Raw genomic sequence first — 71,853 nt, 5'->3', positions numbered from 1 at the left:
AAGTAATGTGTGAACTCCTTTAAAGGTGTGAACTAAGGGCATAAGAATGTCTTTATCAGTGATTTAGCACCTTGTTTCAAGTCCTGGCCCATAAGGCCCATGAGGCTGCATACCCTCATACTGGGAAGTGAACTGATAAGACTTTCACCTCATCTCTCTTGTTCCATACACAATAATTACCAATTTCAGGTTTAACATGATGACAATAACTCCAAATAACTTATTTAACAATTTTAGAATTTTTCTAATAGCCAAATAGTCTTAGTTATCATTTCTTCTTAATTTTCTAGCAAAAATGAAAATACCCATTCCCTAGATTACATTTACAAAACATTATAAAATGTGATTAGCAAAGCTAAATAAACTTTACACCTTCTTTTAGTTGTTCAGTTTATTCTGTCCTCAAGCTATTGCAGCTTTGGAAGTTCTCAGAGACAATTTCTATTCCCTTAAATAATTTTCCTTTTATTTTAGAGAGAAAACAAGACAATTCTTAAAACTGAGATAGAACAAATTTTAAACTTGACTTAACTTTAGTTCATGAGATTCCCTAAAATTTTAATTAAATGTTCCAGACAAACTGTATTTCCATTTGGTTATTTTCCAAATCACACAAACCATTTCTCTTTTGTGAGTCAGGAAAGAGTTAAAGTGCCAGTTTTTTTTAATTGACAGGTCCCTTAGAAGTTTGACTCTCAATTATTCAAAAAGCAGGCTGTTTATTGCCAGCATTTATAAGGTAGCAGCAAACTTGCTTTTTTGTTTTTCTAAAGTTCTCAAATTCTTAAAACTTCTGTTTATATTGTCAGTGCAAAGAGATTACAAATTATCTATCCTTTTAGTAGGATTTGATTAGAGCTCCTTTAAAACTTATTTACTATCATATCTCAAATAATAAATTTCACTGAACTGGGTATATTTTCTTTTTCTCTCCCTTATCTTCCATGTTGCCTTGCTGCAGTCAGGGAAGGAAGGAAGAGGGAAAAAAGAGAAAGAGACTCTCTTTATTTTATGCACTATCCTCCTCATCCTGGGGAAGCCTTAATTTAGTTGAATTTTTTCCCCCAAATTACTTTACACATACACATTTATCTTAACATTGGCATTGTAAGTTGGTCACATCTCAGATATGAAGCAATTATATCCAATAAAGTTAATATTCATATAGCATTTGCTTTATACTAAGCACTTTTGTAATCATGTGATCTTCACAAGATCAGTCATTATTATTTCTCTTTTCAAACCAGAAAACTTGGCAGAGATAAAGATAATTTGTCATAAATTACATAGGTAATATACATTTGCAACTGAAATAGAGAATGGTGGGCTTACCAAATGCAGAGGCTGACTAGTTTTCTCATCTCACACTGCCATGCTGGATGCTGCTAGGAGCACCCCTTAGGCAGTTGTGGACAGAACCTGTTAAAGCTGAGGTAGGATCTCCTTTTGATGGTAGTTTTGGGTGCCAGGGCTCAGGGAATACTAATCATGGGGCCTGACTTCCACTCCATCCCCACTCCTCCTAGCTGGGCTGGGGAGGTGTTTGGGCAAGATTGTGTGGAGTCCCCAGGGCTATTGCTGCTTCCCCATGTCTACAGGTGAGGCAGAATTTGAATTTCCCTATAGTTCTTTAACATTCTCTTTTTTTTTCTTAATCTGATCTGAGATGAGAGGGATTAGCAAAAAAAAAAAATAAAAAAGATTGGGCTATATTGCTCTTGTTAGTAATCCCCATAGCTGAGATACATTCAGAACTCCAGGGAGTGGAGTATCCTGAATGATCAGGGCCATGGAGAGGCGTCCATTCTGAAGTACAGCTTTCCCAATGAAGCAGAAGGGGACTCTGGACAAGATAGGAGTCAAGGAAGAGTCAGCAAAAAGTTGCAATTTATCTAATTTTGTTTTTTGTTTTTGTTTTTTAGCTCCCTTCTTTCAGAATGGGGAAAATTCCTGAAACCATCCCCAGTATCTCAGAATCTTAAAATGATCAATTGCCAAACTCCCTAATCATTGCTTTGAGAATCCACCAAGATGTCATATTAGCAGTTCCATAATTTTAATTAGCTAACTTTATTTCTGTAGCCCCTAGCTTGGTCAGAGCTAAAGTCCACACTAAAAAGTCAGGCTTTTTCCCCTTTTAAGGTGGGAGTCAAGGGTGTTAAGAAATTTTTTCCAGTGTTCTAACTATAGCATAGAAGTTTTTCTTCTTGCTGGCTGCATTTTAAATCTTTCCAGGTAACAAAATTTAGCTCCCAGAATAGAAATGACACAGAAATTTTGCACAAAGACACAGACACAGACAAAAATGACATGGAAGAGGATTGTCCCATCCCCACACAAAACAGCAATATCTCATCATTTCCTTTTTATCTTTTTCTTTATATTGTGGTAATTCACAGTTTAGATTTTGCTCTAAACATCTGGGTTTGGACTGCTCCTTCCCCTTTCCTGCTGAAGGCTTCCCTTCTGGAAAGAGCAGCTTTAATCTGATGACTTGTGACACTGTAAATCACAGGACTGACTTCTTAACTTGGGATCCCCAAGTCTGGTGGGGATCCCTTACCAAGCAGTCACCCAGAGTGCCCCTCTTCTGTGCCATTTATCAGGACTTCTTTCTCGCTTACTAGATACCACCCCTTTCCCTGAATCATCAAGCATGATTCCAGGGTCCCCATTCAGCCTAAGGACCCCAAGGGCACAGGTAGTGAGTGCTCTTACCTCTGGATTATGCATATAAATTATCTGTTGTCTTGCCCTCTATCTTCTTCAGAGACTTTACTTTTGCTTTCTGGTTTTATTGAGTGCCTCCTCCTCTGGCTGATACTTCATGGAGAAGGAGGCTGGGAGTCGTTCTCAAAGATGGTTGGAGACAATTTCTCAATTGGCCCCTGTGCTCATTATCAGACCCCTTAGCCATCTCTCTGAGAAATCATGTGGTCCCAGACGAGCCTTTATAAACTGTGTGGAATGAGGTGCTAGACCCCTTATTCAAATTGACTACTTGGAGGCATTTCTAGATAAAAACAGAAAGCATTTATTCGGTTCTTGCAAGAAGTGGGCCAAACACACCAATTGGATAGTCCAGCATGATTTATGGTGCGTGACAAAAGCAGAAAATGGATAATATAGTGGTTGATTTTTAAATTCATTGTTTCTTGAACAAAGAAGTGACTATGGAGCAATGGAAAATTACACTTTTGGGGGATCAAATTACTTTTTGAAGCTTAGATCTAAGGTCTGATATACTTCATCCTATAGTCTTCTGAGAAATTTTCACTTGTCCCATTTACTTTCTGCACTTTCACCCCTCCTCACTATTTTCCTATTTTTCCTATTTTCCTCTGTATGTGTCTTGTGTGTGTGTGTGTGTATGTGTATGTATGTGTCTGCATGTTGTTTCCCTTTCCTCAATCAGCACATAAACTCCTTAGGAGTAAGGACTATGTTTCTGCCATTCTTTATGTCTTCTCATCACTGTATATGGTATATAGTAAGCACTTAATGGATGTTCATTAACTGGCTGACATCACCTAATATCCATTACATTAGAAAATCTACTAAAAAAATCAAATTAAATGTTGTCAGCTATGTAGAAACCAGCAAACTACTAGTCTACTGAAGGTTATTTGCTGATAGGAATGGGTGACGTCTTTGTTGAAAGTTAACACAATATTTTTTCACAGCAAGAACTGAAAACTTATTCACACTGTTTCACCCATGAATTCCTATAACCAGAGTCATATCCTAATGTTATTTGAATTTGAAATTATGCTTATTTGATCTATTCATTCTTGCTATCTATTGTCCTGATAATGGGATTTTTCATAGTTAAACTCTTTGAGAAGGCTGTCTACAATTAGTCCTTTTCTTCCTTTGCTATCATTCTGTATTTTGTCTTCTTCCTCTTTTTTTGTTTAATCATTTAAGTCACAGCTCTCTTTGACCCCATTCTGGGCCTTTTTCTTGAAGAGGACCATTTTCATCTCCAACCCATTTTTACAAGTTAGGTGATGCAAACAAGAGTGAATGATTTGCTTTGGGTCATACAACTAAGTATTTGAGTTTGGATTTGAATCTATACTGATTCTAAGCCCAATTCTCTATTCACTGATCTACCCAGCTGTCCCATTCTTTTCTTATCCCTCTGTAATCTGGCTTCTGACCCGATTATTTGATTGGAGCAATTCTCCTCAAAGTTACTAATGATCTCAATTGCCAAATCTAATAGTCTTGTCTCAATCCTTATCCTTTTTGACTTTCCTCTAGTCTTTGATGCTGATGATCATCCTCTTCTCTCTGGGCTTTCATAACACTTTCTCTTTTAGTTTTCTACCTGCCTGACCAAATTTTTTTCAGACTCTTTGATTTGACATTCATCTAAGTTGTGCCCATTAATCATGGGTGTCCCCCAAGTCTCTGTCCTGGACCCCCTTTTCTTTTACCTCTATATCATTTTATTTGGTAATCTCGCCAGCTCTCATGGATTAAATTATTATCTCTATACTAATGATTTTCAAATCAATTTACCTGGTCCTAACCTTTCTGCTGACCTTCAGACTCAATCTCCATTTATATATTGAACATCCTGAACTAGATTTTGGCACCTTAAACTCAACCTCTCCAGAACTAAACTCACTCTCATTCCCCCATCCCAACTCTCTCCTCTTTTTGAACTTCCTGTTACTGTTGAGGATACTATCATCCTACCAGTTACCCAGATTTGACACTTAGGTGCCATCCTTGACTCCTCACTCACTCTTACCCCCCCCCCATTTCTAATCAGTTGTCAAGTCTTGTAATTATCTTGTAAAATAATACTTCTTTCCGCAGACGTTGCTACCACCATGCTATAGGACCTCACCACCTCTAGACTTTTGGTTGGTGTTGCTATATCAACTCTCTTACCAAGTCAGTCTATCCTCCATCCATATGCCAAATTGACATATGCTTGATCACTTCTTCCTCAATAAACTTCAGTTGCTCCCTATTACCTACAGGATCAAATGTGAAATTCTCTGGCTTTCTAGTCTTCTTAACCCTTACTATGTAGTATACTATTCAGTGACACTGGTCTCCTTGCTGTTTCTTGAACAAGAAACTCCACCTCCTGACTCTATGTATTTTCACTACTTCCTCTCATGTATGAAACTCTTTTCTAACTTTGTTCTCTTGGCTTCCTTCAAGTCTTAGCTAAAGTCCTACTTTTTTTTTTCAACAAGCCTTTTCTAGGTTCGAAAGCTAATATTTATTCTGAGATTATCTCTAATATATTATGTCTATATCTCGTCATTTATATGTCTCTCCTTATGAGTACTTTGAGAGCAGGGAGTTTTTGTTTTTACCTTTCTTTGTATCTTGAGGGCTTTGCACAGTGCTTGAGACATTGTAGGTGCTTGTTGACTGACTAACTGAACATCCCACTTCTGATCTGTCTACTCTTCAATCCACCCTCCATAGAGCTGTCAAAAATAATCTTAAATTACAAGTCACTCTCCTGCCATCCAAACTCTAATGGCTCCCTCTTATCTCTTAGATACAATATCAATGCCTCTCTTTGGCATTCACCAAAATCAGCCTGCAGCTTATATATTTTAGACTTGTTTCATATCACTCTCCCTTTTAGGCATTCTACATTCCAGCCAAACTGGCTTACCTGCTATTCCCAGAACTCTGCATTCCACCTTCCAATTCCAGTACTTTGGCACCCATGTCTGGAATGTACTCCTTCCTCACTTGTATATCTTACAATCAATAGGGTCCTTCAAAATTCAGCTCAGGTAATGCCTCTTCAAATTGTACTTGTCTATTTACCTGTCCCTAGTAGAGTATAAGCTTGTGATGTCAATGACCAATTTTTGTTTTGTCATTGCTTTTTATATTTATATCCCTTACATTTAGCAGAGTACTTGGAATATGCTAGTAAGTAAACACTCCTCCCTCTCTCCCTCTCTCCTTTCTCTCCCTCTCTCCCTCTCTCTCCCTTTCTTCCTTCCTTCCTTCCTTCCTTCCTTCCTTCCTTCCTTCCTTCCTTCCTTCCTTCCTTCCTTCCTTCCTTCCTTCCTTCCTTCCTTCCTTCCTTCCTTCCTTCCTTCCTTCCTTCTTCTGCATCTAACATAATGCTTGGAATACTTTAGATCCTTAATAAAGCTTGATGGATTAGAAGGATGGCCAGGGGTTGCTTAAGAGAAAGAAGGCATCAATGTTAGTTAAAATTAGGAGTAGAGAGAGGGCATTTCCTCAGAATTGGGGAAGGAATATCTGTTTAAACGAAAGAGATTTGTTGAGAGAACAGGGACATGTTAGAAATGATTAAAATGTGGGATTCTTCTCAATTCTGCTGAATTCTTCAAGCAGCTTCTTCTTGTAGCTCAGTGAATACTATAGGATTCTGAAAGACATTTAGGGGAAGTTTTAGGGAGAATGCATAAGTCTGTGGGGAGGGGAAAGAGAGACATTATTGTTAAGGAATTGGATGTTTGTGGGGAGTGGTGCTTTACTGCTCCTGCAGACATACCTAGGAAACTGTTGATTGCAAGAACTTTATGCTTTATCCCTTGTCTCCCAACACAGCTTCGGAACTGGAAGGGAGATCTATGAAGTGTGTAGGGTCTGTTGTTCAGAGAAGTGGGGCAGACAGGGATTGGAGCTATGCTAGGCTGGGCTGGGCTGTGTACTCAGCCATGGCGCTGTGGCCCTGTCTGCTGAGTTTGCATTCTCCAGGCCAGGAAGAGGGTTATAGCCAATGGATTAAGTAAGGGGGCCAAAAGGGGGATGGGGTTTTAAGGGAAAGAAAAACCTCAAAGGAACTGCCAGATCACTTGCAACCTTTGACCCTCCTTCTGGCTTCTGCTGAAATCACTTCTCTGTTCTTGATTCCCAGAAGGAGCCACTCAAACTGAGTGAGCCCCCTCCCTCCCGTTCCCTCCTCCTTTTTCCTTTCCCCTCAGCCTCCCTCAGTGTAGCCCTTCAGAAGTGGGACAGGCTTTGGGAGGGAAAGGCAACAATGAGATGCTAGTCAGTTTGGGTGCCAATTTTCCTCCTGTCCCCAGGGCCCCTGGGTGTGTGTGTGTGTGTGTGTGTGTGTGTGTGTGTGTGTGTGTGTGCTGGTGTTCGATTGGATCCAAATTCCAAAGTCAGCACTGGGATGCTTGGGTCAGGGAGCTGATCTGCCGTCCTTTCCCAGAGAAGTTTGTTTAATTAAAACAAGAGAAAAGGACTGAAGGGTTGGAAGTAAGAACGGTAAGAGATTTAACATTATAACAAGAAGTGGCTCCTTTCCTTAGAGATGATTAGTCCAGCTCTTTTCATTTTACAGATGGGGAAACTAAGGTTCAGAAAGGGAAGTGACTTCCATGGCCACAGAGTGAATTAATGGCAGAAGTAGGACCAGAACTCATATTCCCTTTATCCAAGCAGCCATCACATCTGGATGATATCCATGACAGGAGGAAGTAGGTATGACCCAATGGGTCAGACACATATGTACCCCTGGTATCTTATGTACCATGCATATGAACATGTATACTCATATATACCACTGACATTTTTACTTGTAACTCACAAATAAATACAGACAGTCTTCGCAGCTATCATGATCTATAATATTACTGGATTTTCCAAAAGTCTTAGTGCAATTTAAGATTTTAAAGCTTAAACCACACTAAGACTTTTGGAACACCCTGTATATATGCAGACACACACACTGTTTCCCATGGCTTACAGCCAGTATTTTCTGGCCTATTGTGCCAGCGTCATGGAAAATGTCCTGTACCGAATCCAAACAAACGAAGGATTCCTGTTGGTAGCGAGAATCTCCAAATGCTCTTACTTCCAGATGTCATTGTGCTAATTGCATCAAGTCTTGGAAAACTACAAAGTCTCCTTTAAGTCAAATCCATCAGTCTATCAGAGAGATGGCCAAGCTTTCATGCTGCAAAACACAGTTGATGAAAAATGCATATTTTCCAGATTATCACATAGAGACTATCAAGTGAGCCCATCAATATTTATGTATTTGATAAGTGTTGCATATGGACAACAAATCCAGATTTGGATAGGAGGAAAGCAGGCTGTATCAGGTCAGGGAAACTCTGAATCAGTTTTCAAGCCTCAAAACCCCACTTTTTTTCAGACCAATCTCATGATGGTGCCTATGGATCATCTCAGAAGAACTATAGTAAGAGCTAATCCATATTGGCTTATGGCAATGAAAAAGTGAGTGTTAGCAGGCTCAAGTACAATGATTAAGTTTGGCTTCAGCAAGTAAAGTGGTATAAACGGTGTTATGTTATTGTCAGGGTTGACTGAAAAAATAACTATAAAAAAGAAATAACATGATGGACAGTCCGGGTAGTTCAATAATAATTTACAAGATACCAAAAGAACAAGATCAAAGTTTCTAAGAAGTTGATTTGTCATTTATAGAGGATTGATGGGAAAGCATGAATAAGAAGGCCTGAAGAAAGATTTGATTGGTGATGAAGAATGTGACTCACTACCTGATAGAGAAGCAAAGGACTCAGTAGGCAGAATGAGGCCTTCATTTTTATGGCAAATATGGGGGTCTGTTTTGCTTGATTACAATATTTGATATGAAGATTTTCTTTTTTTTCTCAACAGAAGGAAGAGATGGGAGGTAGAGAAAATAAATGCTTATTAGCTGAAAAAGTAATTTTAAAAAGTCTGATGAGAGTGTAATCTATACAGATATAAGGTGCCTTCATATGAATCACAGTTCTAGAGCTGGAAGGAACCTTAGAAGCTACTGAGTCTAACTATCCATTTTATAGGTAGAAAACAGAGACTCTGAGAAGTTAAGTTAGTAAGACTGTGAGAAAAAAAAATCTAAATTTGTTTTATTGTCCAATACTCTATCTACCATATATATGGCTGCCTCAACTCAAAATCTCAAAGGAAGTAGTTTCCATGTTGTTATCAATATATTCCATCCTTATGACTAGAAATGAACCCCTCTAGCAAACTTTAGGATAAGGAAGAGAGAAATTCAGTAATGTATTTTATTCCTCACTCCTGCTTTCCCTACATGGGCTGGTAGGCAGCTCTGGTTCATATAGCAATAGCATGTGTTGTGTGTGTGTGTGTGTGTGTGTGTGTGTGTGTGTGTGTGTGTGTGTGTGTGTGTGTGATTATTTTAAGATCTTTGTTTGGGGTGGCTTCCCTGTTTCAAAAAAACACTAAAAGAATATTGGCTGAGAATTCCTGTTCCAGGGAATAGCAGAGAAAAAAGTTCTATGCAGAGGCAGGATTTCTGGATGAGTCCCTTTCTTAGGAAGATAAGATGGTTTTAAAAAAATGAATGGATAAATCTATAAATGAATGAAAACACAGCCATTAAGTGCTTACTTTATGCCAGACACTAGAGATAACATACAAAGGCAAGATTGTCCCTGCTTTTATAGAACTTATATCCTAATGTGGGATAATAATACAAATGGAGGAGGAGTAGTTAAGGAGAAATATTTTGGTATGGGATGTCCACAGGGATTGTGAATGGAGCCATGGGGCAATTGGAAGTGACCTCTCCAAGAAGGGGATGGGGGGAAGGTATAGACAAGCATCACTTGGGTGGAAGTAATGGGCACAACATTGGTAATGACAGATTCACCCTATGGTTGATTGTCTTTCGTTTTCAAAAAGGGCCAAAATGATATCACTATGTTACTATCTAGAAGCCACCTGGATGTTCTATAAGTCTTAAAGATTATCTACATCTTGGAAGTTTGGGGACTTTGTTAAGTGGAGGAAAATTAGGAAGGCCAGGTAAGGTGAGGTAAGGGAAGGCGAGGCAAGGAGAGGAGAAGAGAGGAAAAGAGAGGAGAAGAGAGGAGAGGAGAGGAGAGGAGAGGATAAAGAATGGAAGGGAAGAAAAGGAAAGGAAAGGAAGGGAAAGGAAAAAAAAAGAAAAGGAAAAGAAGGGAAGGGAAGGAAAAGGAAGGGGTAGGAAATCACATAAAAGTTAGAACTTGATGAACAGCTCATGGCAGCCGCTGATTGTCATGGGCCAGAACTTGAAACAAGGTGCTAATGCTTATGTACTTAGTTCACGCCTTTAAAGGAGTTCACACCTTTAGAGAGCATATATAAGAAGATTCACAAGTTGGGCAGAAATATAAGCAAGAAGCTCTCAGGGCCAAGCCCACAGAACCCCACAATCCCACTTTCTGAGGCTGAGTCAGTCATTCCAACTTCCACTTTGTGTTGGCTGGAGACATTTGGAGAGAGCTCTTGGAACCAAGGAGAGAGATAGGCCTCTAAGAAAGCTAACTGGGCTCCAGGAAGGAGACGAGACTTTGAAGGAAACAATAAAGGATCTGGACTTAACTCCTGGCTGCATTTTGGGGTGATTACACTGAACTGAAACTAAGGCTGCCTCCAGAAGCTCCCTAAGAAACCTGCTCTCAGGGAACGATTACATTTTAGAGAAGAGAACATTACAGCTGATGTTGAAACTTTGCCTGCTTATCAGTAACTGTTGGCAAAATTTCCTGACCCCTGTACTTGAACCCATTGTTCACACTTTCCTAGTTCACTTAATTTATGTTCTGGGTGAACTTGTCCTTATTCTTTTTGTCTTTGTCTGAAAGCATGTATAGCGTAACAATAGCTAAGAAATATGCATATATTTGTCTATATATATATTATGTCTAGCAAGACATATCTAGAACTTTGTCAGTAAAATGTTCTTAGGTTGGGACCCCCATTATGGCCAGACTTCAAGTGTGACTCACTCACAAAACATCTAGATCAACTCAGACAGGTTTTCTGCCATAAACCCACATTTCTCTCTTACTCAATCAGCTTTTAAAATATCCTTGAATTGAGCAGAGGTATTAGCATTGAATTAGTATTGGTTTCTCAACCTAATCAAACTGTCTTCCTTTAAGGGTCTGTCCATGATGGGAGCCAACTTGCATTAAAAGAACCAGATTTTAAGAAAACTCTGAAGGACCAAATTATGTTGACAAAGTGAATTTTTTTATCCATAAGGCAAAGCAAACAAAGATAGGCTGGAAATGTTCATCTGCTTACAATTATTTGTATTTAAAATACAAATATACAGATAGGAGAAATTATATGAAATGATTAATTTTTAAATCTTGCATCAATTGACATATCTTGTCCTTCTGTAATAATTCTACCCATATGATGTATGTGTCTAAGTGTCTATCTCTGACCAAGAGATCTCTAGGACAGGGACCATCCTAGCCAAGCCTTTTCTTCATCCTTTTCTTTTTTTTCTCATCCATATTTTTCTCCTCTTTTTCACTATTCTCCCACTTTTGAGGGAATTTACCTGTTTTATGTCTTCACAATTCTTTTTATTGGTTATAGGCCTTAACTTATAATAATTTGGGTCTGTTAAGAACCATTTTCTATGTTATACTCCCTATAGCATCCTACAGGTCCTTTCTTACCTGCTCCTCAGTTTTGTACATGGGTGTATATATGTGTGTAGGATGGGGCATATTGCATTTGTGGGGGAAAATTTAAAGTTTAAAATGAATATTGGATATTGAATGAATATTCTACTGGTGTCTGTGACTGGTTCAGGACAGGCTAATCTTAGGAAGAATGAAAAGAATATGAACTTTGGAAGCAGAGGACCTTGGCTGAAAGATCTTTGTTCTTCATGTGATACTGAGTAAACAATCTCTGCCTTAATTTCTGCCTCTTTGTGTTGATCTCCTATAGCAAACTTTTTGGGAGAAAACTATCTTCTGGGGTTATGAAAGAGGGAGGAAGGACCCCGATTCAGGGTCTGTGAGGGACAGTATTCAAGAGTGATGCATATAAACTGTCTATAATCCTGTCTCTGTCTGTCTGTTTATTCCCACTCTAATATCTCTGTCTTTATCTGTGTCTGTCTGTCTCTTTATCTTTCTGTATCTCTTTTTCTGTTTCTCTTCCTCTCTGTCTCAGTCTCTTTCTCTCTGTGTCTGTCTCTCTTTTTCTCTCTGTCTCTCTGTTTCTGTCTTTCTTTCTTGGTCTCTGTCTCTGCTCAGGTTTGAAATTTCAAAGTTCCCTGGGTAGGTGTGAAATCTCCTTGAATGATTCAATTTCTTGTCAGGTTGGATACCCCCAACAGCTGGAGAGAAGAAAAATGGATATTCTCTGTTGTTTACCAACACAGTACCAACTTTAGTTGTACTTTGGTACCAACTTTCAGCTTCTCCTGGCATACCCAGAGCTCCAAGGCCAATGTCTGCGTAGGTCTGGATGGCGTAATTGTCCTTTTTCCATGGAAATAATGTCCTTGACCTTATTGCCAGGAGGACAGGCACTAAACTATTTTTCCAATAGGGAGTAGAGTTTACACTGGGGCAGCCACACTCCCCTCTTCTGAATGCTGTGTGGGCCCTAAATTGTGCTAACTTCCTCAATATTTTCATCAAAGCCCTATGGAGCAGAGGTTTTAGGCTGCTAATTTTGACGGGTAAAAGTTCCAACCAGCAGGATCTGCTAGAAATGGCCATATCCTCAAACTAATACCAGGGGAAAGAAGGATGGATTTGCTCATGGTGGGGCTTTAGGAAGAATCATAGGATTTGAGAGCTTTGTAAACATTTGGAGACTGAAGCCCAGAGAAGGGAAGTTGCCTCTTTAGCAGAGCACTGTCTAACTAACGGCAGAGGAAGATTGTACTTCCTTTTCTTGGCAACCACCATCCCAGTTCCCATCCGTCCTCCATATCTCCATCCCTAGATTCATTGTGGTACTCCTCTTCCTGGATCCCCCATTCCTTCCACACCAGAGGGGACTTGGGCTGGATGTTCTAGGAGATAAGTTGTCTTTTCTCTGGGAGTGATTTGGGCTGTCCCTTATGGCCCCATTCCTCACTCCTCCTTATTCCCATCATTTGCCCCAATGAAAAAAATTCCTAGTTATATCTGTGTTCTGTAGTTCTTTTGATCTCTCTGTGGACAGTGAGGGTCCAGTGATGAAGACATGTTCCATATATAAGTATAAATCTTACTTACAATTATCAAAAAACATTCAGCCAAAGAAATGACTTTTGTTTCCTTAGTAAGCATAGAAGATATGATCTACATTTCCTGCCATTTTCCTCTCATTTAATAATTACAATGATAGAAATAGGAAATGTTCTTATGCTTTCACTGGTATAAGTAACTGCTTGGAAGAGGAAATTTTTCTTCAGCTTATAATCGAAAGAGATTTTTAATCTGAGGTCTGTGGATTTACTTTAAAAATATTTTTATTAACTATACTGCAATATAATTGGCTTCCTTCATAACGCCATATATTTTATGCATTTAAGAACATTATTATGAAAAGGCTTCATCAGATTGCCAACAAGGTGTAACGAAACAAAAAACATGGGGCAGCTAAATGGTGCAGTGGATAGACCAAGTGCCATGGGAGGACCTGGAGTTCAAATCCATCCTCAGACTTCCTAGCTGTGTGTCCCCAGGCAAGTCACTTAACCCCAGTCTCACAAAAACAGCAAAAAAAAGTGGAGAATCCTTGTTTCAGAGTATCAAAATCAAGTAGAAAAGGAGCCACGAAATCATATATAAAGATCCTTCCAGGCAGCATACTAATCTTTCATTTTTGTTTTAGTTGCTCAGGAAAGTTCATTACCCAATTCGTGGATTTCTTGGCAAAGACATTGGAGTGTTTTGCCATTTCCTTCTCCAACTCATTTTACAGATGAGGAAACTGAGGCAAACAGAGTTAAGTGATTTGCTCAGGGTCACACAACTAGTAAGTGTCTGAGGCTGGATTTGAACTTTAGGAAGATGAGTCTTCACGCTCCAGGCCTGGTGCTTTATCCACTGTATCACCTACCTGCCCTAGTATATTAATTTAGAAAAACACGTGAACATTATCTCTGTTCTTTTACATTTCTTCTTATTTTATTAACTATTTCCCCTTTACATTTTAAGCTGGTTCTGACTAGGTCTTTCTGCAAGGTGGCCCCAGGCCTTCAAGTTTGACACTTCTGGCTTGATTTAGAGCATGGAGAGATTAAATAATTAGTCCAGATCACATAGCCAATATGTAACAGAGGGAGACCTGAATCCAGGTCTCCTTGGCTCTGAGGGCAGCTCTCTCAGTCCAGTACATTAAACTGCCTTTTGCAGCAGCTGCAACAACAGCATCAATCCATTCACACTGCCCTTGATTTACCCAAACTTCAAAGCGCTTCATAGCGTGGGCAGCAAACACCACCCCACTTTGTATTCAACTTAAGATTTATTAAGCATATCTTTAAGCATTCTAATAGGCATTTGGGATTCAAAGGCAGAAATTAGACTCCCTGCCCTGGATGAGTTTATGTCTCTCTTAAACAAACATTTATTTCTTCTTCCGTAGTTCCACAGAGTGAGGTTTTCTTTCTGACGCTCTATTTCTGCCTCTGATTTTTATTCTCTGGGGGGTGTTACATGGAGCTATGATGCAAATAGGGGGGTGGGGGCAGTGGAGGACGGAAAGGATGTTTTTCTAGAGTGGCTGACACAAGAGAAGGGGCTGGAAGGAAGCCAAGGAGGAAGGGGAAGAGGTCACAGGTCACGGTTCATTGAGGATCTCTACTATGAGTCATCTGGTAGGTAGGTGGTGGTGGTCACGGTAAGTTGGGGAAGGGGGAAGTCAGAAGACCTGGGTCCAAATTCCAATTCCTGCTTTGCTTCTTGCTCCATGCGTGAAACTTAAGGCAAGTCAGTTCCCTTCTCTGGGCCTCAGTTTCCCCCTTTGGAAAATGGGGATTAGATGTTCTCTAAGGTTCCTTTGAGATCTAAATCCTCAGCATCTTGCTCCATCCATTATCAACTACGGGTGGTTTTCCCCCCACTTTTTCCAGTTGTTGCTTTGGGTCTGTGGGGCTTGGTGTCGGATGTGGGCATCCTGAGTAGGTACCTTTGGCTGCAAGGACACAGGACTGTTGAACTCTCCATCAGAGAGATGACCACATTGATGATTAGGGCCAGCCAAGCCATCCCGAAGAGGATCCACATGGACACAAGATTCTTGTACCATACTGGGTACGTCCGTCCTGGATTCATTCCTGGGGGAAAAAGAAGGAGCTCAAGGGATTGTCTCAACCTGGGGAATTTACTATCATGTGATTCAGGGCAAGCCACGTGACATCTCTTAGCTTCAGTTTCTTTCTCTGTAAAATGGGGCTAACAATAGCACCTACCATGCCCATTAGTTGCGAATGGCTGAACAAGTTGTGGTATAGGAAGGTAATGGAATATTATTGTTCTATAAAAGTGATGAACATGGTGATTTTAGAAAGACCTGGAAAGATTTATATAAACTGATGCTGAGTGAAACCAGGAATACATTGTACACAATAACAGCAAGAATGTGCGATGATCAATTATGAAAGATTTGATTCTTCTCAGTGGTTCAATGATTCAATGCAATCCCAATAGACTTAGGACAGAAAGTTCCATCTGCATCCAGAAAAAGAACTAAGGAGACTGAATGTAAATCAACATATGTCATGTTTACTTCTTTTTTTTTTTTTTAATTTCTCCCATGGTTTTTCCCTTTTGCTCTGATTTTTCTCTCCTAACATGATTCATAAAGCAATGAGTGTATTAAAATAATTAAAAAGCCAAAAACAAAAACAAAAACAAAAACAAAAACAATAATATCTACCTTCTAGGACTATTCTGAGGATCAAGTGACAAAACATAGGTAACGTGGCCTGCAAACCTTAAAATGCTGAATAAATGCTGGTGGTTATTATCTGCCTTTTTCTCCCTTGGAGAGCTGCTTATGGTGTGTTTTCTTATAAAACATATATTTTTATTTATTTCATTAAATATTTCCCAATTACATGTGAAAAATTTTTATCATTCATTAAAAAAATTGTTTCAAATTCTCTCCCTCCTGCTTCTCCATCATTCCTTGAGAAGGCTAGAAATATGATATTAATTATATGTATGAAGTCATGCAAAATATATTTTGTGGTGTTTTCAATAGATTCCTTTGCATTTGTTTTGTTGCTTTGTTTCCCCCAGGAAAGGGAGGACCTTTCCACATTATAACACAATATAATAAACATTCTTTAAGCACCTATATGTGTAGTCACAGTAAAAAAAAAAAAAAAAGACAAATCAGTTTCTTTTCACTTTCTAAAGCTAACTAGCCCTAATCCTCTTCCTCAACCTTCCTTTCTGATATCTTTTTTTCTCCCTCTTTTAGGTCATCCCTCCTCCAATTTCCCTAAGAGATCCGGAGATGTTTTGAGTCTGGGGCTAAGGCCTATGCCAAACTCCTCCGTTCTGCTTTATGAGAAGATTATGATCTCTTGGACTAATTCTGGGCACCCAGAAATACCTGACTGAAAGGAAGCAAAGGGGGAGGAACTTGTCTCCTGTCCTTTGTCTTCTCTTCCTCTCCCTGGCTCTGGTACCCCTCCTGGTGTAGCCTGCTGCCTCAGTGGTGGGGATTGGATTAGGGCTGATTATATTACCGAAGCTCAGGACCATGATTTAGTTGGGAGCCAAAATAAGATCAGTGGTGAGCAAGATTTCTCTGTAGCTAGCAGCAGGCAAGGAGGGAGCTGGGGGGAAGGAGGTATTTTTCTGTAGTCTTATTTCATTTTTCAGCCACAAACCTAAATGTCAGGGGACCAGGCAGCTGGCAAAGGGCTTAAGTGGATAGAAAATGCAATTGAAAGAAGAGAGGCTGGAGGGGAGCTGATGGCTGGCAAGAGGGATTGACTCCCACTTTGTGGGATAAAGGGTTTCTGAAAGGATAGCTTCCAATTTTAACCTGGTGTTGAGGGTCATCTCTGGCAGATGGACTACAGTTTCTCCATTTGGAGGAAAAGGTTATAAGCCCCAGTAACTAACTCCCTTTTCCATCAGTAGTACAGATTGGTTTAGACTCCACAGAACATCAAGCTTCTTTAGGATAAGCTGGTCTTCAGCTTATCTTATCGTGTATATTGACTCAATTTTTGAGACTCAACACCTTCTCAGTTTCCTCTCCCCTCTGATTGAAGTGCTTACTGGTTTTAAGGGTTTTCCAGTCCTGTCTGACTCCCTGATCCCATGTGAGGTTTTCTTGGTAAATATATTGGAGTTGTTTGCCATTTCCTTTTCCAGCTCAGCTTTTCCAGTTGAGGAAACTGAGGCAAATTGGATTAAGTGACTTGTCCAGGGTCACATAGTAAGTTTCTGAAGCCAAATTTGGACATAAGAATAAGAGTCTGATTCCAAGCCTGGTGCTCTATCCACTGTGACATGTAGCTGATGAACTGTGGAGAGCAGAGTGATAAATTTCTCCTAATGCCGTCTTTTTATAGAGTGTTCTGAACTTTCCAGACATTACAGGTAACAGCAATTCAGCTTGGTTTCAATCCCGCCCCTACCCTATGGTGGGCCGCATCCTCACCTCCCAACCTTTTTCAGTTTTCTTTGTATCTTCTCCTATCAGACTGTAAGCTCTTTGAAGTCAGGGGCTGTCTTTCTAATTTGTACCTCCAGTGTTTAGCATTGTGTCTAGTACCCAGTAGGCATTGAATAACTGTTTAAATTATTTAGTTTAAATCCTGCCCCTCCCAGATCCAGATCCAAATTAAAACAAAGAAGCCCTGTTTTTGTCCTAACTAACCTATCCACAAAGTTGCCACAATGATTTTTCTAAAATCCAGGCCTGACCATGTCACCTTATTCTTCTTAGTAAACTCTACTAGCTTCCAATTATTTCCAAAATTAAATAGAAAACTCCTCTGTTTGGCAACTGGAAGCTCCCATATGCACTTCTCAATACAGCTTCACTTGTTTCTTTACAGCTTCACTCCCTGCCTACAGACTAGCTATCCCCGCTTCTCACCTCTACCTCTTAGCTGGAACCACTAGGAGAAGGAGAGTCCTCTGACTGGAATCATAAAGACATGAGTTTGAATATTCTTTCAGATACTTATTAAGCCATTTAGCCTTGAGTGAATCATTTAATCTTGCTTGCCTCAGTTTTCTAATCTGTAAAATGAACTGGAGAAAGCAGTATCTCTGCCAAGAGAACTCATGAAGAATTGGACATAACTGAACAACCACAAAATAATTAGTTGTTATTAATTTCTCTGTCTTCCTTCGAGACTCAATTTATGTTTCAGATTTTGTAGAAAGCCTTTCTATTCCTCTCCATCCCTTCCTCCAGTGATTTCCCTCTGAGATTGTGGCTGTTCACTTGTGTCCAACTCCTTGAGACCCCCATGAACCATAGCAAACTAAGCTCTTCTATCCTTCATTATCTTGAAAAGTTAGTATAAATCTATGTTCATTGTTTTTACAGCAAATACTACCTATCCATTTCATCTCCTGCCATCCTTTTTTTTCTTTTGCCTTCAATCTTTCCTGAGATCAGAATATTTTCCAATAAATCCCATATTCACATAGTGTAGCAAAAAGTATTTAAGCTTCAGGTTCAGTATTTGATCTTCTAGTGAATAGTCTGAATTAATTTCTTTAAGTGTTGGTGGATTTGATATTCTTAGTGTCCAAGAGACTCTCAGAAGTCTTCTTCAACAACACAATTTGAAGTATTGATGCTGTAGCACTCAGCTCTCCTAATGCTCACAGCCATATTTTGCTAATGGAAATGCTATATCTTTTAAGTATACGTTGGCAAGGTGATGACTCTGCTTTTTAGTATGATGCGCAGAGCTGCCATAGCTTTCCTTCCTAGGAATAAGCATCTTTTAATTTCATGGCTGTAGTCACTGTCTGCAGTGATCTTTGAGACCGACAATATAAAATCTGACACTGTTTTCATTCCTCTCCATCAATCTGCCAGGAAGAGATGGGACCAGTTGCCAAGTCTGTGTTTTCTCATAGCCAGTTTTTTTCCTCTTTTACCTCATCAACAAGTCTGAATTCTTCTTAACTTTCTGCCATCAGAGCAGTATCATCTGTACATCTGAGATTATCTTCCATCTACTCCAGGGACATAATGGAAGTAAAGCACTTTGCAAATCTTAAAGAGCTACATAAATACCTATCCTTCTTCTCTTCCTCTTTCAGTCACCAGGCTTCCAGTCTGGTGATAACTTGATTCCCTGAGTCTTCTATTAAAATGGCGAATTCAAATAATGTTTACAGAGACTAAAACAGGGGCATGCTGGTAAATTGTTTAAAAAACATGTTCTCTAGAAAACAAAAACAAAAATATGTATTTCTACACTTTTAAGCTTAATCTGCATGACTAGCACTTTTGAAAAGTATAGACAATGAACAAAATAATAAATCAAGTCCCGATTGGTAGACATTGTCAATTTCTGAGGTTTAAATGCTCACACTGAAAATTTAAATGTAGGTGGCAAGCTTACAATCCTGATTGCCTCTGCATATATCTTGTATGTGAATGTTTATTTATGTATTATTTCTAATATTAGAATGTGATCTCTTTAAGAGCATGGGTCCCAGAGATGTGTCTTTTACCTTTATATCCCTTTATTGTTCACTCCAGTCATACCCAACTTTTCATAGCATCATTTGGTTTGTTTGTTTGTTTTTTGGCAAAGACACTGGAGTTCCTTTTACAGATGAGGAAACTGAGGCAAACGGGGTGAAGGGTCTTGCCCAGTGTCGAATAGCCAGTAAGCATCTGAGGTTTGATTTGAACTCAGGATGAGACTTCCAGACTCCAGCCTCAGTACTTTATCCACTCTGCCACCTCACTACATATAGTTAGGTACATAGTAAGTATTTAATAAATGCTTGTTGCTTGACTAACTGCATATATTATAGAATCACTATAATTATAATGTTATCATGGTAATTTTTTTAAAACTAAAAGGCCCTTAGAGATAATTTTGTTTGACCAAGGAATGCTTTAGAGTGTCAGCTATATTGACAAAATTGATAAATGCTGCTGGTTGTATCTGTGTGGAAGAAGCCTAGGGACATAGTTCATCACTGAGATGGAAGGGGTGGGGAAAGGGGCTGGGAAAATTTGTAGCAAAATACAGGAGAATAAGCCAATTTTCCTGCAAGGAAAAAAAAAACTTATTAGTTTTCTTACTAGAAAATTGCCACAATATTGTTTTTAAAATAGACTTAAATTTTTAGAGGGAAAAGACTAATTATTCCAATTTTCTTACTGTAAAAGTGCCTATATGTGTATATATTGTACACTAAAATTTTAGAGAAAGACTAGCAATATGTTCTCATAGACCTCCACCCTCCTACTCCAGAATGTTGGACAGTAAGGTTCTGTGGGACTTATTTTGGAAAAATCCTAGACTACTCCTTTGAATTTATTATGGATTTTAAAAATGGATCCCAGAAATATGGAATTAGTTAGTTAGTTAGTTAGTTAGTCAGTACCAGAGGTCAAACTTGAACCCAATGACTCTCAGGCACTTGTTCTGTTCGTGAAGAGCTGTGTAGTTTACTTGACATGGAACATAGCTCTTCTTACAAGCTCAGGTATGACTGGAATGACTGATGTGTGATGTACTGGGTTGCTCTGCCCCACCTTTCTAGGACTGGGCATTCCAACACAGGGTGTGAGGTGAGGTGGGTCTGGAAGAGGAGGTCTAGATACCCTAAAGGCTTCTGCCTTTTTAGTGACCCAGGAAACACTAATCTGAGTTTCAACTTTCTTTGGTGAAAAGATTTCTATCTTATCAATTAGACATTTACTTTTATCTGTTTCTCCAATGGGGAAGATGGAGCTGCACTGATTTGTCCAATGAGACTTTGACCAGTGAGCCAGAGAAAAGTGACCAAGATACTCTCATTTTCTCCTGAGTGTTGGGCCAAAGGAAAATGAGTTAGTCCTACAATGGGAAAATTTTAGGAAGAATTAGGATCAGCATTTTGTGCTCCATTGGGCAAGGTTGGAAAATGGAGCCCTCTTGTGCTTGAAAATGTGTGTGACAGAGCACTTAGAAAGTTTTTAGACTTCTCTAAAAATAAACGTGCCCCGAAGAGTGGAATTTTAGGGCTCTTTAAAAATATGGACATAAAAATATAAATACATATATTGTATTTAATTTATACTCTAACATATTTAACATGTATTGGTCAACCTACCATCTGGGGGGGGAAGGAGGGGAAAAATTGGAACAAATGGTTTGGCAATTGTCAATGTTGTAAAATTACCCATGCATATATCTGGTAAATAAAAACTATTAGATATGAAAAAAATATGGACATCAACATGTAGCAGGACTAAAAAGTGCCCCTTTTGTGCTTCCTTGTGGGTTGTGTGCTAGGGGGCTGCTTAGCTTGTCTATCTCTAATTCCAGCTCTGGACAGGTCTGTAGTGGGAAACAAGAAGAAATAAGCATTTATAATTCTAGGCACTATGCTAAGTGCTTTTGAATAATAGGTTGATGGGGTTTGGAACTAGAAAGGACCACATTACATCCAACTCCCTGATTTTACAGAGGACGAAACAAAGGCTCCCAAAGTCACATTTTCCTTCCACAGCTAGGAAGCAATGTAGCTAGCAGTGCTGAGAGATTCTCAGATAAGAACCATCAGAGATAAGGAATCCTCTATCCTTGATATCTCTACAAAAGGAAGGAAGGAGAAACAATCTAGCCCAAAGGCAGGGGAATAGCTATGTTGACAATTGGAAGTCTTCTCACCCCTCCTTTGCCTTCTTCTCACCTATCACATAGTCACCAAACCCCACAGTGCTGAGGGTAATAAAGGAATAGTAGAATCCTTCTTCATAGCTCCAGCCTTCCATGTGGGAGAAGAGAAGTGGAGGTAACAGGAAAAAGAGTAGGAGGCCCGAGAGGAAGGCACAGGAGCCCACAAACCACCGAGCTCTGGCCTGGTTCTGCAAGAGAATAAAAAAAAATCCATGGGGCAGGTCTAGAAAGAGAGGGAGCAAATCTAACAGGACAAGGGATGGATCACATGAATCTGAAAAGTGACCAAAAGATGAGCATGAAGGGCATGACTTGGGATCAAAGCAGCCCACGTACTCCTCCATCACCCATATACCTTAATTCCTTGTGATCCCTGCAGCTAGCTAGCATTCCCCATGACACAGCCACATTTCTGACCTTTTCTTTATCAGTCAAGAAGGGTACTTCCCCATCCCCCAAATGATCCTTCAACTCTGAAGAATCTCCAAACCTATCAATAATTCCCCCATTTTAAGCAGTGACCTTTCCTTTCCTGTTCCTAATTCTCATCACTAATCCTTAAGAGATGCCCTGATTCCCAAGAAATTCTCCATCCTCAGAAATGAGCCCCACATGTCCTACAGGAGCCCTGGTTCCATTTCTCCCAGACTTCTACCATTGCTTTCAAATCCTTTATTCCTCTTCCAATCTCTCTTACCTTCTGGGCCCCACCAAGCCAATGGGCCCAACGCTGAACCCAAGAAAGCATGAGGCGTCCCAATCTGTTGAGCAGCACAAGATTGAGAGGAATTCCCAGGAAGGCAAAGAAGATGCAGAAGAGACGTGCACCCATTGTTTGGGGGCTCAGATTCCCATATCCTGGGGCACAAAAAGAGATGAGAATTAAAGGGGATAACTGCAGAAGATATCTCAAATCTCTCCTGACTATACTTTACTATATCCTTCTTCCTCTCTGTTCTTAGGAAAAGGTGGAGAAAGGGGTGGATTGAAGAAAATGAAGGGAGAATGGAAGATAATGTCTTCCTCCTTCCTTCACCTCTTTTGGAGAAGGTAAAGATGGAGTGGGATAGGGTAGCCACTCGCTCAAGGCTCTGCCCAATTCCTTCTTGACCATGCAGAAAAGGGCAATTCTAAATGAACCCTTTAACTTTAAGAATGTCCCATCCATATGAAGAGTTTCAATTTCCCTTTTGTACTTTTATTCCTCTTTCTTCCCTTTCCTGTTTCCCGTCTCTTTTTTTGCCACTTAATCCTAGGGCAGTTGGATTTCTGCTGCTATCATTTCATTGCAATTGTTTTCCAGCCTAAGATCAGCTGTGACTTCCTTTTCTTAAGTTTCATCCTTCCAGACCTCTTTGTGCATCTAATCCTGTTGACAACTCCAGCATACTCTCGTAACATCATATTTAAAAAAATTATTTATTAAAATTTTAAATCATGGAATAAAATAAGCATTTCAATAACAGAATAATAATAACTGATTGCACATGAAACTGATTATCTATTATGGACAACTTGCTATTCCTTTTAAATATATAATGAAGTTACCATGTAAATTTCTTTTTTTCATTTTTTTCCCTTCCCACTTTATCCTAGAGATGGCTATTAGACACAAATATGTATATAAATGTAAAATCATTCTGTACATCAAAATATTAAACACTATTTATGAATCTCTCTTATTTTTTTTTCTATTGTCTTTCTATCTAAATCCTTTTACTTTACCTTCTCTCCTTACCTACCTATTCCTTATTCTTCCCACTTATACTGGTTTAATTTCCTTCCTACTTCTCTAACTTATCTTTCTCTGCCTCTTCTTATCCTTATCTGGGAACCATCTCTTTTCTCTTTTTATGTTATCTTTATTCAATTATCATCAAGCCTAGTTTGATGTCCACATATGTGCAGTTCTATATTTTCAGTTAGCTGAAGGATATTTCTATTTAGGAGGCCTATTAGAATTTCAATCTCTGCCCATCCATCCATCCACTCATCCATTCACCCACCTACTAAAGAAGGCTAAATTTAAAATCAAACAAGCTCCTGCTCCTTATCAATTCCACTAGTCACTCAGTTAAAATAAATTTATTCTATTATCTCCAAGAGGTTTCTCACATCAATTCCAAGTATCATCATCTTAGCCAAGCTGGCCATTCCATCAAATATGAACTAATGTAATTTTAATAATAATAATAATTATTATTATTATTGCTGAATCATATAATCATGTTGATGAAAAGGGGGGGATTACAGAACCAAGTTACTAGCACCAGAAACTAGAAGGATTATTCTTAAGGGACCTAGATTTTGTGATCAGTGTAGATTATACAAAAGAAATGATAAAAAAAAGTTTAACATCACTATGGGCTGTATAAAAATTTGCCACACTACCATGCTTACACACAAGCTACATGATTTGCTGGCTAGAATTCTGTATACATCAAAGTCTATCTTTCATGGATTCACATATGACAAATTTCCATATTACAAATATAGACTTTAAAAATATCCTGAAGAACTAAACCAATAAAATGTACTTGATTTGGACTATCATCAAATTGCCCACAATTTCCTAGATATTACATCAGTCCATAAAAAATGAAATGTGATGATTAAAATGACTGTTGTCATACCAAAAACTCATAATTCCCAAACTGCATGGAATGAAAAACTTTCAAAACATAAAGACTAAGCCAAGGAAATCGCAATCATGTGGTAAGAGATATGTATCAACCCCCTTGTTCTATCTGCCGCAAGAGGTGTCCTGAAGATGCTTTCATTGAGCCAAAGAGGTAGAGCTTGAATCTCAATTACTTTTTATTCATTTACAAGAAGCTGTTATATTGAAGTATGCACAGAAGATTTGCACATTTGGCATATATTGGATTGTTTGCCATTTTGGGGTAGAGGGAGGGACCTAAACTGAGACCTTTCCAACCACAACCCCAGCTCTCTAGCTACTGGGGTAGGCTACATATTAAATATTGTTGAATTTTATTTGAATCAGAGATTTTCAATTGGAATTGGGATGGAGAAAGGAATTGCTTCATCAAATTAACATAAAAGATAACAATGAAAACAACATTCCCACATCTTTAGTGTGGTCACAATTTCATCACTTTGTTGACAAGCCTCTTTGAAAGCAGCTGGTACCATGACTGTAACTTTCCAGCTTGGTTCAGTGATTATTATCTCCACTGTAGAGATGAGGAAATGGAAGTTTAGTGATATGGCTTTGGTCTCTCAGCTATTAGATTTCTCAGGGGATATTCCAACCCAAATCTTGACTACAAGGCCAACATTCTATCCATAGTGCTATGCTGCCTTTCATGATGATTAGATTGGGGTTCAGAGAACTGAAGACCTCACAAGTAGAAAACAGCAGAATCTAGATAAATCCAGTTCTTTGAATTCTAAATCTAATGCTCTCTTCTCTCTATCACAATAGCCTCCATATTTTCTTAATCTACAATTTCTCAGTCTCCAGCTCATTCTGCACAACTTCTCAGGTTAACCTCCACAGGATACCATTCTGATCTAGTAAATCCTTCCTTATTAGTTCATGTAGACTGATTATGTAATAAATAAAAGATAATAAGGACTAAAAATCTGTGGGTTTATATATGGGGATCAGGTGGATCACATATGGCTGCTTTTTAGAACCTGGGTTTTACCATATTCATTTCCAGATACCCACTTTCCCCTCTCTTTAGTCTGGTTTCCCTTCATAGGCTATAGTGTATTACACTAGGGCTCATGCAAACCATTTTTCATTGTCTCACTCCTTCCAAGAAGCCTCCTTGACTAAACCTCCATTGAGACCTTTTTGTTGCTGTTTCCTCAATGATTACATATATAGTTTGCATCACGGTTACATATTTTATCAAATATTGCATATTTATGGAAATTGTGTCAATTTTACTCTAAGGATAGTAACTAAATTTTATAGTTCTGTATGTGATCCACTCATAAATTCAGGGGACTGGGAATGAAATGTTATACTGATTATATTGTACTCTGTAGTGTTACATTGTATTGTATTATATTGTCTCACCTCCCTGTTCTCTTGGTCCTTCTCATCTTACAAGCTAAGCTCAGATATCTCAGAACCAGCTTCTTTGGTTGGTTGAGAGGGTGGTGTTGAAGGATCCAGGTTGGGACCAAAGGTACAGAAAGATGGCCAGGACCATAATATTCTGAATTTTGACAATCATACTTGACCCTGGGAGTGGGATCAACTGGAGAGAAAAAAGCCTATATCTTAAGCGTTATTGTATTCCTTCCCAACCTCTAGCTGGCTCCTTTATGCCTTGGTCACAAATAAAGTTACTTTTAAAAATACAAGATTCAAAGTCAGTTGCCTTAGACTGAGTAAGGAGAATGACTGGACATGACCTGTTAGGGCCTCTTTTTGAGGTTGGAGAAAGAGTCTAAAAACCCAAGATTAAATCTATACTTTGCCATTTACCACCAGCATGCCTTTGAGCATTCACTTGACTTCTTGGTTTTAGTTTTGCCCTTTAGTAAAATTAAGGGGTGAACTAGAATGACTTCAAAGGTTATTATTTAGTTCTGTCTGCTCTAAATCTATGACCCTTCAACATTGATGATGTCAATCCCTACTGTGTCATCAACCTCTCCAACCTTTTATCTCCCTTTTCTCATTACTATGAACTATCCATTCCTTGTCTGTTGGTCAGCAATGGCCTTGCTTGCGGTCAGAACAAGCAATTCAGCTATCTCTTGCCTTGAGCTAATTTAGTCCCTTAACTAACTTACGTGAGAGACAGGGACTTCATGAGCAAGGCTATGAGCCAGGACAATTATACTATGGGGGACTGCTTGATAGACAATGAGGGAGAGATGCCAAAAATGTGGAATATAAGAGGATTTCTACCAAGCATTTGACAGTCTCTTGAAATATCCTTATGGACATGAAGGAAAGAGAGATTGATAGAATGAGAACAGTTATATGGTTTGATGAGTGTATCATCTCTAGACATGAGGGAGGTCTCTAGAGAAATAACACATGTCTTCTGTGTTCTCTTATCAATAACTGACTACAGACATAGATGGCTTGCTTATTAAATCTATGGATGACTAATAGGGATAGTTGATACATTGATGATGGAATTAGGATACAAAAAGATTTCAACAGGATGAAATGAGGCTTAGAGCGGATGATGAAATTTAATAGGAATAATGTAAAGTACTGTACTAAATTCAAATAATCAAATCCACAACTAAAGGATACAGGAGATGTGGTTAGAAATTAAGCAGCAATTAGGAAATCTTTTGCTTTAGGGAAAGTCATTTGTAGGGTACACAGCAATGATATAGAGAACAGCTTGATTTTAAACAGGAGATTTGGGGAAGAAGGATAGAGAAAAGGGGTCTCTTTGGGGTACCACAATGATAGAATCCTAGGAACTATGGACCAGGAAAGGCAGTGATTTTCAAGAGAAGTTTTTCTCTCCCTTCTCACTTCCTCTTCCTGGCTTCTTTCAAGCCTCAGCTCAAATCCCATCTTTTTGCAAAAAACTTTTCCTAATTGCCCATCCTCCAACACCACCTATTTACACTGTAAAATTTTTATATATACATAGGTATTGTGTCTTGATTTCTAGAGCTCCCAAGTTGGAGTGATAAAACATACTGTTGCTTTCTAGAGCCCCAAAGCTGGGGTGATTAAAATATAACATCCTAGTGGAGAAGTGGAGGCAGGATTCCATTTTCCCACCATCCTTAGGAGTCCACTCCAACCTGGAGGCTCTAGAAAGCAGCACACAATACATAAATATTTCTATTTATCTCTCCCATTAAAATGTGAGCTTCTTGCCTTTTTTTTACATTCCCTTCCCTCGGCACAGTGCTTGGCACACAATAAGCACTGTGTTCTTACTGCTTATACAATAAGCACTGTTTGTTGACTGACTGGGTTCTTCCTCTTCTCCCAGAAAACTAAGTGTTTGGTTGCCTCTCTGTCTTAAAATCAGTTTCTGTGAAAAAGATCTAAGTGTTTTAAAGAACTGCAAGCTCAAAATGATGTGGCAACCAAAATCCACTTATTTTATCTTAGGTATCATTAATAGAAGTATAGTATCCAAAATGAGTAAATGAACTATCTAGCTGCCCTCTGATTTGGAGTATTGTGTTCAGTTCTGAGGGCCTTTTTTTGGAAGGAGTATTTAACAGGTTGAATATGTCTAGAAGAGGGTCTCCAGGATAGAGAATTGACTTGAAGCCATGCCAACAGATAAGGTTAAAGAAAATGAGGATGTATGGTTTGGAGAAAAGAAGATAGAGGTGAGAGTGGTTGTTTCTGTTTTTAAACATTTGAAGGACTATTCTCTTGGTCCTTAAAGCTAGGCTCAGATATCTCAGAACTAGCTTCTTTGGGTGGTTGAGAGGTGGGTGTAGAGGAATCCAAACATGACTAAGAGCATCAAAGTTACAGCAGACAGATTTTAGCTAATGTAAGGAAGAACTGCCTGACAATTAGAACTGAGAGTAAATAGAATGGATTCATACAGTAGTGAGTTTCTCACCATTGGATGCATTTGAGCACAGGCTGGATGTCTATTTGTTCAGCATATTATAAAAGAAAATTTTACCCTGCTACTGTTTGGACTTGGTGGCTTCTGGGGTTCTTTCAAAGTCTGATATTCTATGATACTTCTGATGGGGGTTGAGGTCCCTTTATGATTCCTCTCTGATTGCCCAACCCCCATGGCTGACCTTAATTCACAAATCCTGGTCAAAAAGCACCCTTTTGCATACCCGGGGCCAGCCCCCACTATCTGCTCAGCTTACCCCAGACCCCACCAGATCTAAGCTATTTGAAAAACCAGACGAACTTGGAACCTCCCCCAATCCCCTTCTAGGTATAAAAGAGCCAAGCCGGAGCCCCCTCTTTGTAGGAACCCTCCCCCCAACACATGGTATCCTTTTGGCCACGTAAGGGTTCCTGCCCGCCCAGAGGCCACCTTCGGCCCTGGTGTCTTTCTAACTGAACTTTACTTCCAAATTCCTACGATAAACCTTTTATTTATCAATCTAGGTTTACGGGCCTGTAAATTCATTTATAAGGGACACTGCGCCTCATGGGATTATCTTGCTATCTTTGCACCGGCAAATGGGATTCCCCCTCTTTCCTTTCCCTCATCACCTCTAAGGGGCTTTGACCAGAAACATCATTGCTTGGCACAGTGCCTGGCACATAGTAAGTACTTAATAAATGCTTGTTGGCTAACTTATCTTACTAAAGTCTTTCTTCTCTTCTTTGCTCTATTTTAAGCATATTTGCCCAAAGATAGAGTAGAGATATTCAGATGATAATTGCTTGATTTAATATTCCATTCCTAAATTTTATGATTCCAATGTCACAACTATAGTCCCAACTCCCCAGGAAACTGGGTTTGAGAATTTAAAATGACCCAGCAATCCCAAACCCCTTTTGTACCTTTGTCTCCTCTTCTGCATTACATTAGTAGAGGAAATCTCATGCAAGTCTTCTGTCTCCCTGCCCCTGTCTTTGATATATTCCCTTAACAAAAAGTTGCAAATATGTCAGATGAGGAAGCAGGCTAAACTGTTTACTGGTTCCTTTAGACCTATAAAAATCCCTATGTCCTTTTGTTCGGGGCCATGCGCTTTGGATGCGAATCCCATGTGGGCAAAGTCGACTTTAACAAATTCTTCAATTGAAAATTAATATTTCTCAACTTGTCTCTATGTATCTTGGAACAACACTAAGAATTAAAGATTTTCTTAAATAAGATATTAGCAAAAAGACTTCAGAAAATCATCCCCAGGATAATACACTATGATCAAGTAGGATTTATACCAGGAATGCAGGGCTGGTTTAATATTAGGAAAACTATTAATATAATTGACCATATTAATAATCAAATTAATAAAAACCATATGATCATCTCAATAGATGCAGAAAAAGCATTTGACAAAATCCAACATCCATTCCTACTAAAAACTCTTGAGAGTATAGGAATAAATGGACTATTCCTTAGAATAATCAGGAGCATATATTTAAGACCGTCAGTAAGCATAATATGCAATAGAAATAAACTGCAACCTTTCCCAGTAAGATCAGGAGTGAAACAAGGTTGCCCACTATCACCATTACTATTCAATATAGTACTAGAAACTCTAGCCTCGGCAATAAGAGCCGAGAAAGAGATTCAAGGAATTAAAGTAGGAAATGAGGAAATCAAACTATTACTCTTTGCAGATGACATGATGGTATACTTAGAGAACCCCAAAGACTTTGCTAAAAAGCTATTAGAAATAATTCAGAATTTTAGCAAAGTGGCAAGATACAAAATTAATCCACATAAATCCTCAGCATTTTTATATATCACCAACAAAATGCAACAGCAAGAGATACAAAGAGAAATTCCATTCCAAACAAATGTTGAGAGTATAAAGTATTTGGGAATCCATCTACCAAAGAATAGTCAGGAATTATATGAGAAAAATTACAAAACACTTGCCACAAAAATAAAGTCAGATTTAAATAATTGGAAAGACAATTAGTGCTCCTGGATAGGCCAAGCGAATATAATAAAGATGACAATACTCCCTAAACTAATCTACTTATTTAGTGCTATACCAATCAGACTGCCAAGAAACTATTTTAATGACCTAGAAAAAAGAACAACAAAATTCATATGGAAGAATAAAAGGTCGATAATTGCAAGGGAACTAATGAAAAAAAAGTCAGAAGAAGGTGGTCTAAGTGTACCTGATCTAAAGCTATATTATATAGCAGCAGTCACCAAAACCATTTGGTATTGGCTAAGAAATAGACCGGTAGATCAGTGGAACAGATTAGATACAAAGGACAAAAAAGGATACATCTATAGCAATCTAATCTTTGACAAACCCAAAGATACCAACATTAGGGACAAAAATTCATTATTTGGAAGAAACTATTGGGAAAACTGGAAATTAGTATGGCAGAAATTAGATATGGACCCACACTTAACACCATATACCAAGATAAGATCAAAATGGATCCATGATTTAGTCATAAAGAATGAGATCATAAATAGATTAGAGGAACAGAGAATAGTCTACCTATCAGACCTGTGGAGGAGGAAGGAATTTATGACCAGAGGAGAATTAGAGATCATTATTGATCACAAAATAGAAGATTTTGATTACATCAAACTAAAAAGTTTCTGTACAAACAATACTAATGCAAACAAGATTAGAAAGGAAGTAACAAATTGGGAAAATATTTTTAAAAGTAAAGGTTCTGACAAAGGTCTCATTTCCAAAATATATAGAGAACTGACCCTGATTTATAGGAAACCAAACCATTCTCCAATTGATAAGTGGTCAAGGGATATGAACAGACAATTCTCAGATGATGAAATTGAAACTATTTCCACTCATATGAAAGAGTGTTCCAAATCACTACTGATCAGAGAAATGCAAATTAAGACCACTCTGAGATACCACTACACACCTGTCAGATTGGCTAAGATAACAGGAACAAATAATGATGAATGTTGGAGGGGATGTGGGAAAACTGGGACACTGATACATTGTTGGTGGAGTTGTGAAAGAATCCAGCCATTCTGGAGAGCAATTTGGAACTATGCCCAAAAAGTTATCAAGCTGTGCATACCCTTTGATCCAGCCGTGCTACTACTTGGGCTTATATCCCAAAGAAATACTAAAGAGCGGAAAGGGACCTGTATGTGCGAAAATGTTTGTGGCAGCTCTTTTTGTTGTAGCTAGAAACTGGAAGTTGAATGGATGTCCATCAATTGGAGAATGGTTGGGTAAATTGTGGTATATTAAGGTTATGGAATATTATTGCTCGGTAAGAAATGACCAGCAGGAGGAATACAGAGAGGCTTGGAGAGACTTAAATCAACTGATGCTGAGTGAAATGAGCAGAACCAGAAGATCTCTGTACACTTCAACAACAATGCTGTATGAAGATGTATTCTGATGGAAGTGGAAATCTTCAACATAAAGAAGATCCAACTCACTTCCAGGTGATCAATGATGGACAGAAACAACTACACCCAGAGAAGGAACACTGGGAAGTGAATGTAAATTGTTAGCACTACTGTCTATCTACCCAGGTTACTTACATCTTCGGAATCTAATACTTAATGTGCAACAAGAAAATGGGATTTACACACATATATTGTATCTAGGTTATACTGTAACACCTGTAAAATGTATGGGATTACCTGCCATGGGGGGAGGGAGTGGAGGGAGAGGGGGATAATTTGGAAAAATGAATACAAGGGATAATATTATAAAAAAAAGATAATTGTATAAATATGTTTACATATATTGAATATTGTATAGCATATATTGGATTGCTTACAATCTAGGAGAGAGGATGGGGGGAGAAGGGGAAAATTTGGAACACAAGGCTATGCAACTGTCAATGTTAAAAAATAATGCATGCATATTTTTTGAAAATAAAAAGTTTAAAAAAAAAGAATTAAAGATTTTAGTTCTAAACGAACTAAGAGCCAAGTCTGTAAAGTGATTCCTCCTTCATCCTAGGGACTCAGTTAACAAACATTTATTAAATGTTTACATGGTCCTGGTGCTGGGCTAAGCACTGGGGATACCAAGAAAAGCAAAATCCTGCCCTCTGGGTACAGAAGTAGGGAAACTAGTTGGGGAGTGAGGAGTAAGGAGTGAGACCAAGTTCAGCTAGAATAGACCAGACCAAAAAAGAGCTCAGGGGTATGGCTGGGCACTAACACTGCCCTCTCTGCCCTCCCACCTAACCCTTAAAACTTCCCTCTCCTAGTGTCCCCTCCCTCCACACCAAATTGGAAACTAGATACAAGACATCCCACCCAAAAGTGACTTCTAGGAAGGAATCTGGCTGATGATGGTTTTATATTGCCACCTGGTGGCCAGTGTGGTACAAGACTGAGGAGTCATCAGGCACTATGAAGTGACCAAAAGAATCAGATCCTGAATGGTGTAGAAGAGGGTATTGAAGTAAATGATTCACTATCCCAATCTCTTCCAGTTTCCCCTCTACATAGTAGTTCTTCCTTAACTACCTACTAAGGCAAGCCTAGGTAGAGATACTCAAGGGAAACGTTGCCTTCCCTTCTAACCTTTCAGGTCTCAGCTCAAATCTCACTCTTTGCAAGAGAACTTTCCCAGTCCCCCATCCTCCATCACCACCTAATTACATTGTAAAACTTGTCTATGCACATAGGTGTCTCTATTTATCTCTCCTATTAAAATATAAGTTTCTTGCCTTTCTTTTAAACTCCCTCCCCTCAGCATAGTGTTGGGCACACAACAAAACTATTCTTACTGCTTACATAATAAGCAATGCTTGTTGGCTGACCCCTCTTTCAGGAAGTGCATTTGGAATATACAATAGGGAGAACATGAAAACTGCCTCTACAGTGAGAGATGGTAAGTACCAGAAATGTTGGAAGGTCTGGGCTGGAATCTGTCACTCAAGTCTACCGATGTGATCTTGGGCAAGTCTTTCCTCTATGGATGTCACTTTTTTTGCTCTGTAAACTGAGGGGGTGGAGGTGACTTCTAAAGTCCTTTTCCATGTTCTAAGATTTTAGGAAAAGGTTCAGTACATTCTTGCTCTTTGCCAGTCCTTGAAATGAAATGGCCCTAGGGCATCTAGGTGGTGCAGTAGATAGAAGCAGCCCTGAATTCTGGAGGACCTGAGTTCAAATCTGGCCTTAGATACTTAATACTTCCTATCTGAGTGACCCTGGGCAAGTCACTTAACCCCAATTGTCTCAGCTGAAAAGAAAAAAGAAAAGAAATAAATGAAATGGCCCTGTCTTTGTATTGCAGATGCTACTATATGGTACTACAGACAGGAAGGCACTTTTCCCAATGTAGAGGCTTTTGGGAAAAATTAGATCTCCCACCCCATCCATGAAATGCCTCAGAAATCCTATTATACTTTCTCTTCCCTATTGTCTGGGGAAATAATGACTATCATTTACATAGTTTAAAGGATTTCAAAATTATATAGAGTGCACAAAGCACTTTACAAACATTACATTTGTTCTTCACAACAACCCCGTGAGGTAGATTTAATTTTTCTTCATATACTACAATTGAGGAAACTGGAGGCAGGAAGTAATTAAGTTTGTTCAAGGTCACAAAGCTAGTAAATGAACAAGATTTGAGCTCTAAGCAGTGTGACACCATTAAGAAGAAATCTCTTTCCCTCTGTCCCATGTCCCAGTTCCCAGGTCCCTACCAATGGTTGTGATGGTGGAAACAGAGAAGAAGAAGGAGCCTGCTAGTTCCCATCGGCCCATGCTGGTAGTGTTGCTGGGGAAGATGATTCCGCTCCTGTATTCCTGGATAATGTCCTGTGGGGACAGCAGTCATAGTATTCTCAGGGAATTAGCATTTTTCTGAGACCATACATAACTTAGGACATGCAGCTTTGGAATTCCCACTCTAGATGGGTGAGTGAGTAGATGTACAAACCCACATGGCCCACTATCTCTAGCTTTCTTCAGAATATGCTTCACATCCCATCCAGCAACCCATACTGGCTGGATGGAAAGAAGATGTCTTTCCATTTGTCTTGCCTATCCATGGAGGTACCTTATTCTATTCTATTCTCTGTCTTTTTCTTTCTTTCTTTCTCTCTCTCCCCTCCCCATTCTCTGTCTTCCCTTTCCTGCTCTTCTTGCTCTGGGAGCTGTAATCAAATCAATACTATCATACTGTAACTGGATCTCAAATCCTATTATGTCCCAAACTCAATATGTAGTATTTCAAAATGCAATATGTTGAAAATACAACTTATTAAGTCATTATCTTCCCTTCCCTAAATCCCCCTCTCTTCTGAATTTTCCTATTAAGGGAAGTTCCTAGTCACTCAAGCCTGCAGCTTCAGTAGCATCTTCCACTTTTTCCTCACATTCACTCCACATATCCGATCTATTGCCAGGTTTCATAATTTTTACCTTTATAACATCTTTGCTAAATAGCTACTTTTCTCTTTATTCACACGATCTCAAAGCTAGTTATAGCTCTTATTGCCTTTTGCCTGGATCATTGTAATAGCCTTGTTACTCATTTCTCTGCCTCATCTCTCTCCATTCAGATACTCATATTTTTTTTCTAAAATGCATATCTGGCATTCATCCTCCTTCATCCTCTACTCCCCTATCTCTACTCCCTTACCAGCTTCTAATGTTCCCAGAATATAAAATGCTCTATTTGCCATTCCAAGCCTGAATTCTTGCTAAGATCTGGTCTCTATCCTTTCTGATCCAGGTAGAGAGGGTTACTCAGAGTTCTAGAACACCCAACCATTTCCATGGCTCTGCAGTGACTTTCAGAAAAGCCTAATACACTTTTAAGTTTAATCTGCATTGCTAACATTTTTTCCATCAAGTCTAGATGATCAAATAAACAATTAATCAAACTCAAAACTGCAGTGTCTGCCCATTTCCAAGATGTAAATGCTCACACTAAAAATGTAATGAATGAAGGGAGTGATAGGGATGATTCCAATGCACCCTTGGCTGGCCCACAAGCTTAGAAAGGTTTGCCCTTTTATCTCTGCTTCTGAGTTTCCCTGGCTTCTTTCAAGGTTCAATTAAATCCCACAATCTGCAGATTTCTCCTGTCTGCTCCCTCCTTTTCCTCACCATACCACTTGTGCCTTCCTGAAATGATATCCCCTCTACCTGTATTTACCTTGTGTCTTCTCCATTAGAGTGTAAGTTCCTTGAGGGTAAGGGCAGTTACTGTTTTTGTTAGTTCCCCCAGCACTCAGTACAATACCAGGTACATAAGTCCTTAATAAATGCTTGCTGACTGACTTCTGGAAATCTCTGTTCAACTGATATTCTTATGACTATATTTACCATCCTTATGATTTACTCCTCAAAGATAATACACTATCCTGTTCTTATGTGTTGACTTCTCTATTAGAATATAAGCTCCTTGAAGGCAGGAATGGTCTCAATTCTCTATTTGTATTACCTGGCACATAGTCCTTAATAAATGCTATTCATTGTATTTTCCCCATTAAAGTGAGGGTTCCCTTACTATAGGACCTCTTCCTCATTCCCCCCCCCCCCAGAATCCAGCATTGGAACAATGGCATTTCTTTTACTGAAAGGACAATTTATTAATGTAGTTCTTCCAGTCAAGTGTAATATTAAGTCCTTCCCCCTGTAGAGTGAGACAGTGGGGAACTTCCTTAGTAAAGTTCAGAGTATAGTCCTAGAACTTGTGGAGAGGGAAGGGGGGGGGTCAGGGAGAGGAGGAATAGGAGACTTCCCCTGATTGCTTGGGGTCAAAATCAGCTCTTTGCCATGCCCATAAAATCTTGGCTCCTTCTGTTTCTTGGGTTGTGCCCAGCTCCCTCCTATGAGATGAGATGGAATAGGATGGGAGGGGATGGGATGAGATGAGATGGAGCTACATACTTGTCAGGATAAGGGCTGAATTTTTTGAGATGGAACATTTGGGAGGTGGTTTCATTCAAATTTCTAGTTTTCTAACCTTTTGCTAGGGGAAGGACACACAGGTGAAGGATTAGTTGCCAATAAAGTCAGGGTATCTGCTGATTGGGGGTGGCTATGGTTGTATTGAATTCCTGTCAGGCACCGTTTTCCTGAACTCGTCTTGTAGAATTACTCCAATCAGCTCATTCAAGGTAGGGTACTTTCTCTCCCCTCCCCTAGACTCTGCACTCCTCCCCACTTCACCTCATGCTATCTCAAACTAATGCTGGAAAGAACTTTAGAAGCCATCTGGTCCAAAACTTTTACTTTATAAATGAGGAAACTGAGACTCATTTATTTTTATGTTATAAATGAGGAAACTCAGACTCATTTACTCCAAGGTAAATTAGCAATAGAAAACTGGGACTAGATTTGAGGTTTTAAGGAGAAGCAGGTCATAGCTTTGACCCTGCCCCTCTCTCCCCCATTTATTAACACTTTAGTGACAATATGGGACTGAACCTGGGCATTAGCGGCCCCAAGGGCAAGGGATCTGAGTGAAATGCCGTATCTGGGCCAGAAACTCTGGGCGGAGGAAAGGGGAGGAGCTGGGTAGGGTGGGATGTGGTGTGCCCCAACATCCACCAACCTCAGGTGAAACTGTCCCGCTTTTTTTTACATCCAAGATGCTCCCTCCTATTCTGCTCCACTATCTATGGGTAGCCCGGCGCTAATTGAGATTTGCGCTTCAAACGAAACATCCCTAGCCTTGTCCTCCTTAGCCTACCTCCCTTATCGGGATTTTGGAGGAGTACTTGCCCTCGCCTTTCTCTCTGTGCCCCCGCCTCGCCCACTAGGCCCCCTCCCTCTTCCAGTCCCCAGCCCCTAGCCCTTCCTTCTCCATCCCGAACTTCACCCAGTCACCCAGAGACGTATCCCCGCCTGACCCGGATCAGAGCGTCCAGCGCAGAGCTGTCCAGACACGTGTAGTTGCGCAGGGGCGCCCACTTTTCTTCCTGGAACCCCTCGGAGTGCCGTGCGGCGCCGCTCTCCAGCGCCTGGAACACGCTCGTGCCCAACGCCAGGTAAGCCAGGTAGCAGCACAAGAGCAGTGGCGTTCCTGGCACCGCGCAGCGCCGCCTTCGACCCGGCGCACGTTCCTTAACCCGTGGCTTTTGCACAGGGCCAACCTTCTTCACGGTCTCGGGGCCAGCCTGCTCTGGCTGTTCCAACATGCTTGGGGAGGGTCTTCCTGAGCTTAGGTCGGGGACAAGGAGGGAAGGGTGTCCCTCTTGATCCCGGAAGGTCAGGGGAAAGGAATGGATCACAATCGTAGGAGCGGTCAGGAGCTGGAGCAGGGAAGGGGAAGGGCAAACTAGTCCCCTGCCTAGAAAGTGCCTGCGATTTTGTTCTGTCAGGGTCCTGAGCTTCCTAAGGGGATATGAGCTGGCTCCAGCGCCCCACCCCGAACAAAGATCCAATCCCCAGCCCCCTAGAGAACACGGAGCCCCTGGCATCTAGCCCCGCCTTGCATGCGAGGAAAATACCCCTCATCTCGTTTAGGGCCCTCCTTTCCCCCACCCACCCCAGTCCCAGCGCAGAATAAGCACCCGTGATCCTACTGCTCTCCAGAGATTGGGAAAAAGCTAAAAGGGGAAGAAGGGAACTCAGGAAAAGGGAGGGAGAAGGGCAAGGATTTAAAAAGGTCAGAGTAAGAGGCCCGGAAGAGTAGAAGAGAGAGGGAGAAAGCTGGAAAGTACTAGTGGAAGAGGGATTCAGATTCCCCCATTACCTCAGGTAACAGAGTGAAAGCCCACAGGAACTATACACTGAAGAAGAAATAGAGGCCAAGTTTATTCACGTAGGTCCATGACTGATTTACTTGTAGACTCTGGAGGTGTGCCATCTAAATGGCTTTTTTAGACCCTACTAATTTATTTCCCATTGGGTGAGGATCGTTACCTGAGGGAAACTGGAAGTCACCCAGAATCACTTTTCAATTGATTTTTCAATCAGTAAGGAATAGTGATTCAGCTTACCCTCAAATGTTGCACCTAATTTTCTACCATCCCATCATCTATTGAAACTGTGTGGATCCGGGAAGCCCATTATTTTTTCCAATTTGATACCTCTCTCTCCCATTCTCTTACTCTTCTGAAAGTCCTTGTCATTTTGTCACCTCTCATATATCAGATTACTGCCTCTTTTTCTATCAATAGAGATGCACTTGTTCCAGCCCTCCTCCCACACCTTTTATGCTAATAGATGAGAGATTAGACATTTGCTGACTGATGGGAAGTTGGGGATACATTTTTGGAAGTGACAGAGGTTTAGGCAGCATGTCTCATATGCCTAGAGCATTAAAATGGCAAAATCAGGGGTGCTCACATGCTGCCCTTTTCTGTTTACTGTTCACACTACCAGTAGGCCTTTGGGGAAGAGCAGAACAGTATTTGGAGACTTCTGGTCTTAGTCCATCCTTCTGCCCTCAGGCAAACTGACATCCTAAATTTGAGATCATGTTGTTCCCTCATCCACAGAACATCTCCCCATTCTGTTCCTTGGGAGAACAAACTTCAGAGGTCCCACACTCTTCTGGCTTGTTTTCTTTTGGTCATTTGGACTCTGGAAGAGCATTCTGTAGAAAGGATCTTATGTCATGATCTGTGAGATATATTTAAACATGGTACAGATAGAAGAACAATCACAGGTATAGGGGATGGGGAAAAGGAGAACATATCCAGGATCGTAACTGGTCCCAAGAGGAAGCCTCACTATTATATCCTAGGATTTAGAAGCTGGGTTTGTGAACAGTATTCTACACTTGAGGGCATGACTTCGCTAGCACTGCTCCTTTGGCAAGATCAGACAACAAGGTCCAGGTAACATAGTTTTACTATTTCTACCTTGTACATTTACCCTTGAGGGCTGAGAAACAGGACAGAAGATGTTCTTTCTTTGGATAACCCTCCTTCCATTGCCATCACACCTGAATCAAGAAAGCCTAAATGAGCATTGGGAAGGAGGGTACTTGAATTCTAGGTTTGTCTGGGGGGAGGGCTTGCTATTGTGGATCTTGCCATTGTGCATGAGTGAGAAGGTGTAGTCTCTTCTGTGAGTCAAGTCTAGAAGCTTGGGGTGAGGGTTGAATTTTACACATGGCTTTGGAGGAGATGGAGAAAGGGACAAGTGAATCTGAAGTGAGAATGGGTCTTTATTTTGTGCCTCCCTGTTTGTCTTTTGAATTTTTTTGGTCTTCATCAATCATTTACCTGGATATTTTAGGCTTCTTTGCTCTTGTTGGGGCCAAATTGTTAGAAGTAATAGAGGTATAGGTAGCCATTGTTGGGGAGCCATTGGAGAATGACCCAGAAGAGAAAGATATGAAGAGGGAGTCAGGGTCAGGGAAAAGAAAGACTAGGCTATTGTAAGGGATTGTGATTTTTGTGGGGGTGGAAGATAAGAGAAGCTGGGTGGGATACAGGTTAGAACTGCTCCATGAACTCATACAGCTATAGGGAGCTTCATGGGGTGAGAAAGTCCATCTGCCTCAGGAACTATTCCCTTCTTAGAGGCTGAATCCTTGCTCTGTGGCCAGAGATGCATGAGTTGGTGCAGCACCAAGGGCCCCAGAGGTAGCATGAGAGCAAGCCAGGCCAGGCCCAGGATGATCCAGACAGCAGCTAGACTCCTGTACACAGAGATGTAGTGCTTGTCAGGATCTGTGCCTGGCAGAGGAACAACAGACAGAGCAATCATATGTTAGAGTCATTCTATAAGTCCCCCTCTCCACAAATATATACTTCTGGCTTGAAGTGACCTTCCCAGGTGTTCTACATAACTATACCTAGAAGACCATTACTTCTGAGGCTGTGTGGAGAAAATCTTTTCTTTTTCCCAAAGCTATTGAGAATCCCATAAACTTAAGCCACATCTGACTCAATCTTACAGCAAAGGCCTTGGAGGTTGGTTGGGAGGGGGAGTAGAAGGAAGAATAAGGATGGACAAGGACTAGAAACTGCCTCACATTAATGTTAATAACTCATATTTAGATAGTGCTTTAAGGAGATTCATCAAAGCCATCCTGTGAGATAGGTAGTATAAGTTTCTTTCTTTAACCCCAAGGAAGAAAATGGAATCTGTAAAATCATTTGCCCATGGTGACACAGCTGTTAAATAGTTAGGGCAGATTTTGAATCCTGGTCAGCCTGATACCAGGTCTTGTGCTTGCTCTATTCTTTGTGACCCCCAGCTTTTTCCACATTATTGAGTATATGAGGGCTTACAAGCCAAGTAGCCCTCTTCAGATAGTCTTAGTGGGACTGAATCCCTGATTTCCAGCCTACCAGGCCCATTTTCCCCATCCCCTTAATCCCCAGGTCCTCTATAGCTCCTGATGTGCTTGCCCCAGGTTTCCAAAGTACCCATTCCCATTCATTTTCCTTACCTACAACGTAGTCCCCAAAGCCAATAGTGCTGAGGGTGATGAAGGCAAAATAGAAGCCCTCACCATAGCTCCAGCCCTCTACATGACTGAAGACCATGGGAGGAAAGATGAGGAGGAGAAAGGTCCCCACAGTCAGGAACAGAGCAAGGCCCAGGGTCTGCACCACCTAAGAGAGACAGAAAACTGATGGAGTAGTTTACATGGCTCCAGGGTGACATGAGGAAGGCTTGGGACCACTTCTTTAGTAAAGGAAAACAAGAAAAAGTTGGGCTTCTGCCCAGCAGCTTCTCTGGGGACATGTGGCTTGCATTCAGGGCTATCTCGTGATAGATTTTAACTCCTGGGATTTGGGGGATAATGCTCCTGGGTAATCTGACCTTTTACATGAAGAAGCAATTCAAACTAAGTTGCAATTGAGGAGGGGGACCACCTACAGACTATACTTATTCCTCCCTCCTAATTCATGGGAGAGTGTGTGAGGTCAGTTCAAGGGAAGGACATTGGCTCCATTGAGGGATGAAGGACTGGGGCCAAGTTGTAATGGGAATGTGGCTATATTTTGGGAATGGGGCAGAGATCATAAGGAGGAAGAGTGTGATCAAGAGCGAGAAAAGGGCAGGATTGAGAAGGAGCTTTCACTATGCTGGGACTGCAGTGAGGACTAGGGAAGGGCCATAGACTGAGGAGAAGTGGTACCTGGTAGCGTCTTGGTCGATGTCCCCAAGTCTCAGTTGTGACTAGGTGAGACCTTATTCCTGTTCCCAGATGGTTGAGAAACACCACATTGAGTGGGATTCCAAACAGGGCATAGAAGATGCAAAAAATCTGACCTGCTTCTGTGCTGGGGGACAGATTTCCATAGCCTAGAAAGGGAGAGGATTGGGAAGTAGGATAAGTGGCAAGGCTTATATCGAATGCAGATTTCAGGATGTATATATATATATATGCCTTACAATCTCCCTCTCCCCAACCTCCGATCCCTGCAAATGTATACACACATATACAGATGTGTGCATATATTGAATACGTATATGTGTGAATATAAACATATGTATATACATGCCCATATTTTATATATATATATGTATAATTATATATCACAATCAATTTTGAGTGGGTAAAGTGGTAGCTAGGAGTTCCCCTCATTGAGAAGTAACGGATCTGAAGACAGTGAGTTACTGGGGATGGAAATAGGAGTTAGTGCTGTTGAAAGCCTATAGGGTTTTCAGGATGGGAAATGCCAAAAAAGAAAGTCTAGCCCTCTTCCCTTCCCTCCGACCCCCCAGTTCCCCATTACCTATGGTAGTGACAACTGTTCCTGCAAAGAAAAAGCTGTTGCTGAAGTCCCAGTTGCTGGGGTTGGTGGAGTTGCCAGTTGGGTTCACACCTTTCTCCCAGGCTTCCATAATGACCTATGCCAAGTACGAAGTATTGGGGTATGGGGAGCATGGAGACATTGGGTGTTCAGGAAGGAGGGAGGGACAGTGTTAGATGGAAGTTATTTACATTACAAGAATGATCTGGGAAGGAAGGGATACAGAAAATGGTTCTGGGAAAGTGAGGAACTTTCTGAATGGTAAGATGGAATCATGGGGAGCAGTAGATAGAGCACTGGTCCTAGAGTCAGGAGGACCAGAGTTCAAATTCACTTCAGATGCCTATTGTTTAGGGTCACAACAATCACATAATCCTGTTTACCTCAGTTTCTTCATCTGTAAAGTTCAATGGAGAATGGCAAACTACCACTCTAGGAATCATGGAGTGATAGAGCTACAAAGGATCTTAGAGGGCATTTAGTCCTACTCCACTCCCATTCTACAGAAGAGGAAATTGAGACCTAGAGATAAAATGATGTGGCCGAGTTCACACTTGTAATTAAGGTGGCACTTGAAACCAGATCTTCCAAGGTCAGTGCTCTTTTGTCCTTGGAAACATGCAAATGTTCAAAGGCAGGCTATGGGATCTTATACAGATGGGGGCTCCAAATATAAAGCTTCCTTATATTTGTTTTTCTGGAGGTGTGAGACAGGGGGATGGACAGAATGGCGTGGGGTATCCCTTAGGTTTGTGTGACCTGGTACTTCTCCTCTCTAGAATCTGTAGGAAAGCCAACAAGGAGTATACATGCAGGGCCTTCTTTTATGTGTCTTTAGGTTGGGAGATGGGTCCTATTCCTTCTCTCCTCTTGCCTTAATGGTGACCTGGAAATCTTTAGGCAGTGATTACTGCAGCTTAATAAGGCTTTCTTGGCATCTGGTGGTGAGTATGAGTGTATGTGTGTAGAGTGGGAATAGTTTTCCTTAGCCTTAGCTTCCCATGAGAAATGTTTCCTAGCCGGCTGACTGAGTTTAGGGCCTGGTGAGAGTGAAGTGGCCTGGCCTGGCCAAGGGAACATCGTCATACAGCACCATCTGCTTTTCCTCAGTCTGACAGCCTCCGGTCCCCGAAAAAGCCCTTTACACCCTTTCCCATAAACCCCAATGAGAAAGGATTTTAAACAGCAGCAGTCGTCAATACTCTGTTGGCAGATAGAGATGGCTGTCCTGCTCATCTTTGGTATTTTTTAAAAAATCATTATTTTTAAAAATTGAGACAGTTATTTTAAAAAAAGCTGGGGGAAGAAGGTATTTCACATTTCTAAAGAGTCATGGCAACTTGGGACCAGGACTTTTATCCCTAATGGGGGACACAAGGGTGATGGTGATGGGAGCAGCAAGGAATAAAATCATGTTACTCTCAGTGATGGGTTTTGAATGAGTCCTCAAAGAGATTTTTTAAAAGAAGTCTTTAAGAATAGGGGGTACCTACTCCCAAGCCCTGCTCAGCTCCCTATGTTTGGGATAGCTGCAGACCAGCCTAGAGGCCCTGGGGAAGGATGAGAAATAACTACATTTTCTCTTAAGTAACAACTCTTTTAAGAGTGAAAGCAAGAAACCTTATACCCTCTTTACGGTGAGGTAAATGGTAAAGACAAAAACAGTAACAACAAAATGAAATTGTGTTTCATTTGTATTTGTATTCATTTGTAATTGTAACTATCACGGATGGCTCCTGAGAAGAGAGGAAAAAATGCAGTCTTTTTTGAAGACTGGAATTAGATTTAGACTGTATCCATTGGTTTCCCCAAAATGCCTTCCCCCCTTTCCTTATTATTTTAAGGGATGACTAACTAGGCAGGGAAGGAGGAGGCATATATACAGAAATAGAGGTGATGAACAAAATATATCAATAAGAACGGGCTTTGTAAAAAAAAATTCTCATGAGAGCTGGTCCAGATGAACAAGAAGTATGTGTCTTTTGGGCTTTTGTACAGGTGGGGAAGGGAGAAAAACTTTTGTAAGTCACTTACCTATCAGAGGGAGTCAGTGACAGAGAGGGTAAGTAGCAGCATTCAGGAAACCACAGATTCCTGGTATTGGTGTAATATCAGAAAAGCTTCCTAATGAAGATGAACACTCTCTTGGTATCATGGAAGCTGAAATTCCATGTTTCCAACTCCTCATAGTAGAACCTGAACCATCAGGATCTCATTGTAGTTTAACTATCCTTAGGAATATGAGTGATAGACTACAGGAAATCTTCATCAGACTAATACTCTCTCTGGGAATGTAGTCTCTAACACATTCCTTGGAAATAGAGTAGTAAATTTCTAATTGTCACACCAAAAAAAATTATAGTCACAGCTAAGAGGCAGTGTAGTGTTCAAATCCTGCCTCCAGAAGTTACTAGCTATATATCCAAGGGCAAGATATTATATTTTCTTGTGCTTCAATTTCCACATGGTTAAAATTAAGATACACCTATGGGAGGATTCAAATGAGTCAATGTATAAAAATCTTAATGATGTACTGTATAAGTTCCCTGCTGGCATAAGAAGACAAGAAGGGGGCAGCTAGGTGGCGCAGTGGATAGAGCACCAGCCTTGAATTCAAGAGGACCCAAGTTCAAATCTGGTCTCAGACACTTAACACTTCCTAGCTGTGTGACCCTGGGCAAGTCACTTAACCCCAGCCTCAGGGAAAATAAAATAAAATAAAATGATTGTAAATCAAAAAAAGAAGAAGAAGAAGAAGATAAGAGATGCTGGTGAGTGTTTTGTCTTTGCTCTTAAGACCACATACTCTCCTAAGGGTCCTGGGAACATTCCCTTGCTTCAAGGTCAAACTCTTCCTAACTAGTGATTTCACAGCTTCTAGTGATCATTCTAATGATTAAGGGAGACACTAAATTACCCTGATTAAGGCATTTACTCTCTCAAGAGTTCCAGGCAATTCTCTAAAAATCTTCAGGTGAGGAAAAGTAATGACCCTCCTCCATCCCCCAAAGCATTGGTAAAGGACATTTTTTTTCATACATCCATTCCATAAAACAAAGAAATCTGAGACTATTCTCTGTGATAAAGTTTTATGTCTAGGTGTAAACATGTAACTTGTGAGTTTTTAGACAGGGTAAAAACACTAATTTTGTGGAAAAGGCAGAGTAGTAGGAAAGGGATAAACATTTAAGTGCCTGTTATGTGCTAGGCAGGCACTGTGTTGCATGCTTTATATTTTATCTAATCTTCACAAGTCTGAGAAGTGGGTAATATTATCTCTATTTTACAGTTGAGGAAATTGAGGCAGACAGAAGTGACTTGTTTAGGATTACAGCAGCTAGTAAGCAATCTATAACTCTGGTTAGCACATATAAACTAGTAATCCAGAGGGGCCTAATGATCTGCCAGCTGCTACTGTTCTGTAATTGTGTACCACCAGGTGTCATGATAACAGGCTTAGATCAATTAATAACTGTAAGAGTTAAAAAAAAAAAACATAGCCCACAAATATGCTGTCCAATAAATTCAAAGGCTTGAATGTCTGTTATTTAACCCATGCTGCAGATCAGTTCTGCTCCTGTTCAGAACTCTATTTAGAGCAGTGCTTTCCACAACCTATGGCTCCTCCATTTCACTGTCCAAATTCCCATGCCCCCTCCTTCGTTTAGGCCCCTTGAATCTTAAGTCTTATTCAAACTGGGAGTTAGTGGTTCTAACTTTTGACTAGCAGAGTCTGGAGGGAGGAAGGAGATATGGATAGATTCTGAGGCAGGAAAAGCTCTTCTCTGGGGGGAAAAGGGTCCTGGCTTTTAGAATCTTTAGCAAACTTTCCTCAATGAATATATTGGCCAATTTTTTTCAAAATTCCTCTCAGTACTTTAACATGTCTTATACTCTTGTGTGATCTTAGACAAATAATTGTGTGTCTTTGTCCCCTCCCCTTCTCTCTACTCCACCTCCCAAATTAAAATGAGGAGTTGCATGATCTCCCAGGACCCTTCCAGCTCTAAATCCAGTGACTATAATTTTATACTTGTTGATCCTATTTTCATTTGTTAAATCATTTCATCCTCTTCTCATTTCAGATCATTTGAATATGAAGTCTTCCCAACTCAAAGGCAGAGACCATATCCCCCTATCTTTGGTATCTGCCACAGAGGCCATGACAAGTTTCTTTATTTTGAATCTCTTCTTTACCATCTGATTCTTCCCATGTGTTGTTGGACCAGGGAATGCTCAGAATCTGGGCAGAGCAATCAAAGAGATTCACGGCAGGGGGTGGAGGTGGGAGTGAGTGGGATTGAATAGAGGAACTCACTCATAAAAAACAGCTTCCTTACTTGGGGTTAGTCACTGCAGGGGATTGGACAACCATAGCTGCCTATTTTTCCTGGACCTGAAACTTCAGGCCCTTCCCATTGGAGGAAAGCCCAATGACAGCTTTTATGGACATTTAAGTATAGCACAACTGTTGTCCAAAACATACATTGTAACTAAGCTGGAGGTAGGCCAAGAGTACAGAGGCTTTGGGGACCAGTGGTCCAGAGAAATTGGACAAAGTTACTCTTAATGCTTTCCCCTCCCTCCATTTTTCTATTTCCCAATTCTGACTTCCCCCAAACTCCAAAGCCATCCAAGTTCAGTGCTTCTTCCAGCTTTCCTTTCTGAGTTCCCCTATCCAAGTCCTATCATTCCACCTCCCCTGTCTTCTTCCTCCCCACCCTAGCCCCACCTCTCCATATCACCTGCACAAACCGTTCCAGGGCTTGCTGGTCCAGGCAAGTGTAGTTTTCTAGGAAGCGTAGCTTTTCCAGCTGGAATTGGTTTCGGGACTGAGCTTCTGCTTGCTTCTCCAGCAGCTGGAAGATGGCAGCACCCAGCAGCAAGTAGCAGAAATAGCCCAGCAGCAATGAGAGAGTCCAACTGCCCCGCCAGTCAAAGAGCCCCCAGCCAGCCATGACTCTGGCCATGAGTAGGGCTACACCACACTGGAGAAAGTAGTGCCCTCTCTGCTGAGTGCTTACTTTTTTCCTGGCTCTACTGGGCAGGGCCCCCCTCAAGCTCTATTCCTTCCCCACCACACTTGGCTGGCTGAGCTGGGAAGTCTGTTTGAATAGTGCAGTGTATCTCAGCCCTGCTGCTCAAAGTGCCATGAATGCAAACAGGTCTGACGTCCCCTGATCTGTATGTCCTTCCACGAGTAGCAGCACAATTAGAGGGACCTCTCCAGGAGGCTGTGATCTTCTGAAGTCATCCTACCTTTTCCTTTTCTGCGGTCTCATCATTTCTTCTCCTTCCAGCAAAGTCAGGTCTGACCTTAGGTTGCTGCATCAGCTCCCTAGCTTTTCCTTATCTTTCGGACCCTAAAAGCTAGAGCCCTTTGAACTCCAAACTATAGGAGTTTTGGGGAAATCAGAATTTGTATGGACTCTCCCCTATACTCAGTTTCCTTCATTGTAAAATCAGGTTATAAGAACAGACCCATTTGCCAGGAGAAACACACAGAAGTAGGGGACAGGTAGAAAGACTGCACAGGTGGAGGGAAGATAAGGATGATTATGATTAATCTGAGTGACAAATCAGAGCAAAGCAAGCATAAAGCCGACTGTAATATTCAGAGGCACTTCACTTAAAAAAATATTATCTTTTGTTTCTCTATCAGCTGCATTTATCAATAAATTCCTTTCCTGACCTGAGAGCTGCCCTTTAAAGCAAAGAATTAAACAGATGTTAAGAAAACCCAGTTTCTCCAAACTAACCAATACATTATGTTGAATATTATATGTGGACTTTCTACTTTAAAAGTGAGAAAGAGAATTGGATAAGGAGGTTCAGTCTTGCTGGATGAAATGTCACAAATGCCAACCCCATTTTGTCCCTATTAATGTCATTTTGAATCTTTCGCTGGGGAGTGGGAAAGGAAACCCTTTTTTCTGAGGTAGAGGGGTCATACTGTCCATCCCTCTTAAGCAGAACATGACAGGATGATGGCCACCGGTTGTTTATACCTAAGACAATATGAGAGGAGAATCTCTCCTGCCGGTTTGTTTTAGGTAAGCCTCTACCTGGTGAATCCTCTCAGTTGTAGGAAGGTTTAAAACAGAGAACACAAGGAGACATTGATAGCCGTCTATATGTGGAGAGCTATCATATGAAAAAGGAGCAGGATTTTTTTGTTTGTTTCTAGAGGGAAGAACATGTGGCCATGAGTGAAGTTTAAGCTTCATGTCAGGGAGATAACTCCCCCTGTATCCTTCCTCAACCCAAATGTCCTGTGAGAACCATGTAGAAGCAGAACGGGACTGCTTTGTGAGGCAGGGACATGTCTTTAAAGATCTTCAAGCAAAGGATGGATATATTATGGTAGGGGGTTGAGAACACATGGAAACTGAGATGCCTTCCAACTCTAAAATTGTGATTCTTCAATGGGAGGATGGCACAGGGGACCTCTTCAAAATTCTTATCATGACGTTTTCCAGTAATAATGGCTAAGCATTTATATAGAGCTTTAAGGTATGCTAAGTATTTTACAGATACTGTCTCATTTGATCCTCACAAATAACCTTGGGAAGTAGGTGTTGTTAACCCCATTTTACAGATGAGGAAACTGAGGTAGACAGAAGTTACATGATAATTGAGAAAAAGATAGGTGAGAGAAAATGAAGTGTGATAGAAAGGCCATCTTGGGGTGTGGTAGGGAGAATGTCACCATTCTTAAGTATCATTTTAGGATTGCTATAGGACTGGATTTGGGCAAAGTAGTATATTTGGCCTAGAAACTGTCTTTAGTCTCTCACCTCTCCTATTAGTAGCCTTTTACTGTTTCCTCATATTCATTCCAGTCTTTTCCTATCCCATGTTCCAAATCTTACAGGGTCAGACATCCATCAAGACAAAAGTTGTCAATTGACAGCTAAGCTGTAAGCCAGTGGTGACCCCTTTTAAGGGTGGATGATCTATTTCCATACATATATTCCATAAATTCAACTTCTCTCCCTTCTTCCCTCACTGTATCTACACATGCATATATAAACCCATATCCATTTCCCTACAGCCATATTCCATATGCATTGCTGATATACTCTTGTTTGGTACTGGAGAAGCTAAGTACTGGAAATTCAGAATGGAAAAACTGATTTTTGGTTTAGCTTTTTTACTTTGACTAGTGACAGAATGGGGAGCAATATCCACTTGAAGAAATGCCTGCTTATGATACTCAAGTCACATTTTTAAAAAGGGGCTTGACCAAAATGTCGTGAAAGCCTAAGGAATATTGCTATGGAGATTCATATTTTGGGCCAGTGGAGGGCTGCTTAGGGTCCCCTTGGGTCACAACATTTAAGCAACCATGTAATCCATGTAATCCATCTATTTATAAATTTGGCCTTTTTTCTTTTTCTTTTTTCCTTTTTAGCATGTCAGCAAAAATTCTCTACAGACTCAATGAAGTTTGAGTAAGAATTCATTATTCTAGGGTTTCTCTCACTGTCCTTTCATTACTGGAGAAGGTAATAGCTACAGCTAAGATGGACAGACAGAAGGCATGATTTACAATCTCCTGAATGGGGAATTATTGCACTTAATGGGAAGAGCTAACTTGTGCTTCCCAAGAGTGGGGGCCAAAATCAATTAATGGAAAACTTAATGTGACTGATCCTATTGGTGGAGCTTGATCTGACATCTGGAGATGATAAGGGATGTTTTGAGGCTGAACTAATTAGGAGGTTGGAGGAAAAGAAGGAAAAACAAAATCCCCAAATCGATTGAGTGTACAATGTAGAGAGAGAATACTGAGTAAACACAGCATGGAGGAGGCTCTTTCCAACTGAATAGCTCCTGAGATAAGGAAAAGAACAAATCACCTACTTACCTATCTGACATAGGTATTCTTCCATGGATTGACCCAAATAAATGTGTGTGTGTGTGTGTGTGTGTGTGTGTGTGTGTGTGTGCGCGCGCGCGCACACACACACACACATAAATGGAAAAAAGCACATTTTAAAAATTGTAACCAATGAGTTAGTTTAAGTGCTTCTCTACAGCTTCTTTACAACTCTCTTCTGCTGAGAAAAGGGCAAATCAAGAAGGAACCGTATTATGGAACCACAGCCCATCACCCTCAAATGATATAACTTATAGAAATCACTTTGCAACTCTTTTAAGTACTATGTAATTGCTAGCTATTATCATTAGTATTAATATTAGAGATAGGAAAAAGAAAATTAAATGGGTTCTCTAGATTAAGAGCTAGTAAACATCTGAAAATAGAATTTGAACTCAGGTCTTGCCATGCTGTTAGTACCTATAAACTTAGAGCAGAGATAGAAGATGGCTCCCAAAAGAATTTAATGAAAGATTTTGGAAGATTTAAAAAAATAAGTCCTGAAAGGCTTCCAAAACAAACAAATGGAAACTATAATAATGTCTCCAAGTTCCTACATAAGATGCTAAGTTCATCAAGAAGTTAGCGGAGTTATACTGTGCTCAACAGAAGGGGGAGGGAAATTCTCAATGGTGACTTAAAGATTCCCCCCTCCCCTTTTATTGTTCAGGTTTCTAGGAAGAAGAACACTCTTCTATTTCATTTCTTTCTCAGTAAAGAATTTCTACATTTCTACCTACAATTTCTGCTTCTGTGTCTTATCCAACTCCTGCCTTCACTAACACAGTGCCAGTTATTAGTGATTTCCTGGTCATTTTTGACAGTTTCCACTTTGTTTTCTTCCTGTATATCAAGCATTATCATTTCCTCTCTAACCTGGGTTCAAGTTCCTGGCTTCTAAAGCATTCAGGGCTAAATATAGAGCTCAGATTTTCACAGTAAGCCAATTATTTTCTATTCTTATATACACAATGATAATACTACTTCCTATATTCTCAACTGACACCTTTTCCTCTCCCCCCTTCACCTGATCCAGGCCTATCAACAAACTATTCCCAAACACTCCCCTCAGTAAATCCCCATATAGTCAATGTACACACACACACACACACATTGTGTTTCCACATTCCCTATACATTTCTCTACATATCCTACACATCTTCTACATCCTCTCCTCATCCAGTATGTAATTTCCAGCCCAATTTTCCCCATTCTTTTTCTCCTATTCCACATCAAGTGATGAAACCTGTTTAAGCTGCAGAAATTAAAAAAAAAATCACTCCTTTACATAAACTTTTAAAATGCTTATGTTTATTTAACATCCCCCGCGCACACACACACACACACACAGCCTTCTTTATCATATCTAAATGAGCAATGGTGTACTGGAAAGAACATTAGATGAAGAGTCAGCTGTATTCTTAGAATCTAGTCCTAACCCTGTTAGGATTGTGTAATATTAGTTGGGTCACTTCAATGCAATATTTATTAAGTGATTACTATGTACAAAGCATATCCTGTCTTTCAGCTTCAGTTTTCTCTTTTGTCCAACGAGGAGGCTTTTTAGATAGCATCTCAGGTCCCTTCCAGTTTTGACCTTCTTTGATAATTTATGAAAAAAGAGAGAAGGATGATTTCTTTCAGTGTGGCAGGATATTTTGTGAATGGTCCACTTTGAGAACCACTGTCACTGTTTCTATATAGACATTGTCTTTCTTAAAGCTCTGTTTTTACCTTCAGGAACACAACAACATTGTTGGCTTTCTTTGACTTCAAGGACACAATTTGGTATGGGTGAACTTCCACCTGAAATTTAGTTTGCCTCCAAATCTAGAAGGCACAGAAGTTTTGAAAAAATCTTTTCACACATTAGAAAAACAAAACCAAACAAAACCAGCAACCAAAATACCCAAACCAAAAATTTGCTAGAAATTGGCCTTTTAAAAAATCTGAGAAAAATCTTTTCGGAGCACTGTTTCTGCTGCTTTAGAGATTTGCAGGCAAGTAATCCAAGCATGATTCTGTGCCAAAGGCCCTGTGTCAAGGTGGGGATGATTTAGAGATGGTGCTTTGTCTAAAAACCATCACATGACAACCATTCAGTTGCTGCAAATGCCCCTTTAAAAGATAAAACTTCCCCAATTTGCCTTCCTTTCCTCATTTTACCTCTTTGGCTTTGCCCCAGTCTGGCTGGCTTCACGGGGCTACCCCATACTTCCCTGCAAATAAGGCCTTTGGATACAGAGGATAACTGCCTCCAGCTGGAGATTTGGAATCAATAGTACCTAACTAGCTCCAGTGTACACAGCTTTCTGTCATATCTGGTCTTTTCCCTGGGACAGCTGTTGATTTCATGACATTTCATGGACACTTCCAAACCCATTTCAGGTCTTGCTCTTGTGAGGTACATGTATCCACGAACATAAACTGCTTTAGATTCTTTTCAGACTAGTCAGGTTTAAGGGCTGTATCAGTGTGATGTGTGTGGTGTGGAGAATATTGGTCCAGAGCTAGGGAGGCAAAGACTCTTGTCCTGGTTCTGTTCATTTGTAGGTGGTTGATCACAGGCAAGTCCTTTCCCCTCCATGGACCTTTATTTACTTATATTTAAATAATGGGAGTTGGATTAAATGATCTCCTAGGTTCTTTTCAGTTTTAAAATTATATTTTCATATGCAAACCATTTTGCCCTAGTCCTGGAGGGGGAAAGGGTCCATTTTACATTTTCCTTCCAAAGTTTTCAGTCTTTATCCGTATCAGACAGAAATTGCAAAGACAGTGGGCAATTTCTTTTATTCAATTTGTGGTATCATCAGGTGCTCCTAATTTGTTTCAGTTTCCTAAGGTTCCCCATTTTCAGTTTTCAAAGGACTCCAGCCAGGCTAAGGCCTAAACAGACCACCTAACCATTGGCCTTGTACCACTATTTCCCTGCCTTGTGTACTGAAAAACTAAAATGTTCTAGGTTCTTAGGTTGTCCCTATCATGGCTGAATGAGGAATGATATGAAAGAGGCAGTAGTTCTTCCTGAGTCACAAAGAAACAGAATCACAGTCATTTATGTCAAGATCCTCTGAATTTTGGACTATCTACCCAAGACTCTCTACAATGATTTTTGTCCTTTTCATCTACTCCCAAATGTCTGCATTTCAGCTGAGTGAATGACTGTGACTTTGTGCCCCACTGAAGCTGGGAATTACTCAGGTAATGGCAGACAATTTGGTCTAAATTATCAGGATTAACCATCAAAATATCTCTTGTTCAGGAGACAATTTGGCTCTCCTCTTCTTGGATCCAGTCTAAGTTATTGCCCTTTCATTCTGGGATATAAGCTTTTTATTTCTCTTTATTATTTGATAGGCTTAGATTTAGTGAGAATAGGTTGGGGGAAAGAAAAGAGTGGAGCACAAATCTCCTAGCTCCATCTTGTAAAACTGCTGTTTCGTAATCTCGAAGTATCCAAGTTATCCCAAAAGTAAGACCTTCTTGTGACCCCACATTATTTTTAAAATAAGGGAAATTATTTAAAAAATACAAAACAAACACAAAACACTCCCAAACTCAGCCCCTGGCTGGTGCCAAACCCCTAGCATGAAAGGGCATTAGACTTACAACCACGAGTAACACAGTGCAAAGATTTCACCTTCCATTTGGGTCTGTCTCTCTACTTCCTGCCCCCCACCTCAGCATGTCCCACCATTCCTGAATGTCTCTGGGACGCCATCCTTACAGAAACACAAGGCTTTCCATTAGTGCTCAAGTCACATGTTGTTCCAGCCATTTAGGCAGCACATCCAAAAAAAGGATGAAAGAAGAAGTTTTATCTGTACTTTGTCCTTGCTTTTCAGCTGGGCTGCAGGGCTGGTATTATAAATTCAGTTGTTTGCCAAACCTGTAAGGAGACAGCAATTCTGTTAAAAATTGTTCACTGGTAATAATAACAATAATGATGGTGATATTAACATTTATTTAATGTTTAAAGTTTGTAAAGCATTTTACACATGTTATCTTTCCTGATGAACTCCGTGAGTTGATTCTATTATTCCCATTTTATAGATGAGGAAACTAAGGCAGAGAGAGATTAAATAGCTTGTCCAGCATCACACAGTTGATAAATGGGTAGGATTTTAAACTCAGAATTCTTTTGTTTTTAAGCCCAACACTCTATGTTACTCTAGTTATCATTAGCTATCACGTGAATCAAAGCAGGAAGAGGAGGTGGTCAGGAGTAGCTTGCTCCCCTCCTCCCCAGTCTCAGTGCATCATACTTCTCAAAGATTCTAATTCTAATTTCTAGAAGCATTCATTGATTTATTCACCCAACCGTTACTGTATGTAAAGTCAATGTAAAACTCGGGAAAAGGCAAAAAATAAGACAATTTTCAACCTTGAAAGGGATGTAAATTAGCTGAGGGAGACAATTATATGTATGAAAGTCATAAGAATGCATGATTTCTTCAGTCATTTTCAGTCATGTTGTACTCTGTGACTCCATTTGGGGCTTTCTTGGCAAAGATAATGGAATGGATTGCCATTCCCTTCTCTAGCTCATTTTACAGATGAAGAAATTTATGCAAACAGGGTTAAGTGACTTGCCCAAAATCACACAGCTAGTTAAATGTTTGAGGCTAGATTTGAATTCAAGGAAGATGAGGCTTCCTGACTACATGCCTGGCACTCTATCCACTGTGCCATTCAACTGACCAGAACACATGATAACACATTTGCAAATACACAGAAAGTGATTCATTAAAGACAGAAAAAGCAGAGGGGAAATTTGGACAAAAAGAAGAGTAGCATGGACCTGTCTATGAGTTAAGAGAAAGCAGCCAAATAGAATTGACTAAAAAGGGGCCAAATAACTGATTGGAACATTTTAGATCAAAAAATAGGCAAAGGAGGGCAGAGACTTTTCCACCAATCAATTCTGTACTCTTTAGAAAGCCTTATTAAAGTTGCCATAATTAGAGGAATTCATGTTTCCTCCATCAGAAGTTGTTTTCCTGGTTGACTCTATTATCTCTGTTACTTGTGGCTAACTCATACCTACACAAAATGGTTTACCCAGGGAAACAGCAATCACAAATCAGATCATCCTGTCAAGGCACATCTTACCAACAAGATGAAATATTGAAGCAGTCATTTTCATAGTGAATTTTCTAATTGTCAGGAATGTTCCTCATTAAGTGCTGGTGGGGCAGGGAATCATCTCTTTCTCTTCACTCCTGATCTATGGACGCCAACATAGTTATTAATAACCATTTGGTCTCTGAACCTGTCACTGGAATATGGCTCAGTGCCATCCCATCTTTGTCTCAATGGCCTAAAGACAAGGAATCTATGAATGGATGACCTCAGATATGTAAAAGGGAAAGCTCTCTCACCTTATCATACTGCCTTCTGGTCTCCATGGCTCCATAAGCAGGGATGTAGCTCACCCTCGAGTACATAGTGCATAAACAATACAGCTGACCCATCTGCTTCTCCTTCATATGCCCTTTCTCTTTCTCCCATTATCTCTCTCTCACCTTTTGCCATTCATGGTGTGCTTTTTATTCACATTCTTTTTAAGATCTTATGGATCCAGCTTTCTCTTCTCTCCAACCAACCTGGGGAATCCAAACCTCAAAGCCATATGATCTGGTTTAATTAAGATAACACCCATTGCAAAGCCCCACATTTACTCCTGATGGTTTTTATTGTAACACTTCTGATATTCTTTAGTGCTCACCTCTCTGGACATCTGAATGATTGAATCCTTGGTTTGCGGTGTTCCTATTCCCCATCCTGTTAGTTTGTGTAGATAAAACACCTGCAGCCTTTTGTGACCAATCAATAAAGAGAAGTTCTGTTCTGCTTATTCTGCAGGAGAGCTCATTTCATTTTCTTTATTTACTATATCCATTCGGGATCTCGGAAACTGGATAGCTCGTTGCTACAGCTATCAGAGAAATCCATGTATGAGCTGAGGTATATTTTAGGAGGTTGGTAAGAATATGAGTGACAAAAATGAACAGATAGGAGCACTCTGATCCAGCCAAACTAAAGTGTATACCATTCCCATTCTGATCCTGCCTTCTTCTATTCTTTGCTGCTCCTTATTACCACCGTGCCAGACTGCTTTCATTTCTGTCCATTGAAATCCTTTCTTTTGTAGGTATGGTCTATAAACATTATTTTCTCCTTCTCTGAGGATGGTTTTGAGATAGGCTTTAGGCCACAGATTAGAAATTCCCCCCCCCCCCTCAATTCAGGACAGGATTAGGAAATGGTGTCAGTGACAATAATCAAGAAACATAGTTTGATTCCCTCTGTCTCCACACTCCATCTTCCCCTTATGATATCTTACTCATACAGTGAACACTGGGAGTATAAAATATTGGCTAAAGAAACATAAACATTCTAGAGCTGAAAAAGAATCATATTCTGACATAGACTTCTGATATGAAAAAAACAAATTCACTGTTTTCAATCAGAAGCTGGATGACTATATTGGGATTATGATCATAGTGAATTTTTAAAATGGAGAGGCAGTAATATCCTGCCCTAGATAAATTGCCTGCATAACAATTCATTCACTTCTGACTATTCTCTGTTGAAGTGTCTTCTTGTTTCTAATAGTGGGGAAAAAACCTTAGTGTAGAAGGCTTTATAAGGAGAAAAATGAGACAGTCCTATCCCTTCTAAATCTCTGCTGCTGTAGACAGGACAAGCTCCAAATTTAAAGAAAGAGGGAACAAGGATTTTTGTTTTTTCAACTACAAGAAGGTTAACCACATTTTTTTCCAAGTTAAAAAAAATATTCTCTGCAGTCTGAAACCACAAATCTGACACTGTTAATGACTAACACCCCCTAGAGGGGCTTATATACCCATCTATACATCCCCGTGGCTGGGATTTAAACTTTCTGAGGTTTGCTTGTGAATGCTAAATCAAGTGAATTCACCTTGGGCTGTGGTGAGGTCTAAAAGCTGAGAAACCTTGTGTTAAATCAGTTTCTAGACTTTGGTTTTCAGGCTAATAGCCACAAATTCAACTTAATGAGAGCTCCCAAAGAAGCCTATGACAGTTTTGCTAAATTATAAGCAAAGGGAGCCCCAAGCAGGCGTGTAGGGATTGTTTGCTTTGGCAAGGGGTAGATGGCTGGGGCCCCAGCCTGGGTGTTTGCCTGACAGGCTGCCTTGATAAGTAGGCTGCTAATAAAGCCCTGCTCGGTGATGGTCCTCATGCCATCTGCCGTGTGCTGATAGAGGTCCACAACTGCTGTCCCCTTAGGCATGCCAGTTGACTAAAGCAAAAGACTTCACTAATCACAAGTGCTTTTAGCTTCCCTTGTCATCCCTACCATCACTAAGTAACCTGGTGCTTTTTTAAATAATTTTTTTTAAACCAAATCTTTGAAATCTTGCTTTGTTTGTTGAGATAAATTATCCTTACCTAGAGTTTGTATTTAGGAAAAAGGTCATCTTATCTGTCCCTATAGTGCCTAAGGCTATGAATCTTCTTTCATTCTGCCGTAGCCCTTATCTCCTTAGGCCAGAAGGTGAAATACATTTTATTGCAGATAACTGTAGATTGCACACACCCTAGCTTTCATTGAGCTTTAATGTGAAATACCTAGAGAGTTTCTGGCTTTGATTGTTACTTATTTTTGTAGGTTCCTTGAGGGCAGGAATGAACAGTGGTTGCAATGAATCCTGCTTCAAGGAGAAAATAGTATGGAGAGAAAGGAAAATTTCTTCTGTATCAGAAGGCTGAAGAGTGTGAGAATGTGACAGTAGAGGAAAGAAAGAAGGATCATTGAACACTTGAGAGCTAAGTAATAGATATAGGGTTCTTCCTGTGTAAGGGGGATTTCTGTATGTGCCATTTAAAAAAATGAAACTGACATAAACTGAGATCTTTTGGGGAGGGGAGGGGGCTGGATCCTCTTCAGGGAGCTCCCAGACCCTGGGAAAAGCCTGAAAATTCCTAGTTAAGTGGTTTCATTCAATTGGAGATCTTGGCCAATCACCCTCCATTGAATTGCCACAAACAACTCTCAGTGGTTCAAACTCCCAGTTAAGTAATCCCATTCAATTTTAAATTGAATTGAAAATCAGTCTCTCAGGAATTGGCCTGGTTTGTAGAGTTCCAATTATATGAGATAGTTTCCCCAAACTTTATCTCTTACCCTTTAGGGAATTCTTCCCATCCAATTTTATTCTTTTAAGATATCCATGACATAACAGAACTATTCCCAGACTTCTGTTTATTTCCTTCTATTTTCTATTATTTCATTCTTTGTTGGGTAAATTATTTTTAGTTGTAAGTCGAGATCTTTCGCCTTCTATTATATTCTTTATTGTGCTGACTACTAAATCTCGTGTAATGTTGACTGTGATTCTTTTGTACTTCCCCCCCTGTCGGCTTGCAGTATTCTTTCTTTGATCTGGAAACTCTGGATTTCGGCTATAGTATTCCTGGAAGTGTAAATTTTGGGGTTTCTTCCAAATGAAATCTATTCTACTTTGTCCTTTGGTACCAAGAGATCTAGTAAATCTTATTTTATGGTTTCTTAAAATATGATGTCTGTGTGGAATTAACTGAATGAAGACATTGTCATGGGAATATAGCCTTAAACTATACCTTAATTGTGACTTGAGACTTTATAATAACTGTAGAGCTATAGCTAAAAAAAGTTTCACATGTCCCCTCCTGTTTCCCATCAACTCTTAATTAGCATTTAAGTACCTATTTTTATTCTCTTCTTTCTGGGTTAAAATTCTGAGATTAGAGGTAATGGTTAGTATCTGGGCAAGAGTTGGGAGGACAACTTTGGCCTCTGACTAAAGTGGAATCCTTCTGACTCAATTTCCCAGTAGTGTAAGAATCCTCCTGATTATTCCTGAGTCTGGCTATAAGATGGAATTGTTAAACTGAATTAAGGATGCTTTATTTTGTCATGTATGTGCTCTCAGGCTGAAGCCTGAAGGACATGATTTTAATCAGGTTTCTGCTTTTTCCTCTTATAGCAAATTTCTGTAATCAGAGCAAGTGTTCAATAGATGTAAGATCTTGCATTTTCCTATCTAAAAATATGTGGTCATTAAGTAAGTTGAGTTTTTGGCCTAGTCATCTATCTGTTGCATATATGTTTCTTTTTTTGTATTTTGTTGTTGCTGATTGGCATTTTTATTTGTGATAGGTACTCTAATCAGTGGGTACACAAATGGTTGGAGTGATGACCCCAGATGGGAGTTGGGGGTGCAGAATCCTAATCTGTATGCTGAATAGGCTCATTAGATTCTAGGCCATGGTTGAAATAATTACTAAGCAGAGGACAAAGATACTGAATTTGCTATAAAATTGAGAGAGCATATAGTTAGCAAATAAAGGGCTTTTATAATAAGTTCCTTGGTGGAACTCACAATTTCCCAGTAGAAAGGGAGTACCTCATGAGGTTGTTATGCCCTTGACTAGCAGGCTAACTCCTTAAAGGGACTCAGCATCCTAAAAGCGTTTGCTAGCTGTAAGGAGAAGTGGGGTTGGAAAGCATAATGGAGTTAGGGAGAGATACCCCATAGTAAGGGAGAAGGGAACACCACAAGGCAGGATGCTGTGGTGGGAGGAGAAGAGTGGCAGCCATGGGATGACCCATAAGTAGTTTTTTTAGGAAACATTTAACCTTAGGAACTTGACTGGACTTCCACAGTAGAAAGATGGAGTGGCTTGGAGAGGGAAGTCCAGTTAGACAAGAATGGACCCTAAAAGTGGAAAAAAAAGCAAGCCAGATCCAGAGGAATTGGAGATTTAGCACAAGATGGTTAAGGAAATGTATCAAGAATCGTGTGAGAGATTTTCAAAGGTTAATAAATAAAGTGGAGGGATTGTATGGAATTAACTAGTGATGACTAATTGTGACTTGAGACTTTGTAATAACAAATAGAACTATAGCTAAAAAAGTTGCAGGTGTTTGTTTTCTCCTATTTCCCACCACTTAATGAGCATTTTAAGTACCCCCTTTTTTATTCTCTTATTTCTGGGTTAGATTTTATTAGAATGTAATTTGAACTCCTTCCCCCCCAACAATGGGAGAAGAGGCCAGGCTGGGGACATGGGGTCTTTGGAGACTTCTCCATTTAATCTTGTGTTTTGCAGGTTTTACTTTGTACCCTTTTTGCTGGCAAACACTTGTTTGTCCTTTCTCCTGAGATTGTAATAAACTTCTCTTTGCTTTTCCTTTCTTTGAGAGTCTCTGTTTTTGTGGTCAAATCATCCCACACAGTTTAATTAGTTCTTCGGTCATGAATTTCAAGTAGTCTAATGATTCTTAAAGTCTCTTTTCTTGATCTCTTTTCTAGGTCAGTTGTTTTTGTTATGAAATATTTATATTTCTTTATTTTTCCTCAGTTTTTTTTAACTTTTTAATATTTTTTTTCTCATGGAATCAATTATCTGATCCAGTCTAATTTTCAAGGAGTTTGTTCCTTTGGGCAAGATTTTGTCTCTTCCACATTTGTCACTCCTGATGACTACAACTGAATTAGGTGATTCTTGTGGGCACAAGAGATAATGCCAGAAGAAATTTAGGAAGGCTTACTAAGAATTATGAAGTTCTAGGTGAAAAACTAAGAACTTGAGAAATATAGGTGGTGCTAACCAAGGCAAAGTCTTAGAAGAAAAAGAAAGATTTGGGAAGAAGTTGGTTAAATATTGAATTCAGCAAGTCTTTATTACTTTACTTTGTGCCAGGTTCTCACAAAACCAATAATAAAAACAGTTTCTGTTCTCAAGAAGCTTCTATTGTACTAGGGGAAACAACATATGCAGAGATAAGTAGGTACAAAATTTATGCAAAATAAATATAAAGTGATTTTTTGGGGGTTACAGGTCTGGGAAGCATGAACTGTTGTAGAGGTTAGGAAAAGTCTACACAAGTGGAAAAGCAACACTTAAAATGAGCTTTTAATGGACTTAGGAATTCCGAGAGAGAGGTAAGGAAAGAAAACATTCCAGATATGGAGAACAATTTATGTAAAAGCATGGAGTTTGGCATTTCACATGAGAGAACAGTAAGTAGTTTAGTTAGACTGGAATGTAATGCATGGTGGAGTTAATTTATAATAAGATGATGTGAGAGCAGAATTTGAATATCTGAACCATGGCTTGACATATAAGAATAATAGGCTCCTGGCCATAGATGGATACATAAAGTAAGGATAACGATAAATTTTTTTGGAATCTTGCAAATTTATTTAAGTGTTTTGAATTGAAAAGAAACTGGGAAAGAGAAAACTGCCAGTGTATATATCCAACTAAGCAACATAGCAAAGAGTAGTTAAAAATAGCAAGAAAGACCTTTGGTAAAACAATGATTCTGGAAGGGTATTCCTGATTCAGAATGATGAAGACGGGTAAAGGCTGAGTGTAGATAGAAGAGCATTTCATGGTAATAAAATAGATTCATATAAGCCTGGTGGGGGGAATATGTTTTGTTTTTTTAGTATCAAAAAAGGAAGTTTTATTCTGTTGGCACTGAGAAGTCAGCTTTGCTAGGAAGACTGATTTCTTCAGTGGCAAAGTCCTGGTAGGGAAATAGAAGTCCTAGCAGAGAAATCCTGGCAGAGAAATAAAAAGGGGCTTTCACTGAGAAGAGAATGTCTTCACAGCCGGCAGGAATCCTAGCAGACAGCTATGCCAAGGAGAGAGGTTCCTTGACAAGGCATAATCCTGCTTCAGACATTCTGCAAAGAAATGAGTTTAAAATTGTCTTTTTATCCTTCAATGTTGTCACTGGGGAGGGGGGTGGATATTTGAAGGAAGAACAATGGTAGCAGGAAGATTAGTGAGGCTGTGACTAGAATTTATTGTAGACTAGCTAGATGGACTGACACAGAAGCACAATCAGGACACCTATTGAAGCAGAGGACCGGAGTAATGTGTTCAATTCTGAGTACTTCATTTTTTGGGGAGGACATGGATCAATGACTACTGTCTATAGGAATATAAATATGATGAGGGGACTCAGCATGAGGGACACCACAAGATGATTAAGTGAACTGGGGGTGATTAGCCTGCAGAAGAGAAGATTAGGATGGACTTGATACCTCTGTTTAAATATCTGAAAGGTAATCACATGCAAGAGGATTACATTTATTCTCCTTGATCCTTGACAGCAGAACTAGTTATAGGGGGTAGATGTTACAGAAGAAACAGATTGACGTAAAGATTAAATTCAAAACAATTATGGCTGTCCAAAAAGTGGAATAGGAAGTAGTGGGCACTTTAAGCAAAGAAAGACTGAGGTGCATTGTAAAGGAGATTCTTTTTTAGGTACAGTCTGGACTAGAGGTTCTTCTAATTCCCTTCTAGCTGTGATGTGATGTGATTCTGTGAAATGTTACCAATAGAAGAAACCCAGAAAGCATTGCTAGTGAGGATGAGATTGGGCAAAAAAAAAAAAAAAAATCTTCGGCAACACAGATTTGTTTTTCAAATAGGTTTGATATTTTGTTATTCCAGACTTGACAAAAATCAGCAAATCCACATAAAAGGAAAAATAGAAAAAGATGATATATGAAACTGAAAATATCATTTATTAATTTTAAAAGGATATATAATGAAAAATATGCAGCAGAGAGATCCTTTTATTATAGCTAGTCTTTATGATATCTAGCTTGGTGGAAATACAATAGCAATTTTCTCCTCTTCTTCCTTTTCTTTTTTTTCAGTTTTCAAGCTGTCCTATTTAAGGCAAGATGGGGGACTTTAGCTACCTGGTTATCTCCTTTTTTATTAGGTGGAACAAATAACAAATGGAAATGCCATTCTGGATCTGATTCTCATCAACAAGAAGGAATTGGCTACTGACCATAGGAACTTTAGGTGTCAGGTGATTACTTCATCATAAAAGGATAGGAAAAAAGGAAGCTGGGCATAGACTAATATGTACTCTGGGTTTGGGGCGGGGAACATATTTCAAAGGCTTCAGAGATAGGAAAGGGAGAAGTCAGTGGAGTAATATTTTGCAAGGGGAATTGTCATTGCAGGGATAGGAAGTTCTCATGAATGAAATTTTGAAGATACAAGTATAAATTATTCCAGTAAGTATGACAAAGGGAAGCTACCTACAGAGTGTGATGTAGATACACAGGGAACACAAAGACAAACTAAAAATTTTAAAGCACATTTACACAAGATGGAAGAAAGGAGGAATAATTGCGTCTAAACACAAAATAGTAGCATATTTCTGTTAAAATTGTGTCAAGATTGCTAAAACCCAGAATAAGCTGAGATTGGTGATGAATAATTAGAGAAATTAAATATACATATATATGTACAGATGCATATCTTAAGATAGATAGGATGATGAAAATGGACAATATGATAAGAGGGTTGTATTATACAATCTTTATTTTACTTCTACCAAGGAGAATGGGAAGGATAGAAGAAGAGAGTAGGGAACCAAGATGAATGCAAAGATGCTTGGTCAGCATTTAGCTTACTCCCATGAATTCAGATTACTGTGCCCAGATTCAGCATGTATTCCGGAGTAAACAAAGAGTGAGCAAAGATGTTGAACCAATGTCAGCAATATTTTATGGGGTTATATATTTAGAACTCCAAGTGCCCTTGGAGATAATTAAATCTAACTCCTTCATTTTATGGATGAAGGAACTGAGGCCCAGAGAGGCTTTCTCAAGATCACACAATTAGTAAATATCTGAAGTTTGATTGGAGTCTAATTCCTCTGATTTTAAATCCAGTCAGTGGTCTTTTTCATTGTACTTACTAGGTTGCCTCTCAGGAGAAGCTTACAGGATAAAAAAATAACTAAAATACAGTAAAAAAAAAAAGTCATCTTTTTCTAACAGAAGTAGAAAAAGTCTGCAAATGATAGTCTACTCATTTTTTTTAGGTGTAGAGAATTCACAACAGAAAAACTTCCTCTACTGCTGCAGATGAAAAATTCATTTGTAACTTAATAGCCTTCAAGAATTTCTTGGGATGATGAGAAGTTAAGTGTTTTCCCCGCATCACACAATAATTTTACTGTCTTAGGGGGCAGCTAGGTGGTGCAATGGAATCAGGTTCATCTTTGGAAGTTCAAGTCCGACCCTGGACAAATCATTTAGCCCTGTTTTATCTCAGTTTCCTCATCTGTGAAATGAGCTGGGCAAAGAAAAGGCAAATCACTCCAGGAATTTTGCCAAGAAAATTACAAAACAGGATCGCTAATTGTTGGATACAATTGAACGACCGAACAATAAAAAGCAGTAGTGACTGGGAGCATTTTTTAAGGCTGTTAAATGGCACAGTGAATGGAGTACCAGGCCCAGAGTCAAAAAAACTCATGTTCTTGAGTTCAAATCTGATTTCGCTTACTGGCTATGTGACTCTGAGCAAGCCCTCGTCTGCCTCAGTTTCCTCCTCTGTAAAAATGAGCTGGAGAAGGAAATGGGAAATCACCCCAGTATCTCTGCCAAGAAAACCTTAAATAAATCACAAAGTTCGAACACATCTGAAAAACTGAACAACACAACAACTAAAAATTCATGACTTCAAGTTTTATCTACTGGACCATGCTGACTTTTGACCCAGAGTTTTATTACTGGCAGAATTCTACAGAACATTAAGGTGAAGGCTTGTGAATACTTACAAAGGGAAGCAGTAATCATTATATTCTAACATTGCTGCTAGTTATGCCCTCTTTTCCCCTTCCCTCTTTTTCACCTTTGAACCCTTCCAAGATATCTTGGGGTTTACTGTCTAGATTGCCTTCTTAAGGACCAGGCCTTAAACCAAAACCAATCTGATTCTAACTGGCCACCTGTGGGTCCTAAGCCAAGCCCCATTTGGTCATTGTTGGGGTCCTGAGTGACTCACATTGAATGTAAATATCAATCATTCCTGCTTTGGCCAGATCTCCCCCTCCCAGATTCATTCATTCATTTACTTATTTATTTAGATTTTTTGAAACTAAAGATATTCTTTGCCTCAACAGCTACCTTGCCGTCATCCCTGAATGGGTGCGGCTTCAGTCAAACTGAGACCTGTTGAAGACATTAGCTTAGAAAGGCTGAGGTCTCCCATTGCATCCATCTATATCTGGCCACTGGATCCCAGTAGCTCTGGAGGGTAACCCTGCCCAGTCCTCCCTCGCTTAAATCCAATTCACTCGAATGTCATGTATCATCTCCCTGTTGTCATGGTCCTTTTTGACAACAAAGGACAAACAACAACAACAAAAAATTGTATTTATTTTTGATCAGTTTACTAGACTGGTAGATTAGAAAAATGCTGTAGACACAGCATATGCAGAATTATATACTATATTTAGATTTCAGCCAAGCAATTAGTGTTATGGAATCATAGATGTAGAACTAAAAGAGATGTTAGCGATCATCTGGTTTAATTTCTTTATTACATAAATCAGAAAACTAAGGTCCATAGAATTTGTGACTTGTCTGAGGTCCTACAATAGCAGAACCCAAATTTGAACTTTGTTCTTATAAATCATATTCAGGGCTCTTCCCAAAATTGTCATGATGCCAAAGTCTCTCATATAATGTTTGTTGACCAGCTGGGAAAGTATGGACTAACTGAGAATACAGCAGATGTCCAAATGTCCAGCTCTACAGAAGTATCTTTACTTGGCTAATGCTATTTGGGAGAGAGCTCTCTAGTGGAACATCCCCAGGATGTATGTAAGTCCCATGTCATCAGTGACATAGATAAAGCCATAGATGACATCCTTGCCAAATATGTAGATGACCTCAAGACTAATACATTGGATGGTGGAATCTGATGAAAAAAAATCTCTATGGGTCAGAACTTTAGGTCAATTCCCAAAAGATGAAAACAAGTAACAAATGAAAAATTCTGTACTTGGGTTCCAGAAATCAACTTCCCCAAATATAGGATGCACTAAAAATGTTTACTCAATGATTTTTAAAATATCATAAATCCTGAAGTGTTTATATGTTGTTGACCATCAGTGGCCAAACCAGTGACATGAAACTAATATGGAAAGTTTAGGTAATCACATGGAATTTAGACAAATTTCCAAGCCATGACCCAGTTTCCATGTATTTGGAGAAGGTGGAACAAGGAAGGGGATTTATTTCTTGTTGGTGGACAATTGAAGTGATTCAATTAAGGAGGGAGTGTTCCCTTCAAATGTAAAGTCATCTGTCCTATCAATGCTAGATTCATATATATTTTCATGTTTGAATGTTGCCCACCCTGAGAACTGGAAGAGTGGGCCTGGGAACTCACCAAATGGCTGCTCTAGTGGACATGCATATGTAAACACATATTTACATCCCTACACACCTACAGACACTCCCCCTTCCTTAAAACATATGCACCTATATACACAGACCTTCCCTCCCCCCCCCCCCTTTCACATAATCTCTTGTCCTTATTTGGTGCTGTCTGTGTCAGCAAAATAGCCTGGGCTCATTTTGAAGGCTTCTTCCTAGTAAAGATGCTCTTACCTCTTGGAGGAGACTTACCTTTTTTCTGCAGTAAATTTTGTCTGGCCTTGATAAATGCTAGGATATCGGTGTCTGTCTGGCTGTCTCCAGTGAAAGGGATGGCTGAAGAGTTTCCCAGGACTCTGAAATAATTGTATATCATATTATTACATAAGGTAACATCTGACATTTGTATAATGCTTTCAACTTTTAAAAAATATTTCCCAGTCACATGAAAAACACATTTTTATTTTTATTAAATTTTTTAAATTTTATTTATAAATTTTTTTGACATTATATATGCATGAGTAATTTTTTAATAACATTATCCCTTGTATTCATTTTTCCAAATTATCCCCTTCCTCCCTCTACTTCCTCCCCTAGATAACAGGCAATCCCATATATTTTACATGTGTTACAATATAACCCAGATACAATATATGTGTGTAAATACCATTTTCTTGTTGCACATTAAGTATTAGATTCCGAAGGTATAAGTAACCTGGGTAGATAGACAGTAGTTCTGACAGTTTACATTCACTTTCCAGTGTTCTTTCTCTGGGTGTAGTTGTAAAACAAATTTTTAAACATTTGTTTTAAAAACTTTGAGTTCCAGATTCTCTCCTTTCTTCCTTCCCCTGACCCCATTAAGAAGGTGCTCTCCTCCCTTCCAAATTCATCACCAGGAAATCATCAGTTTTGGTACTTACTCCTCATTCATCTCTGTCCCACTGATGCAGAGTGGAGCAAAAACTCCTCCTAAAGTCTCCATGTAAAAAGGGCTCATTTCCCACCCGCCCCAGCTATACTGCTTAGCTATGACTGCACCATCATTATGCTCCCATTCTATCCCAGCTGGGTGCCTCCCCCCACCTGTACTCACAGGAATAAATGTTTAGTGTGTTATACATTACAGTGATTCTAAATTAAGTGACTGGTCAGAATTTATACTTTCTGTCTTGTCCCTCTGGTAGTATTTTTAACCTTGGTTTATTAAATCAGTGGAGATTATAAGTTGGAGGCTCAGGCAAGAGAACAGTGGCTGTGGGACAGGGGAGGGATTCTCAATACACACAGTGTGGCAGGAGGGGCTGGTTCTTAAGAGATGTGACACTTTTTGTTTGATTTTTGTAACACTCGTCTGATGAAGTTCTCTACTTGTAAGTAACAGTAATAACAGAGAGTAAGGTTTGTGAAACACTTTACATATGTGATCTCCTTTGATCCTCACAACCACCCTGGGAGGAAGATGTCCCCATTTTGCAGATGAGGAAGTTGAGGATAAGTATAGCTGGCAAGTGTCTGAGGCCAGATTTGAATCCAGATTTTCTAGACCCCAAGTCTTAGCATCTTATCTTTGGCTTCTATATGATGGATATCTAACTTTAAAATCGAAGGGAAAGGAATTTATAATATAGCTTCTGAGGAAGACAATAATGATTTTGAGGTCCTCTGACCTTAGGGGGCTTCTGTTCTAACAATAAGTCAACGACTCTTTGGAATCTGACTCTGAGGTCTCCCATACTCAGAAGTTTTCTGGCCCATAAATCAAATTCCTGAGACAATGGCGAACAGAACGCTCCTCAGTTCATTTTAGATAATCTGTTGGTCAGTGAGAAAGACATTCCAGAGACTACTCCTTGGGCCATAGTATTAGCATGTCAATGATAGAAAGCTGGATAAAGGGGTCTTCTCTCTCTTAGAACTTTGCTAATCCCTTCTGGAATTTAGCCTGCAGATTGTCAAAGTAATACATTTTTTGCCTCTTAACTTGGAGACTGGCTTTGTGAATTCTTTCACCATCCCTGCGACACCGACCTGGGGAGCCCCCAAACATTATTGGGGTGCTTTATCCCTCAACACTGGGATATTGCAAAAGGAATCAGGAAGCCTGTTCTCAGGGTCATTAATTTTGCCTTCCTCCTCCATGTCTGTTCTCTGTACAAAGATTAAACAAACAGGCTAAGGGATTGCTAGGTGAATGCCTCTCTCAAGACTTTTTTTTAACAAACGTGATCCTGATTTAGTCACTGGACTTCAAAGGCAGACATAGTTCTTCACCAGCCCAGCAACCAACAATGGAGAGCCACTGGCATTTGTGGAGTATTCAGTGGTGGCTTGGGCAGGTCAGCGACCCCACTCTGAAAGACCATTTTCCCTGGGCCGTGCTGGGGCCTGAATGCTCCTGTGCTGGAGAGATGGAAGCTTTAGTGCTGTGTCTTGGAAGCTGAGTATCAAGGCTGGGTTTTAGAGACTTCCTTCTTCCTGGCTCCCTCCCTCTGGCAAGATTAACTGAAATTGAATCCAGTCTAATCCAGCAATTTGTTGGCTTGTTTCCTGCCATCCTATCAGTCAATGGTCATCAGCGACTCCTTATAACTAGAGCTCCATTATGGACTAACCTCCCTAAAACAGGTGCATGCAAGTGCATGTGTGTATATATGTATACATATACGTGTATAGAAATGCTTTATTCATTTTTTTTTTAAACACTATCATTGCGTAATGCTTAGGGTTCTTAATTTGGGAGTCTGGATAAGATTTCAAGGAGTCTCTGAACTTGCATGGGGAAAAATTAAATTTATATCTTAATTTTACCATTTCCTTCCTAATGAATATAGAGGCAACAAACATTATTCTGAGGAGGAGGTCTATTGGCTTCAACAGACTGAAATTCTCGGGCCTAATGACTCGTTCTCCCCCATCCACTGCCGCCCATCCTGTCGGTTAAACAAATCCACACACGGCCATATGGGACCTTGCACGCCTCACTACACATTTCTCTAAGAAGTTGGAGGTGTGCTTCCCTGACAGGCCTGAGGACGGGCTCTGCTCTGAGCCACTCTCCTTGGTTAGAACCAGTTTCCCTTCAGCATTGCTCTGCTTGTCCAGAGAAGGGTTCTGGAGGCTCAGGGACGGGGTGAAAGCTGAGGGAGCAAGGGGTTCAGCTAATAGTCAGAAAGGGAGCTCCCCATACAATTGATGAACCCAGAACTGTTCCTTTTTCCCTCTAGTGTTTGCATTTTAAAAAGATTTCCCAGGCATGGGGAGACCACTGGGTACTTGGAGTCTCTGAGCACTTCAGACTGCAATGATCTTCTGAAATACAGCCTCTCCCTTGCCAAACACTGTATTTTTGCATAATTTTTTGGACTGTCCCTTTCATTTAATCAGTATAGGGAACCTTCTGTAGTGTACACATCAGCACCAATTCCCTAATGTGTAGTCTCCGAGAACTGCTTGGGGGCATAGAAATTATGTGACTTAGACAGACCCAGTTGATAATTAATACACATTTTCTGGTGGAGTTATTTCTTCATTTGTGTATTCCTCATTTCTCTATCTAGTCAGGCTTCTCTGTATGTCTCCATAGTCCTTGAGGAAATAATGTGGCAAAGTGGATTCTGAGGACCAAATCTATTAGTCTGGAGTTTAAATTCAGACTTTGACTCTAGCTCGTAAACAGGGGCAAATTTACTTCTGACCTCAGTTTTCCCATTTGTAAAATGGAGATAATGATACAGGGCTGTTTGGGAGGATCAAATAAAGAATTTTGTGAACTTTATAAAGGACTATATAAATGTCAGAGATGAATCAGAAAGGCCTGAATTCAAGTACTGCTTATAGGACTTCCAGTCTGGTCTCAGACACTTCCCAAATGTGTGAATTAGGCAAATCACTTATTCCTGTTTCATCTCAGTTTCTTCATCTGTAAAATGACCTGGAGAAAGAAATGGCAAACCACTCCAGTATATATATAGCCAAGAAAACCCCAAACAAAGGTCACAAAGAATAGGATACAATTGAAATTACAAGTCCTTTAACTTCTCAGCATCCTAGACAGTTCTCTGTGGGGTTCCTTCTGTGTCCCCACATTCCTTACCACAATGAAATTACAGGATTGGTTCTTTCCCTTTCCTGCAGAGCCCCTGACACACTAGTCATTATTATACAGGGCCTTTTGGGTCCTTTCTTGGTTGACTGATTGGAATCTCTCCTTGGCCCAGATGGGAGATCTGAGTAGGAATAAAATGATTATATTTTGAAGAAAGTACTGGCATATTGAATTCAGCCATTGAGCACCTCCCTTGGGTTCCAGGAGCTGAATGCCTTCTTCCTTTTTACAGTTTTTGAACTGAATCTAGTTTCTGACCTCACTTAAAATAAAATGTATCCCAAGATGCACTTGAAAATAAAGTCAGCTTTGTATAGTCTTTTCACTATTTTTATTTGTTTTTCTTCCTCATGCTTTTTCCCCTTTGGCCTGATTTTTCTTGCACAACATGACAAGTATGGAAATACGTTAAAAAGGATTGCACATGTTTAACCTATATTATATTGCTTGCTGTTTTAGGGAGAAGGGAGGGAAGAAGAAAAAAATTTGGACTCAACATTTTACAAAAATTAATGTTGAAAACTATCTTTATATGTATTTGAAAAATAAAATATTATTGATATAAAAAGAAAATAAAGTCAACTTGTCAATAGAATATTAATGCATAGAAAATTTTAGAACTGATTTGAGAAACTCCTATTCTCTGTCATTTCATTATTTTGGGTTTAGAGTGGAGGAGACTTTCCATAGTGAAAAACAAGCGAATCCAGCTAGGTCTAAGGAAGCGGTGTCTTTAAGGAAGTTTTTGGGTCAGTGCTTGCAAACACTGTGAAAACTTCCTTCAAAGCATATTTGTCTTTAAAGCTAATTCTATATATCCTTCTCAAGCCAATAGTGAAATGCACTTAGAAGACACCCAGTAATATTTGTCTATAATTCCCAGGTACTGAGGAGACCATTGGGTGATGAATTTAGGGAATTTTTCCTCCTCAGAGTGTCTGGGATAGAAGGGTATAGAGTTGATGCTGTTCAAGTTGTTGCATTCATCTTTCGGATGCCCCTTCATTTCTTTCTTTCTTTCTTTTTTAAATTAAAGCTTTTTATTTTCAAAACATAAGTATGGATAATTTTTCAATATTACAAAACCTTGTGTTGCAAATTTTCCCCTCCTTTCCCCACCCTCTCCCCTAGATGGCAAGTAATCCAATATATGTTAAACATGTTAAATCCAATATATGTATGCATATTTATACAATAATCTTGCTGCAGAAGAAAATCAGATCAAAAATGAGAAAGAGAATTAAAAATGCAAGCAAAAACAACAAAAAGAGTGAGAATGCTATGTTGTGATCCACAGACCTGTCTCTGGGTGCAGATGGCTTTCTTCATCACCAAATCATTGGAACTGTGCCCCTTCATTTCAGTGATCCACAGAGTCAACTTTAAGCTCTATATTTACAATATATATATCATCACTGCCCATCTGCACGCCAGCCCAGTGGTGGAGTTCCCACATTTGCCACATGGTGGTGTGGGAACTCTATCTAGACCCCTGGAGCAAGCTCGGAAGAATGATTTTGCAGGGGAGCTGAGAGAGTGTAGGAGCTTCCAGGAGGCTCCTAGTGTTTCTCGGGAGTTGTCAGACCTACCTGGGCAGGAAAGCAGTGCACTATCTTCCTGACCATAAAACACTTGGGAATAGCTTACATCTGTGGTGGAGGAGCCAGAATGACAATTCGCCAAACCCTTAGCCCTGCTTTTATAGATCTATCCTCAGGAGGACACAAACCTTTCTTCCTGAAGGGGGCTGTTTGGTGGGCTGCTTGGCGGCTTCTG

General features: G+C 39.8%; 3 protein-coding genes across 5 annotated transcripts in view; all 3 read right to left on the bottom strand.

Moving 5' to 3' along the window:
- Window positions 1–14,219: 14,219 nt before the first annotated feature.
- Window positions 14,220–37,458, bottom strand: KCNK17 (potassium two pore domain channel subfamily K member 17). Of its 2 annotated transcripts, none has more exons than XM_074311017.1 (5): window positions 37,026–37,458; window positions 33,864–33,978; window positions 22,305–22,465; window positions 21,621–21,795; window positions 14,220–15,046 (listed from the first exon to the last, which is right to left on the bottom strand). In XM_074311017.1, exons 1-5 carry the CDS (start codon window positions 37,311–37,313, stop codon window positions 14,808–14,810), a joined length of 978 nt encoding a protein of 325 aa, XP_074167118.1. In that variant the 5' UTR covers window positions 37,314–37,458; the 3' UTR covers window positions 14,220–14,807. The 2 variants fall into 2 exon arrangements, with proteins under 2 accessions (XP_074167118.1, XP_074167119.1); XM_074311018.1 differs by lacking the exon at window positions 14,220–15,046 and adding an exon at window positions 19,807–19,987.
- Window positions 37,459–37,753: 295 nt separating this feature from the next.
- KCNK16 (potassium two pore domain channel subfamily K member 16) lies at window positions 37,754–46,810 on the bottom strand. Its single transcript, XM_074264720.1, has 5 exons — window positions 46,586–46,810; window positions 41,823–41,937; window positions 41,222–41,388; window positions 40,526–40,691; window positions 37,754–39,806 (listed from the first exon to the last, which is right to left on the bottom strand). Exons 1-5 carry the CDS (start codon window positions 46,808–46,810, stop codon window positions 39,583–39,585), a joined length of 897 nt encoding a protein of 298 aa, XP_074120821.1. The 3' UTR covers window positions 37,754–39,582.
- Window positions 46,811–53,471: 6,661 nt separating this feature from the next.
- KIF6 (kinesin family member 6) overlaps window positions 53,472–71,853 on the bottom strand; it is a 466,898-nt gene continuing 448,516 nt past the window's right edge. Inside the window, exons 21-23 of one of the 2 annotated variants that reach the window (XM_074311015.1) lie at window positions 71,807–71,853; window positions 66,222–66,325; window positions 53,472–53,614 (exon numbers count right to left, since the gene is read on the bottom strand). The exon at window positions 71,807–71,853 is cut by the window's right edge and continues 61 nt beyond it. In XM_074311015.1, the coding sequence (XP_074167116.1) occupies window positions 53,598–53,614; window positions 66,222–66,325; window positions 71,807–71,853 (168 nt within the window). In that variant the 3' untranslated portion in view covers window positions 53,472–53,597. Of the gene's footprint in view, window positions 53,615–62,368; window positions 62,449–66,221; window positions 66,326–71,806 lie in introns of those variants that run through there. The other variant, XM_074311016.1, reaches the window with a different exon arrangement.

Source organism: Sminthopsis crassicaudata, chromosome 4, assembly GCF_048593235.1.
Source record: "Sminthopsis crassicaudata isolate SCR6 chromosome 4, ASM4859323v1, whole genome shotgun sequence".
In the NCBI taxonomy this organism is placed as follows: domain Eukaryota; kingdom Metazoa; phylum Chordata; class Mammalia; order Dasyuromorphia; family Dasyuridae; genus Sminthopsis; species Sminthopsis crassicaudata.
This window is presented reverse-complemented; position numbering and strand designations above follow the sequence as displayed.

Bases quoted from the DNA above. Each gene is read 5' to 3' on its own strand.
- KCNK16 (XM_074264720.1), bottom strand. From the start codon at position 46,810: ATGGCCAGAGTCATGGCTGGCTGGGGGCTCTTTGACTGGCGGGGCAGT. The intron at 41,389-41,822 runs GTAATGGGGAAC...CTCCCTTTCTAG, and splicing joins AACAGTTGTCACTACCATAG to GCTATGGAAATCTGTCCCCC. The intron at 40,692-41,221 runs GTACCACTTCTC...TGTCTCTCTTAG, and splicing joins ATCGACCAAGACGCTACCAG to GTGGTGCAGACCCTGGGCCT.
- KCNK17 (XM_074311017.1), bottom strand. From the start codon at position 37,313: ATGTTGGAACAGCCAGAGCAGGCTGGCCCCGAGACCGTGAAGAAGGTT. The intron at 33,979-37,025 runs GTCAGGCGGGGA...CTGTCCCCACAG, and splicing joins CGCTGGACGCTCTGATCCGG to GACATTATCCAGGAATACAG. The intron at 15,047-21,620 runs GTGAGAAGAAGG...TTTTTCCCCCAG, and splicing joins GTTTGGTGACTATGTGATAG to GAATGAATCCAGGACGGACG.